Raw genomic sequence first — 72089 nt, 5'->3', positions numbered from 1 at the left:
CTGGAAATTCAACCTTTTTCTGCAACAAAGGGTTCATTATCATTATTTCATGGAGAGGTGTTTAAGTCCTATGGAGATTCCTGTGAGCTTCTACCTCTGCTGGTGTCTTGGGGTTCTTCCTTGGGGGTTCAGAATTCCCTGCACTCCAACCCCCAGCCACGTGAATGACAGATTTTCCAGATTTCCTATCCCGTTTCTCCCAATCACAAACCTTTGGTCTGAAATGCTGTCCTCCCACTCCTACCTGCTAGATTCTCCTTGCTCTGAAATCTGAGGAAGACTTCTCTGACCCCAGTTCCTCCCTAGGAATTCCCCTCCACATCCTCTCCAGCATCTGTTGTTTCCTGACTTTTTGATCATCACCATTCTGACTGGCGTGAGATGATATCTCATTGCTGAACTCTCCTTCCTACTGGATTCCATAAGCATTCTGTTCATCATTTATCACCAAGAGCTAGCAAAGGGCCTGAAATAAACACGTAGCACTTGTCAAATAAACTAATCCATGAAGGTGGAACAGCAGCAGGTATTTGCTTCTTTTCTTCCCGTGCTTTCATTTAGTGTTGGCAGCTTTTGGTCTGTGAGGCAAGTGGAAGTCCTCCCAAGGCCTGAAATGGATTCTGCAGTCTTTCATTGTTTGTCCTCAATTTCCACTCCTGGTGTGAAAGAGGACTTCCCACATTCGAAAACCTTTCTTAGCTGGCTTAGCTCAGTTACTTGCAATATTTTTCAACGTTCATGGAACATAATGAAACATGCCCTGTGCTGGGAGAAGTGATTTTGTGTCAATAATGAACTGATTTTTGACCTAACTATGTCATTATCTACATCTATTAAGCTGGACAATTTCAATTATTTTTGATGGCCTCAGTTTCTCATTTATGAAGTGAGGGATTGAAGTGTATGATCTTAGTGGTTCTGAATAACATGCAGTTCTCGGATAAAATTACCAAGGCTCTCACAGCATATATACTCAAAAATATGTGATGCAAATGCATGGTTTAAAATATATTGTGCATTCTGCAAATTAAATCTTATGAATCAATTGTATTAGCAAATGTGACAGTGTAACCAAAATGTTACCTGCAAGTTGCAACTGGAATTGGCTCAAGCTAAAAAGGAAAGTTATTGACACATAACTGAAAAGTCAGAGTATTTCAAGTTTCTTTTTTATTTTCTTTTAGTAAACTTTAAGTTCCGGGATACATGTGCAGAACATGCAGGTTTGTTACATAGGTATACACATGCCATGATGGTTTGCTGCACCCATCAACCCGTCATCTACATTAGGTATTTCTCCTAATGCTATCCCTCCCCTAGCCCCTCACCCCCTCACAGGCCCCAGTGTGTGATGTTCCCCTTCCTGTGTCCATGTGTTCTCATGTTCAACGGCCACTTATGAGTGAGAGCATGTGGTGTTTGGTTTTCTGTTCTTGTGTTAGTTTGCTGAGAATGATAGTTTCCAGCTTCATCCATGTCCCTGCAAAGGGCATGAACTCACCCTTTTTAATCGCTGCATAGTATTCCACAGTGTATATGTGCCACATTTTCTTTATCTAGTGTATCATTGATGGGCATTTGGGTTGGTTCCAAGTCTTTGCTATTGTGAATAGTGCTGCAATAAACATACGTGTGCATTTGTCTTTATAGTAGAATGATTTATAATCCTTTGGGTATATACCGAGTAATAGGATTGCTGGGTCAAATGGTATTTCTGGTTCTAGATCCTTGAGGAATTGCCACACTGTCTTCCACAATGGTTGAACTAATTTACACTCCCATCAATAGTGAAACAGCATTCCTATTTCTCCACATCCTCTCCAGCATCTGTTGTTTTCTGACTTTTTGATAATCACCATTCTAACTGGCATGAGATAGTATTGTATTGTGGTTTTTGATTTGCATTTCTCTAATCACTAGTGATGATGAGCTTTTTTACCTATGTTTGTTGGCTGCATAAATGTCTTCTTTTGAGAAGTGTCTGTTCGTATCTTTTGCCCACTTTTTGATGGGATTGTTTTTTTCTTGTTAATTTGTTTAAGTTCCTCGCAGACTCCGGATATTAGCCCTTTGTCAGAAGGATAGATTGCAAAAATTTTCTCCCATTCTGTAGGTTGCCTGTTTGATCTGATAACTTGTTTTGCCATGCAGAAGCTCTTTAGTTTAACTAGATCCCACTTGTCAATTTTGCCTTTTGTTGCCATTGCTTTTGGTTAGTCATGAAGTCTTTGCTCATGCCTATGTCCACAACGGTATTGCCCAGGTTTTCTTCTAGGGTTTTTATGGTTTTAGGTCTTATGTTTAAATCTTTAATCCATCTGAAGTTAATTTCTGTATAAGGTGTAAGGGAGGAGTCCAGTTTCAGTTTTCTGCATATGGCTAGCCAGTTTTCCCCAAACCATTTGTTAAATAGGAAATCCTTTTTCCATTGCTTGTTTTTGTCAGGTTTGTCAAAGACAGATGGTTGTAGATGTGTGTCATAATTTCTGAGGCCTCTGTTCTGTTCCATTGGTCTACATATCTGTTTTGGTACCAGTACCATGCTCTTTTTGTTAATGTAGCCTTGTAGTATAGTTTGAAGTCAAGTAGTGTGATGCCTCCAGCTTTGTTCTTTTTGTTTAAGATTGTCTTGGCCATATGGGCTCTTTTTTGGTTTCAGATGAAATCTAAAGCAGTTTTTTCTAATTCTGTGAAGAAAATCAATGGTAGCTTGATAGGGATAACATTGAAACTACAAATTACTTTGGGCAGTATGGCCATTTTCGTTATATTGATTCTTGCTATCCATGAGCATGGAATGTTTTCCCATTTGTTTGTGTCCTCTCTTATCTCCTTGAGCAGTGGTTTGTAGTTCTCCTTGAAGAGGTCCTTCACATCCCTTGTAAGTTGTATTCCTCGGTATCTTACTCTTTTTGTAGTCATTGTGAATGGGAGTTCACTCATGATTTGGCCCTCTATTATTGCTGTATAGGAATGCTTGTGATTTTTGCACATTGATTTTGTATCCTGAGACTTTGCTGAAGTTGCTCATAAGTTTAAGGAGATTTTGGGCTGAGATGATGAGGTTTTCTAAATATACAATCATGTAACCTGCAAAGAGAAATAATTTGACTTCCTCTCTTTCTGTTTGAATATCCTTTATTTCTTTCTCTTGCCTGATTGCCCTGCCCAGAACTTCCAATACTATGTTGAATAGGAGTGGTGAGAGAGGGCATCCTTGTCTTGTGCCAGTTTTCAAACAGATTGCTTCCAGCTTTTGCCCATTCAGTATGATATTGGCTGTGGGTTTGTCATCAATAGCTTTTATTATTTTGAGGTATGTTCCATCAATACCTAGTTTATTGAGAATTTTTAGCATGAAGGGCTGTTGAATTTTATCGAAGGCCTTTTCTGCATCTATTGAGATAATAATGTGGTTTTTGTCACTAGTTCTATTTATGTGGTGGATTACATTTATTGATTTGCATGTTTTGAACCAGCCTTGCATCCCAGGGATGAAGCCAACTTGATTGTGGCGGATAAGCTTTTTGATGTCATACTGGATTCAGTTTGCCAATATTTTATTGAGGATTTTCATATTGATGTTCATCAGAGATATTAGCCTGAGAGAGAAATTTTGTTGTTGTTGTTGTGTCTCTGCCAGGTTTTAGTATCAGGATGATGCTGGCCTCATAAAATTAGTTAGGGAGGCTTCCTTCTTTGTCTATTGTTTGGAATAGTTTCAGAAGGAATGGTACCAGCTCCTCCTTGTACCTCTGGTAGAATTTGGCTGTGAATCCACCTGGTCCTGGGCTTTTTTGGTTGGTAGGCTCTTAATTCCTGCCTCAATTTCAGAACTTGTTATTGGTTTATTCAGGGATTCAACTTCTTGTATTTCAACTGTCAAAAGTATTTTCATGCATGCTGCAGTTCTGCTCCTCTGATTTTCCTGGTTCTGCCCACCTTTTGTGTCTGGGCTGCACACCCAGGCTGTCTTCCTTTCTGGTAGCAAATGGCTGGCTGCAGTTCCAAGCCTACGGTCCAGTGTCTTACCCAATCATTAAATGAAGTCCTGAACATCACTCTGATTGGAACAAATAGAAGAAACTGCCCCTCCCTAAAACAACCAATTTGAGCGGGGCCGGAGTCAGGACAGGGATTGCATTTGGGAGCTGTGTATATGTGTCTCAACCCTGAATCTCCTTTCTAATAAGACTAGTTATTGGATTTAGGGCCAATCCTAACACAAAATGATGTCATCTTGAAATCCTTCCTTTAATTGCATCTTCAAAAACCTTTACTCCAAAAAAGGTCACATTCTGAAGTTCCCAGTCATATCTTTTGGAGAGGCACCAACTGAACCCTCTACAATCTGCCTACTGTCTACTCCAAATCCATGTCTGCCCCATGAGATGACAGCTATCCCACCCTAACATCCCTAACAGCCTCAACCCATTGGATTATCTATTCTTAGTCTAAAATCTCATTAAAAATATTATCAGGTCAAAGATACCAAAGCTAATCATCTAAATCAGACAAGTGAAACTTTGAGTATGATCCATCCTAGGGTGAAATTTCTCTCCTTCTCTGGACTTGTGAATCTAACAAACAAGTTATCTGCTCCCAAGATACTTTGGTGTGTTTACATTTTCTCCCTTTAAAACTAAGAAGACCTTTGTTATTGCTTTTTCTTTTATTTCAAAAAGGAGAAAAACGGGAGGGATAAAGGGGACACTGGAATTAAGCAAAACCTAGCACAGCACATTCTATTTGGTTTAATGACCTGAGAACAACCTTTTGCAGCTTGATCTTCCACACACTGGGCCCATGGCAGCTCCATGGGTAGTCCCTGACCCTGGGCATGCAGCAGTGTCGTGGTTGGCTTCTGGGTGCAGGTGGCAGTAGCCCAGTCAGTCTCTGCATCCACAGCTCTGTCCTTGGAGTCATTCTTCCTTTTTCTGAAAAGGTAGAGCATGCTGGCTGTCAAGTAGCTCTACTGGCCTGTTTCCTGCTTCTACAGTTTATAAGTCCCATGACTTTCTCTCATTTTGTCCTGTCTCCGTCCCTTTCAGTCAAAGATGGCAGTGTTTCTACTGGTTTAACATTCTCAAAATCCTCAAAGTTTCCTGTGTATATCAAGGGAATCTGTGTCATTAGACATAAGGGCTCTCTGGGATTGTACCTGGGTAACCCTATCTCTATTCCTGGCTTCTGCTGAGATTGGATCCACAATATGTGCCTAATCTTTTCAGCCAAAGGTTTTCTGGGCACCCCCTTGGTGTTCCTTCCAGAACATCCTTTCTCTGTCCACAATGAATTTCCTCATTACGGTATCCTTTGCTATCCAGTAAGGCTCAGAACTTCCTAAGTTATCAGCTCCGATTTTATTTTATTTTTTGCTACAACATTCTTTCCTCAAATTATTTCTCTCCTCTTATATTTTACCATAATGATTAAGAAGAAGCCAGACCTTACTTTCTTCACGTTCCTTGAAATATCTTCTGCTAAATGGCCAACTTCATTGCTTACAAATTGTCCTTTGCACTCAACTTCAGAATACAACTCAGGCAAGTTTCTGCCACTCTACAACAAGGATTCCCTTCCCTCATATTTCCAATAACACTTTCCTCATTTCTATCTGAGATCTCTGCTGAGGTTTCCACCTCAGCAGAATCACCTTAATGCTATTGTTTCATTTTTCCTCATTCCTAGCGAAAGGCAATGGTAAATTTTTTAGAAGTTCATGCAAATAAGGTAATAATTATTATTTTCATAACTAGTTCATGGAAACCCAGGCTAAGATTCTCTGCCCTTCAGGCTTGTTCTACTTTGCAGGTTTGAAGTCAGGCCACTGCCACGTCCATGTTCTATAGCAGACAGGAAAGGAAAGTCCAGAGTAGAGATCTCTGTGGTAGAGGTGCACACACACACATGCACGCACACACATGCAGGCAAACACACGCACACACATACATTCATACATGTCCGCACGGACATGCACACTGCACATGCATACACATGCACACATGCACAAACACATCCACATGTGCACACACGTGGCACACATGTGCACACACAATCATAAAGGCACATGCACACACCTGCACACATGCACACACACACGCACACACAATCACACATGCACACACACATACATTCCCTTCACTCCATTCAATTGGCCTGAAGCCTGTTGTGAAGATGGAAGGGAATAGAGGAATATGGTCAGTATGGGTGGCCACATTCCTAGCTAAAACTTAGAAGGAAGGTTCAGTTACTTTGAAATGAGAGGAGACTAGATACTAGGATCATCAGCATTTTCTATGGCAACATCCCACCGACCTCATATTCAAGTCTGTGGTGTCCTTGGATCATTGCCTGCCACTGGATCTTGGTCAGAGCCACAAGCTCAGCCCCTCCACATTCCTCTTTACCTACCTTGGAAAGAAGGGATGAGTCTCAGTCACCTCCTTGCAAGTTCCCCTGGCTTCTTATTCACCTTGCCCTGCCTCTCCATGAATCCAATGCCCTAGAGAAATTCAGCTTTTCCTAAGACAGTTACACACACACTCACCTGGAACCAGAAGATTGTAGCATCATCTTTGCTCAGGGCCTAGGCATCTGCTAGTCTAACATTTCAATAACCAAGAGAATCACTGGAATGACTTAGAGGATCAAAGATAACTGTGCTCTCATGTGAACATCCATCTCTGCCCACCCAGAAGGGCAGCCAACAGCTTCTTGATTATGGGTGCCTTATGCCACTTATTACTCCGTTAAACTAAGATAGGGTTCCTGGGGCAGGGGAAAGGTAGGTGGGTGGAGAGATGTGAAGGTTGGTTTTGTAGGTGTTGCATTTCAGTGAGACTGTTGAAGTGAGAATTTTAGGAGGCAGCAGAACATTCTCTGTGGATCTCTAATGAGAGGTCTGCACTGAAGACATAAATGCTAGAACCATCAGCCCAGAGCTAATCACAGAAGGTCTGAGAGAGAAAAGGATGCTCCTAGGAGCATGTGAGACAAAAAGCAAAGACTGAAGGACTGAGATCTGAGAAGTATCAACACTAAAAATGGTATCAGAAGAGATGACTGCTGGGAAACTGCATGAATGTAGCCAGAGAAATATAGGTCACATAAGATAAGGGCTGAACATTACCAATGTGTTTAAGGTGTACACTGGCAACTTTGAAGAGACAAACTTCAGTGACAGAAAGTGCAGGGTTTAGGAACTGAAAGGCAGGGAAGCAACGGGATCTAATGCTTATAAAGCTCTCTTTTGGGAGTTCTATTTCTAAAAACCATGGTCCTTCATAGGAGAGGTAGCCTGAAAGGTGTGGGGATGTCTGCAAGTGTCACAATGGGGGTGGGTGTCACCATTATTTAGTAAAGCATGTCGGGGATCGGAATGTCCCAGTGAGTGGGGCAGCCACCACTGCAATGCAGAGCCGTCCTCCACCTGCACAGCCTGCCAGGGTCCTGCTGGGGACTCACAGACTCTCAGATACTAATCTATTTATACTCTGAGCCTCCACAAGCTTAAATAAATCACACAATTTTGCATTTTTTTTAAGGCAGAGTCTTACTCTATTGCCAGGCTGGAGTGCAGTGGAGCAATCTTGGCTCACTGTAACCTCTGCCTCCAGGTTCAAGTGATTCTCCTGCCTCAGCCTCCCAATTAGCTGGGATGACGGGCGTATGCCACCACATTTAGCTAATTTTTGTATTTTTTTTTTTTTTTGAGACGGAGTTTCGCTCTTGTTACCCAGGCTGGAGTGCAATGGCGCGATCTCGGCTCACCGCAACCTCCGCCTCCTGGGTTCAGGCAATTCTCCTGCCTCAGCCTCCCGAGTAGCTGGGATTACAGGCATGCACCACCATGCCCACCTGATTTTTTGTATTTTTAGTAGAGACGGGGTTTCACCATGTTGACCAGGATGGTCTCGATCTCTTGACCTCGTGATCCACCCGCCTCGGCCTCCCATAGTGCTGGGATTACAGGCTTGAGCCACTGCACCCGGCCCCATTATCTGTTTTTAGACTGATTACATTAGTACCAAATCAATGGCTTAATTTTTTATGTATTATTTACTCCTCATGCTTGGGTAAAAGGGGAGAATTGTGTTGTATTCTTCTGACTGTGGGAAGACAGTTTGTTTTGTTGGTTTTGCAGGCCGCTCCGGGGCCCCCCTGGGGGGCCCTGCTGCCCCTCTGCCTTCCCCTAGATGCCCCAGATCTGTACAACAGCCCCCGGTGCTGCATTCTGCCAGCTCAGAGGGGTTTTGTTAATTGCAACCAAAAAGACTTGCTTAAGTATTTTAATTTCCACTCCCTAATGGGTGTTAATTAATAGTTGTTAGATGATTAATGTAAAAACAAATGAACAAAGTAATGACTTTAGGAGAATTTTTTAAATTTCATTAAAAGCATGACTATTATTTCTTCCAACTAATTGTCTACATCTGTGTTTATTTTTATGATTTCGTTCCAATTTCATCCCTTTCCCCACCAAAAAAAGGAGACAGTTTGTCTTTCAGACGCTCTTAGGATTACCTCGTCCAAAGTGTTTGTTTTAAATGAAAAGACTTGATTTGTGGGGTGTGGGTGTGTGGGTGTGTGTTTGTGCGTGTGTGTATGTGTGTGTAAGAGAAAGAGGGGTGAAGATAAGGTTCTTTTCCATATAACTTGTGAGCAAAAAAAGATGCAGTCCTTTAAAAAAAAAATGTTATCTTCTAATGCTAAAATAGCTAATTCTTATTTAAAGATTTAGCTGTAAGTCTTTTTAAAAAGTTACAATCTTTTAAAGATACAAGAAGTGCTAAGGGCTTCTCCACTTTTATTGGACTATTGAATTGGGTATTAAAATTGATAAATATGCCTTTGAAAGTTGTTTATAATTGAAATAAGTTCATACATTGTTAAATTCAATTCTTGAAATATTCTGTTTCTAAGCAAATTAACAACAGTACATAGCCATTTTGCTGTAGTTTCATGTTTTAAATTTTGTGTATATTTCATGTCACATGTTTCTTATTTTTTAGATGTTTACATATCTGATCCTATGTTATCCATGTACAAATTTGATGGGAAAGCAACCAAGACACTGATCTTTTATTCCTATTCAATTTTTCCTTCATAGCTAGATTTCTGCACTAGTTTTGTTTTACCTGAATTTGATCAAATGTTTTAAATCATCCAAATTCCTAGTGCTAGAAAAAAATCTAGGCTTTTGTAGTTTATGTTGCTGTTAAATGAGAAGAAGAACAGACACACAGATACATGTTCACTAATCATAGGGGTGATTTCCTTTCTAGTATTCAGTAAAGGATCAGGTCATAAGGCAATGCCAGACTTCGACCTGCCCATCAGGTGAAAAAGTGAAGAATGTCTAACATACAGGTGTTCTTGAAGCTAGGCCACTGGCTTCATTTTTTCCACTGGAGGCCTAATTATTTGAAAGCTCTGCAGGAAAAGTCTAGGTTGAGTTGTCTTGTTCAATACTAAAATATTTTTCTCCTGCTAAAGCACACATACTCGCTCACAGCAGTCTATATGAAACTTATAGATGTTTATTTTTACCTTTTCTTTTCTTTTCCCTTTCTTTCTTACTCTCACCACCTAAGTTCAAGGTCTGTGGACTATGTACTTATGGAGGAGGGGCACCAGGAAGGGGAGGGAGGGATTCCTGCTGGCAGGAACCATGGAGAGTGCATCCCTACCTAATCCTGCAGGAAAGTAGCCACAGTTCAGGGAGGTCTCCGTGTTGATCTACAGAGTAGGCCGTGCAAAATAGCATCTTTCATCACAGAGTGACTGAGTTTCAAGAAAGCAATAAAGCTAAGCCTCTTTGGCCCATCCACCAGAATGAGGATGTTGCATTGTTAACAAATCACTCACTTTAAAAATAGTATTTGTTGAAATTGTACTTCCCCTGTAATCAAGAGTGACATTTGACACCTTAGTGCAGCTTTTCAAATGTTATCTATTATGACTTGGAAGGGTAACAATAAACAAAAAACAACACAACAAATGAATACAACAAAAAGCAAATCATACTTCCCGTTGATTTCAGAATCTAGAATGACTGCTTGAACATTTGCATTTGCCTAGTTTAGTGATATGTCTTTCTCTCAGGATTTTCAGGGTGCAAAGATGAATGAGCGTATACCAGGTCTGCCTTTTCTGAAGAAGGTTTCCCAGTAGGCTGGAAACAAAGATTTTCTGGCTTGGTAAAGACCATTGAACCCTGTACTTCTGTGTCCAGGACAATGTCGGTCGAGAGCAAGACTCTCTGTGCTGGAACTAACCTTGTCCATCTTCCCACAGCTCAGTATTCTCTTCCTCAAAATAAAGGAAATGATCAACTTCTTGAAACATGCCTGATTTTAACTTGGTTTTCTTTATGAATATGATAATATCAGTATTTTCGAAACTGCTTGTTAGAAGTACAGAGTTGTGCAGCTTAGATTCTGGTGTTATATCAGACCTCTGTGTTCAAGTCCTCCTGTGGAGTGGACCTGTCACATTGGAACACACAGAGGGGGGGACTGGAGTATCTCACAGCTTCCCCAGGGGTTCCAATTGGCTGGAAGTGCAGGTCCTACATCTTTCCACCAGGGGCAGAAGAAATGGGTTGAAAAACAGTGATGGCCAGATGATGCGTCATGCTCTTAAGTTTCATTTCTAGATTCTATCATCTATGTCAATTTTTCATCTATTATTTTTACTCACTGTAGATTTTTAATGAGATGTAGAGAAAAATGCAAGCTGAAAAGAATCAACAACATTTTACCTCAAAAGAATAAAGACATAATTACCAGTGGTCGGTAGTACATCTACATGGAACAGCTGAAGGCGTTGCTCATCTCGTGCTTTTGAGATGCACGCATTATCAAGCCTAACCCTGCAAACCGGAGATGCAGAGCTGACTTGAAAAGCTGCTGTTTTGTCCTAAGAAAATCCCTTAATACAGTATCTGTTTTTCATAGTAGTTCGGCTAAGCTTCTGACATTACCACCACTTGCTTCCCCATGTTTCTAAACCATACTGACTCAAGGAAAAGGAGTCTTTGGATAGAGATAACATGTGATTGAAAATCTGATGACATTTTGCATAGTCAGAAAGACTGTTCCTGCTTAGAAAATGTTTTCTGTATAACACAGATGTGTTTTTCAATGCCTTGGAATTTCCTCTTTAGAAAATATGTTGAGTCAACCGAATTTTTGAAGAAAATAATTGTATCCTGAATTTAGCTCTGCTGAAAGAGCATGCAAGAGTTGCAATCATGTCCTTTGTAAACGTGTTTTAAAGTTTTGCCAGAGTTTATCACATGTGGATGAAATGAAGGAACAGGGTTCTCAGGGTTAACAGAGACTTTGATTTGCAAAATAATGAGAAAGTGCATAAAGGTAAAAATAAAATACATATGTGCCAACATGTACATGATCACTAATCCTCAGAATGTAAAGACCTCGATTTTTTTATATTCAAAATCCTTATTGCTTATTGCCCCTTATTTGGAAGATTCCTAGTAAAATAAAGATTGGGAGTGGGTAAATGTCTGAATACGGTAGAAAGGTCTCTTTATCTGTTTCCAGTTTGCAGGAAGGATTAGAAACAAAGCCACAATAAACTTTTTTTTTCCAAAGTGACTATACCATTGGCATTTCTACCAGCAACAGAGGAGAGTTCTGTTTTGTCAGCATTTTTGCCAACAGTCTTTTTATTATTTTGATTATTCTAATAAAGGCATAGTATTTTATAGTAGTTTAATTTGAATTCTTGTAATAAGAATATTGAGTATCTTTTCATGTTTATTTTCTAATCATATATCTTACTTGGTGGAATGTCTTATCAAATATTTTGCCAATTTTTTTATTGCTTTTTTCTTCACTATTGAATTTTGAAAGTGTGTTATATATTTTGAATGTCACTTTTTTTTTTTTTTGAGATGGAGTCTTGCTCTATTGCCCAGGCTGGAGTGCAATGGCATGGTCTTGGCTCACCGCAACCTTTGCCTCCCGGGTTCAAGCAGTTCTCCTGCCTCAGCCTCCTGAGAAGGTGGGATGACAGGTGCGTATCACCACGCCTGGATAATTTTTGTATTTTTAGTAGAGAAGGGGTTTCACTATGTTGGCCAGGATGGTCTCAAACTCCTGACCTCCTGATCCACCCACCTCGGCCCCCCAAGTCTTTTTATTTTCTTAACAAGTTCTTTCAAAAGGTAGGATTTCTTAATTTCAATTAATTATGTTTGGTCTTTTCTTTCAAGAACAGTGTTATTCGTCTTATATCTAAGAACTCTTTGCTGAACTTATGATCAAGTTTACTTCTAGAAATTTTATATGTCAAAACCACTATGAGATATCATCTCAGGCAGGTCAGAATCACAATTATTAAAAAGTCAAGAAACAATAGATGCTGATGAGGCTGTGGAGAAATAGGAAAGCTTTTACACTGTTGGTGGGAATATAAATTAGTCAACAATTGTGGAAGACAGTGTGGTGATTCCTCAAGGATCTAGAACCAGAAATACCATTTGACCCAGCAATCCCATTACTGGGTATACCCAAAGGAATATAAATCATTCTACTACAAAGACACATGCACGTGGATGTTTACTGTGGCACTATTTTCAGTAGCAAAGACATGGAACCAACCCAAAGCCCATTAATGATAGACTGGATAAAGAAAATGTGGTTAAAAATACACCATGGAATACTATTTAGCCACAGAAATGAATGAGATCTTATCCTTTGCAGGAACATGGATGACACTGGAAACTATTGTCCTCAGCAAACTAACACAGAAACAGAAAACCAAACACTGCATGTGCTCACTCATAAATGGGAGTTGAACAATGAGAACACATGGACACAGGAAGGGAAACAACACACACTGGGGCCTGTTGGGGGGTAGGGAGTGAGGGGAGAGAACCTAGAGGAGGAGTCAATAGGTGCGGCAAATCACCATGGCACATGTATACCTATGTAACAAACCTGCACGTTCTGCACATGTATCCTGGAACTTAAAGTAAAATAATTAAAAATAAATAAATAAATAAATAAAACTTTGGCATGGAGCGGTGGCTCACACCTGTAATCCTAGCACTTTAGGAGTCTAAGGCAGGTGGATCATGAGGCCAGGAGTTCAAGACCAGCCTGAGCTTTGCGCGGTGGCAGTACTGTAGATAATGAGGTTTAACAGAGGTGGGTTTATTGCTAATTGAAAACTTTTCCCAATACTCTGCCAGGACAACTTGAAATATAGTTGGCATTGGCAATTTTTGGCAGTCTCTATGGAGACTGAATTATAAAAATACATACATACATACAAACATACATACATACCAGCCTCGCCAACATGGTGAAGACCCGTCTCTACTAAAAAAACAAAAAGTTAGTCAGCCATGGTGGTGGGTGCCTGTAATCCCAGCTACTCGGGAGGCTGAGGCAGGAGAATAGCTTGAAACTGGAAAGCAGAGGTTGCAGTGAGCCGAGATCATGCCACTGCACTCCAGCCTGGGCGACAGAAACTCTGTCTCAAAAATATATAATTAATAAATAAATTTTAAAAAAGAAACTTTATAGGTGATAATACTTAAGTCTATAATCTATTTTAATTTTTGTATACAGTGCAAGATATGGGTCAAAGTGCAAGTTGTATGTATGTGAATGTCCCAGCATCAATTACTAGAAATACTTTTCTTTCTCAGTTGAATTGCTTTGCAAAACTTTGCAGCAAACCAATTGATAATATCTAGCAGGACTATTTCTGGACTCTCTTTTCAGTTCCATTAGTTCAGGTATCTATCCTTTTGCTGATGCCACACTGACTTGACTACCACAGCTTTCCAGTGAGCCTTGAGCCATGTAGCGTGATCCTTCCAAGTATGTTCTCTCATTTTCAGTGTGGTTTGGGTTATTTCTTTGAATTTTTACTAAATTTTAGAAGTATTATGTCAATTCTTATTTTAAAAATCGTGTGTGATGTTGACTCAAATTGCATTAATTCTATAAATTAATTTGGGGAGAAGTGACATTATCACTTCTGAGTCTTCCGGTTCATGATGGGAAGATGAACATAAAGTTCATCTTTATGTCTTTTTAGTTGGTCTTTAATCAGTGTTCCTTTCATAAGTGTTTTTTTTTTAATTTTTTGACATACAGGTAATTTAGAGTTTTTACATTTATACAAATTTCAAATTGTTTATTGATAGCATATTAACATGCAACTGTTATTTATTCATTTATTTATTTGTGATGGGGGGTCTCACTCTGTCACCCAGGCTGGAGTACAGCAGCACAGTCATAGCTCACTGCAGCCTCAAATTTGGAGGCTCAAGCAATCCTCCCAACTCAACCTTTCAGGTAACTTGGATCACAGGCACACATCACCATGCCCAGCTAGTTTTTGTTTTTAATTTTTTGTAGAGACAGGGTCTCACTATGTTGGGCAGGGTTTTCTGAAACTCCTGGCTTCAAGGAATCCTCTTCTCTCTCCCTCCCAAAGTACTGGGATTACAGAGGAGCCACCATACCTGGCCTGATTTTTAAACATTGTTTTGCTAATATCATGTTTCAGCTCCAGTAGCATTCTATGGATTCGTTTGTATTTTCTTACACTATTACACTATCTGTAAAGAGAAACAGTTATTTTTTATTTACAGTCTATGTGCTTTCATTTCTTTTTTCTTCCTCCTTATTGAACTACCTACAATGAGCAATAAAAATAGCAACAGGGGACATCCTTGTCTTGTTCCTGATTTTAGAAAGAAACCGTTCAATTTCTTACTAATAAACATGACTTTAGTTGTAGGTATTTTGTGGGTTTTTTTTTTTTTTGAGCTGAGGACATTTTATTGTATTGAATGAACAAATATTATTACAGAGTTCTATTTGCATCTCAAAAGAAGATCATACACTTTTCCTTCTTTAGTCTGTTAATATAGTTTATTAACATTGATTAATTTTTGAATATTAAACCAACCTTTCATTTTCAGAATAAACTCCACATGGTCATGACATTATGCCATTTTTACATGCTGCTGGGGTTGCTTTGCAAACATTTTTAGAATAATTCACATCCTTTCTCATCCAGTGCCATTGTCTTCTGCCTGAAATATTTGCAATGCCACATTAGTCATTTCCTCCAATCTTATCCCCACTTGAATCCACTTGAGTCCTGGCACCATCCATCCAAAGTAGAATATCAATCATGGCTCTTTCTTAGCTTTCTAAAGACCCCTTTTATCTCTAAGTGTATAAATTCCTCAGCATATTAAAAATGGAACTCTAGCAAAAGCCTGCAGCTTCATGTCTTCTCTTATCTAGCAAAAGCCTGCAGCTTCATCTCTTCTCTCCTTTTCCTGAAATATTGTGGTCTAAAAGGCCAAATTTCTTGTACTTCTGTGACTCTACTGTATTGCTTGCACTATGTCTTTTCCTGGAATTTTTTTTACCATATTTATCATGAAGACATCTTTTCATCATATTTTATGTGATCCACTCAGGCAACCTCTCATTCTCCAAGAAAAGGCTATTTTCCTCTTTTATGTGTACTATAATAGGTAGTTTAGATACTTAGTATATATGGGTATACATTCATATGCAAATATGTGAAAGTGAATTATCTAAAGGTTGCCTTCCTTATAAAACTAAGTTCCTGGAGAACAATTAGGGTGGTATTTTATTTATTTATTATTTTTTTGAGACACAGTCTCCCTCTGTTTCCCAGGCTGGAGTGCAATGGTGCAATCTTGGCTCACTGCAACCTTCATTTCCTGGGTTCAAGTGATTCTGCTGCCTCAGCCTCCCAAATAGCTAGGATTATAGGCATGCACCACCATGCCTAGATAATTTTTGTATTTTTAGTAGAGACGGGGTTTCACCATATTGGCCAGGCTGGTCTTGAACTCCTGTCCTCAGGTGATCCACCAGCCTCTGCCTCCCAAAGTGGTATTATATTTATATCCCTTGCTTCTAGCCCAGTGTCTGCCCCATAATAAGCACCTGATAATGGTTGTTGAACTATTCTGGGCCAAATAGCATTGACATGGATGGATTCTTGAGAAAGGATGTGACCATGATTTGTGTCTCATTAACCAGCATCCTTAAAACTTTGCTGGGAACTGGCTGGAGCCCAGAGTGAGTAGAAGTGAGATAATCCTCTTCTGCAGTTCTACCTTCACTGTCCATAATGCCCTTCAGACTCATAGACTATCTCAAACTTAAAATGAATGCGGAGAGTTCTTTACTACAAATAAATCTATCTATGTACAGACACAGCAACTTTTTAATTCCAAAAGGCTCATAGAACTGTTGGTTCCATCCCTTTCCCAATGTGTACAGAGGCTTTCCCCTGTAAGTTGCACAGCAAAATTACAGCAGTGTCCAATAAGACCCAGTGATCCCAGAAGGAATGGAAGACAGGATGAGCAGACAGATGAAGGAACCTGAAAGACGGAGGCTTGGGACAGACCCAGGGTGTCTTCTTTCCACCTTTGCTGGAGATCCTTGGTTAGGAGACTGCAGGACTAAAACTCCTGGGCTGTTCTCTGTCAACGCTGGGGCTTGAGAGCAACATCATGGGTTGTTTACTGTTCCTCCACAGGTATCACTCATAAATGGCCAGGGTCGTAATGGTGTTGTTTGGAGCAGAGAATTAATAGGGGCAAAGCTCTAACTCCTTGAGGAAGCTATAGTTTTCTGCTGAGGGGTGTGTAAGGGTTGCTGCATGACAACTCTGCAAGCAGACAACCCAGCTGTTAGTTCCTTAGGACAGAGGCCAGTCCTCTACCTCTCCTTAAAGAGCCATTCCTCTCTGCTTCTCTACCCAAGAGCTGATGACATCCCAGCTCTTCTTTGTGCCAAGTTTTTCCTCTCTTAGTGAATCCTTCCCCTCAGCACATAAACACACTCCAATGCCTGTTAACAAACAGGCAACAAAGCAAAACTAAAATAATAAGAGCAAAAGAAGTCTAAACCCTAAATGAAAGAAAGTATCATCAGTCTGACTTCATCTGGCTTTCACCCATCCTCTCCATTCACAGCCAAATTCTGTAGAGAAGAGTGTATGGCCTACACATCCTGCCTCCTCACTTTTCATTCTCTCTCTAATCTTACGTGATGAATCCTCCATTCACATGGGTCACATTGAAGCTGCTTGTGTGAAAGTCACCAATGATCTTGTCACTGCCTCACCTTTCCCTCCCTTAAGCAATTTTTCAGGTGAATGTCTGCGATGCCACTATATAAAAATTGGAATATCTTTAGCTTTAAGTTTTAAAAAAATGGGTAAAAATGAAAGACTCTATAAGGAAATTTTATTATCTCAGATAAATTAGCCACACTTGGCAAAAGAGCTCCCAGTATCTGGAGTCTCCAAGATTAATTCGTCATCAGGGCTTGCATTGTCAGGACACAACTGCTGCCTTTTTCATTATGACCATGTTCAGATGTTATTCTGATTTAGGGGCTTGAGTCACTTGAGCTTTCGTGTGTGTGTGTGTGTGTGTGTGTGTGTGTGTGTGTGTCTGTGTGTGTGTCTGTGTGTGTGTCTGTGTGTGTGAGAGAGAGAGAGAGAGAGAGAGAGGGCATAGGAAATTGGGAGAAAAAAAAGAGAGAAGGAGAACGGGAGAATAATAGAGAGAAATAGAGACAGAGTGCTGTGTGCATGTGTGTAACGTGTGACTGTGTGAGAGTGCCTGTGTTTGGCAAGACCAAAACCAGACATACCACCATCCACCAAATGCAGGGAAATTGTTTATTCCCAGGCTTTGAGCGTGAAAACACTTTCTAGGAATTCTTTGGCAGCCCCTTATCCCAGCATAAATGGTTCACAGCCTTGAGGGAAAAGACTCCCCTTACCTTATGAGTTCCAAAGCAGAGAAAGTCCTATTTGGACTTAGGAGCCATTCCTACCTCTAAATGATTCAATCCCATACGGAAGAGGACCACAGGACAGGCTTACACTCATCAGGACTGTCCTGATCCACAGGGAAAAGGGTGGCCAGGTTCTGCCAGTGTGGATGGAGGGGCAATGCTTTTTGGGTAGACCACCAGTAATGCCTGCCAAACTCCTTCCACTGGGTTCTCCTTTCCTAGTTCCATGGTCCAAGCTTCGTAGTCTCAGCTTCTGCCCTTCTGTCAATGTTCCTGTTAATGGAGATGTTCATGACCCTCTCCCATCACTTCTTCCTCCCCACTCCACTCACAACTTTGGGCCTATCCACCACCCAAATGCGCTTGACCTGGACATTCATTTATCTAGGAGAGCTATCTCACTTGTGTTCAAATTGGTATTCTCTCCAACAGATAAGACAGAAAAACTGAACTAATTGCACACACTGATACGCAGATGCACTCATACTCAAACATACACTCATACACAGATACACACAGAAATACACAGACACATGCACGCACGCACAGACATACACACAGATACCCTCAGACACACAGACACATACAAACTCATGGACACACACACAATGACGCAGATGCACAGACTCATTCCAAATCTTTCCTCTTGCCTGGCACTTTTATGATTAGGGAATCAAATCATAACCCACCTAATTACCCAAGCCAGGAACCAGTGAATATTCCCAGCCGTTACTCCTCTTTCGAGCCCCACAGTTGCTGCAAGGAGTCGTGTCCTACTGATGGCTCCTCTCTCACATGTCTCACCAGCTTCTCTTCTTCTGCACACTCTGAGGTTGTTTAGTGCAAGCCTGTACAGCCGCGCACGGGTGCTGCCTATCACCAGAACTGTAGGCTTGTTCTCTCCACCTGCACCCAGAGAGAGGCTTTGCAGCTGGGGAGCAAATGTGGTGGGATTTCAGTCCTTTCCAACAGACTCACATTCATGTTATGGCCCAGAATGCGGTCTCTTCCCTCTTGGTGAATGTCCCAAGTGCCCGTGAGCAGAATGTGTATTTGCTTCGATTGGGGGTGGTCAGTGATGTTCTGGGAAGGGTAAAGTTGTCTGGCTCTCATCTTTTCACAGATTGTCTGTGCACTCATTCTATCAGTTACTGTGTTGAAATCTCCAGCTAGAATTGCAGACTTATTTCCTCTTTTCAGTTCTATCAGCTTTTGATTCCTATATTTTGAAACTCCAATATTAAGCCCACAGTCATTTAGGATTAATATAGAAGTCACCCTGTAAATAAGAATTTTATCTTAAAATTAATATCACTTTGTCATCTTAGGAAAATGTGAGGCCTGTGAGAGCAGGTACTGTGTATTTTATGTCTGTATTCTTTCTGTTTCACACTGCAACTATAATTGATGATGAATAAATAATATTCCCTCTTGAAGATCTGGTCGCTGTCTCCAGGGCACTGCTCTGGAAAAAAGGAGCAAATACCTGCCTTCTAAACATTCCCCTACTCCGACAAACACACTGCATTGGGAAAGCAGCAGTGATGAAGGGGCTGGGCCTGCAATGGAAAGGTAACACATACTCTCCATCCTTGGGAGCTTGCGGCACAGGCAGGCGGGCCACGGCACAGGGAGCACAGTGTTGTTCTATGCCAGATGGACCCAGGAGTCGGTCCTCCCTGTCACTTATGAGACTGGAATCCTGGAAAAATTACTGAACGTCTCTGTGCCTCAGTTTATCCATCATGAAAGGTTAAAAAGAATACCCCACCTGTAGGGTGCAAGTGGGACTTGCTTGAATTAATACTTAAAACAGCTGGGTTCTAAGTATTTTGCATAGCTGTTATCGTTAAATTAGCATCGAAAGAGTTGCCTCATTATTTTAATATGCTTTTTTCATAGGCAGTACGGTCAGCCAGATTTAGCATTTGCATTTACAACTGAAACTTTCTTCTGCCCCTTTGAGACTTCCCAGGAGTTGCTTTGATACTGCAGGGAGTCACACATCTCCAGATGCATCATTGATAATTCTGCAAACACCTGATATGCTTAACTCCTATGGGATACTGATTCTTCTCTAGTTTGTTAATTTGCTCCTACTGTACTTGCTGTGTAATGTTAGCACTGTACGAGTTGCAGACATAGGCCAGATATCACTACTTCTTCTTCCTTCCTTTCTTTCTTTTCTCTTTCTTTTTCTTTCCCTTTCTTGCTTTCTCTTTCTCTTCTTTCTTCTCCTTCTTCCCCTTCTTCCCCTTCTTTCACTCTTTCCCTCTTCTCCTTCTTCTCCTTTTTTTGGAGACAGAGTCTTACTCTGTTGCCCAGGCTGGAGTGCAGTGGTGTCATCTCAGCTCACTGTAACCTCTGCCTCTCAGGTTCAAGCAATTCTTGTGCCTCAGCCTCCCAAGTAGCTGGGATTACAGGCATAGGCATGAGCCACTGCGCCCAACTAATTTTTTCTTTTTCTTTCTTTTTTTTTTTTTTTTCATTTTTAGTACAGACAGGCTTTTGCAATGTTCATCAGGCTGGTCTCGAACTCCTGGCTCAAGTGATCCACCCACCTTGGCCTCTCAAAGTGCAGGGCTTATCGGCCTGAGCCCTTGAGCCTGGCCTACATGTCATCAAAGTCCAAGGGGGGAAATCATTTGGAATCATCACAGCAACTGGTCCAGAGATGACTAACAGCTTAAAATGACCCCACCTGAAACAGCAGCTATCAGTGGAATGTCCAAGCATTTTTCTTTTAATGAAGCTATTTTAGACCAGAAACCTTAAGAATGTTGAGTCTAGAGTTCCAAAATTATAAAAAAACTCTTCTGAAGGCAATCATCATTTCTATCTGAAACCATACTCTTAACTCAGCAAATCTTTCTCAGGGTTTACTTGCTCTTGAGTCACAAGCAACCATTGGGCCCCTACCATAGGGACCAGACTTTCATGATGGATAAAAGGGCACTAGTGCCAGGTAGGCTCTGCTTCTAAATTTTGGGTTAAAAATTAAAAACCTGCTTTGAGATATTCTAAAAACTTACCTCCCCTAAAATCAAGAAGCCTGATTTATAAACTTGGACTTTGAGGCTAACACACATTAGTGTATTTTTTTAAATATGGTAAACCAGCCAGGCACAGTGGCACATTCCTGGAATCCCAGCACTTTGGGAGGCCAAGGCAGGTGGATCACTTGAGGCCAGGAGTTCAAGACAAGCCTGGCCAACATGATGAAACCCCGTCTCTACTAAAAATACAAAAATTAGCCGAGTGTGGTAGCATGCGCTTGTAATCCTAGCTACTCAGAAAGCTGAGGCAGGAGAACTGCTTGAACCTGGGAGGCAGAGGTTGCTGTCAGCTAAAATCAGACTGCTGCACTCCAGGCTGGGCAACAGAGCAAAACTCTGTCTCCCCCTCCACCAAAAAAAAGTAAACGAACATTGCCTTAAACAAAATTGTATCTTACAAGCTTTTATAAGTTGCACATTATCAACTCATTCGAGTTAAAAGACTTAAAAATCACTTCACAATTAACCCTGTGGATTTCTAAAAGAAGGAAAGCTTAGACACAAACTCAGGAGTCAGATTGTTTTCCAGCCCCTGGGCCTGCCAATTACTGAGTGTACCAGCCTCCCTCAGAGACTCTATTCCTTGTAGAATCTGAATAATGAGTGTACACTTCACAGAACATACAGAGTGGTAATGTGGAACAAAAAATAGAATATTTAAAGGACTTACCTAACAGTAGGGGAAAAAAGTAAGTACACTTAAAAGTGTTTTTATTTTCTTATTTGCAAAACACCCCTTATGTGGTAAAGTCTAAGAATGTGCTATACATGTAAAAGTTTTACAGAAAATTACTGTAGCTTTGGATAATATCCAAGTCAAATACTTGAGATGGCGTAATTCAATTTTATGTCAGTAATATCGAGTGAGACTAATCAAGATATCATGATTAAGTTACAAAATTAAAATGAGGAAACTGAGAGTATTACTCAGGTTTCTGTGGGTCACTGCCTGGGTTGTATTAGCAGTTTCTTTGTGCCGGGTGCAGTGGCTGACGTCTGTAATCCCAGCACTTTAGGAAGCTGAGGCAGGCGGATCACATGAGGTCAGGAGTTCGAGACCAGCCTGGCCAATGTGGTGAAACCCCATCTTTACTAAAAATACAAAAATTAGCTGGGTGTGATGGCGAGTGCCTGTATTCCCAGCTACTCGAGAGGCTGAGGCAGGAGAATCGCTTGAACCCAGGAGGCAGAGGTTGCAGTGAGCAGAGACCCTGCCATTGCACTCCAGCCTGGGCAACAGGAGCAAAACTCCGTCTCATTGTTTAACCTTGACACAGCTCTGTCTGCATTTTGAGCAATGGCCACCAGAGGGCAGGAAGAACCAACCTATCAAGTACTTATAACAGTTTCACCAACTTGTTAGGAGGAAAGTTGTCCTTAATATGTAGGAACTATTTTTATCATACCATTATTTTTCCTCAATTTTATTTCTATATTAATCAATTCATCTTGAATTGATTTAAGTCAATTGAATTAAATCAATTCACAAAACATTTCCAAAGCTCAAGTACATTCTAGTCAACTTGATTTACAATTAGTGAATTTTTGCTCAATTGATCGATAAATAATCAACAATAATTATTTAGAAAATGAGGCTGATAAAAATATGTTGGCATTACATTTTTTGCTCGTTCAAGTAAATATAAAAATGCCTTTTCTCACATTGCTTCAATATATGAACTATTTTTTTAAATTATAAATTAAGACATGTACATTGTAAAACTCTCACAATATCCAGCATTTAAAAAATTGTCTTATGCCCTACTGTGCCCTCCCACAGGTAATCATTGTTACTTTTCTCATTTACTGCAAAATTCTCTATGCATATGGAGTACACAGATAGATAGATAGATGGAATGTGTATGTGTATATGAATGTGTATGTGTCTGTTGGGGGGGTGTGTCTGTGTGTGTGTCTATTAGTGTTTAGGTGTATCTCTGTATATGTGTATGCATATTACATATTTGTATGCACATGTACATGTGTATACATGTGCATGTGTGTGTCTGTGTGTGTACTTGTGTGTATATGTGTTGGTGTATGTCTGCATATGTGCCTCTGTATTTGTATGTATGTATGTTTGTATATGTGTGTATAGTATATTATGTGTGTCATATTTTTCAAATTCCACATTGTATTAATCTGTTCTCACACTGCTATAAATTACTACCTGGCACTGGGTAATTTGTTAAGAGAAGATGTTTAATTGGCTCACAGTTCTGCATGGGTGGGAGGCCTCAGAAAAGTTACAACCTTGGCAGAAGGCAAAGGAGAAGCCAGCATGTCTTACCATGGCGAAGCAGGAGAGGGAGAGAGAGCGAATCAGGAACTGCCACATACTTTTAAACCATCAGGTCTCATGAGCACTCCCTATCATGAGAACAACAAGGTGCAATCTGCCCCCGTGATACAATCACCTTCCACCTGATCCCCTCCCAACAACATTGGGAATTAGAAGTCAACATGAGATTTGAGTGGGGACATAGAGCCAAACCATATCACACGTGTTGCTTTTTCACTGAGTGGGGGACCTTGGACACTTTCCCTATCAGCATGTGTGGCTGTACCACATGGATTTCAGTAGTGGCAGAATATTCCCTTTTATAGATTCTACAATTCATCCATTCAGTCTATATTCCTCCAATTTAAGGCAAAACAAATTCCAATATAAAAACTCAAATACATATTTAAAAACATTGTTATTTCCTTCCTGTGGACTTAATTCCAACCAAGCCGGTGAAGAAGCCAGTTGGATCACCAGTCCCTGCTGAAGGTGGATGGCCCCTGCTCTTGTCTCCCAGTTATCAGACTTTGGCTGCTTCTGGACCAGAGGAACAGGACATCCTCCTTCAGGCTGTGAGTCCTCCCTCTGATGTACCACACACCAGGGGATGAAGCAGCAACCATCTGCCAGGGAGCAGTCACTCACCCACCCTTGGATGCAGGAGAGGCGTTGCAAGCTCTACCCTCAGATCCTTCTTTCCAAAGCTCCCTCTCTTTACCCTGCATCCAGGAAACTTGGCCTGAAGAGCCTTTGTCTTCTGGAAGCTTCTGCCTCCTTCCCTGCCCAGATCTTTCAGACAAGGAGCTATAAAGCTGAACTCCAGCAAGAAATGAAGGAAGAGGGAAGAAGGAGAAGCAGGGATAGAAGATATGTATAAATTAATACCTCTAGAAGCAACCTTGCTACAGACACGTCATTTGTTTCTATTTTTTTCTCTGTGTCACACAGTGCTGCCATGCAGAGGAACTGCTGCTTCAAAGGGAACATCCCCACACAGTCTGAGGTTGACAAGTTGTGTCCAACGTGTGTCCCCTCAATATGACTCTTTCCTTCCACATTCTCGTGTGTACACGACTGGTCTTTAAAATTTACTAATATGTACAGCACCTTCTTGTCATCTAGTGATTCAATTCTTTCATTATAAAGAATGTAGTACATTGTTCATTTGTTTACATCTTTACCATTTACATTATTCTCCCAAATTCTTGCCCAAGACATGTGAAGTGCCCTAAAACAAGAAAGCATAACTGGGTAGTTCAAAGTAAGATTTTATGAAAAGATGCAAATCATTTAAAGAAAGGACAAATATATTCTAGAAACCTGAGATTGAACTGTTGCAAATTTGACTATGAGTTATAAAAGCTGACATATAATATCAATAATATTATCTGATATCAGATTTCATCCATAAATGAATGTTTTCATATTATTCTAACAGAAAAAAAATAGAATTTTAAAAAGTTACAGGAAATTATCTTATAGTTCTGAAATATGGGCTACTTTTCCAACTGAAAAAAATCAAAAGCACAGCAGTAGTAAAAAGAAGTAGAGAGGAGATGGGGAGTTTTCCACACCTGAAGAATACCTGCAATGAAGATCTGGGTACATTTTTTTAAATTACAAAAACAATAAAGGTATGTTATATATAATTCAGTGCAGGAAAATAAAAACAAATTTAGCTTACCAATACTATGAGCAATTTAAAATTGTTAGATTCCACCGAATAATTATTAAATGAGATAAGCCATGTAAAAGTCCTAGCACAATACTTGAAATATAGTATTCTCAATAAATTTCAGTTGTTGTCATTTTAATAGTTATAGTTATTTTTAAAAGTTGTTTAATATCCTTTTTTCTTTCAATCCATGTTAATTCTAACTGATTCAGCTTAAAAAGAATCTACTTCAAGATTGAATTTGAATTAGAAATGGGATCTCATTGCAGCGATATTTGAGAAAGCAAGGATTATTCTCCTTAAGGCTTCTATTTAACTAAAATTATACTGGAAGTGGATAACATGTGGACGTTGGTCATAGTCAATCACTGGCAACATAAATCTACAAAGAATTCACTTGAGGGGTAGATGAGTGTCTTCTACCCCATTCAAGGTTGCCATTTTCCACAAGGTTGAGGCATTGGAGAGAAATGACATAATAATACTATGTTAAATCAACCCATTGGTAGCGTGATGGCAACACCTGCAACCATTTCAGTTACAAGCAGAAGCTCCCCATTAATAAAGCCACATGGAGAGGGTGATCCACATTTATGGTTCTTGTGGTTTCTTGGACCGTATTTTCATCATGAGACAAAGATAAGGTAGATATTTCCAGTGAAAGTCTAACAACAGTTAAGCTGTGATAGAAGACAGGATAGTTGACTTTGGGCAACTTCAGTGAGAAAGAGCTTATGATATAATCTTGTCCTCAGAAACTTGTGGACTATTATTTGTGGCTTTTTTCCTTTACATTAGCAACTTACTGGTTGCTTTCTGTGTATGTGGGGCAAGTTTATGTGAAATTTGAAGAAGAAATTTTCGTCCTTGGGAATGTCTAATGAGCATTTACAAGCAGAATTTCCTTCTGATTTTTTTTTTCTCCGCACTCTGGAAATATTTTGAGGATCTTCTAATAGTACACCACAGTGATTTTTCTTTCTGTCATAATCTATTTATGGCTAAAAAACATGATGCTTTTTTTTTGGTTGCTCACATGACAAGCTGTTATTTTTGTGTCACTTTAAACAGAACTTAAGCCTCCTTCCATTATAGCAGCCAAATTTTGTCCAGATTCTATAAACTAGTGTTGCTGTCTGAGTGGCCATGGTATTTCTTTTGGGCTGAATTTGGCCTTTTTAGCTTCGTATTAGACAAAACACTATACTTAGAGCCCTGACGAATGACCAAACAGATGGAATTTCTTGTCCACAAAGATCTAGCACAGTGGTCTTGTGCAGAGGCCCATGCTTCCCTACTTGATCTTGTCATCACTGGCTCAGCCAAATGCTATTTCTCAAAGGTCATAATTCTCACATCCTCTTTGTGGAATCTTTCTCCTTTTTGCATATTTATAATCCGTGGCCTCTAAGTAGTCTATTGACTTCTAAAGTTGTTGGCTTGGCAAGACAGCTGCATCATTCACACAAGCAAATCTGCTCTTGGGGGACAAAACAAGGTTTATTTTGGCTTAGATGACTCCAATTGGTCATCTCCATTGAAACCTTGGCAGAAGATAAGTCCCTTTGCTGTGGGGAAGAAAAGGCAAGTAAACCTTTAGTGCCAGGAGCAGTGTTTGTAAATATCCTGCATGAAGTGATACATTTAGTCCTTAGGCTTCCATTGGCTTCAACCCAAACAGAATCGCTTAGTGCTGTTCCCCGGGTTAATGTTTTCAAAACAAATGACTCCAAGCGAGAACTGAAAGGCTGAGTGCTTTGGTGGAGATGTGCAAAAATTTGAGTCAATCAGAACAGGCTTAGCAGATCTGCCACCAGCATAACAGGGCTTAGCTTTTGTTTGCTGTTTCTGTGATCCTTCATGGGCGGCTGTCATTTCTGTTGTCTGGTTTCTACTCTTTCAACCACAGCAGACCCTACTTTTTCTTCCCTGAGTGTGCTTATCTGCCCAGCTGCAAAGAAACAAAAGGTCTGCTGTTGTTTCTGCACTTCTTCTCCCTGTCTTCATCCCTGAACATCATATGCGTGCAAAGAAATCAGACTTGTTGCTCTGTTGTCAGGAAAAGGTTTAGCCCTGAGTTTGCTGAGGTGATGATAAAGGTTGTGTGAAGCTGTGTTAAACATCGAGAGACATGCACACAGGCTGCAGAACATGTGTGTTATTCGCTCAATGCATGCACTGACTTAGAATGAGCCACTGTGCAAAGGATGCCCCAGAGAGACTATTCCCTATACATTATTATTGAGTGTATGATATCCAAGAAAGCAAATGGATAAAGAAATGCCTATTATCTAAACCTAAATTACTCACTCACTCTCAGTGTTAACTTCCCTCATCCTTGAGAACAGGCCATCCATGTAAAAACCAAAATGCACTTTTAAAAAGTGTATTCATGCTACACTTTATCCTCATGATTTTTCCTTGATAATGTGTTCTACGTTGAGAATCTTTAAATAAAACTACTCAACCACCAAAAAATTATTTCTCCCCATTTCTATTCATTAGTCCTTCTAATCTTGAAGGTTGATTTCAATGATCATATATTCCTCACAACTTGATACAATTTCTTCCTTTTAAAGTCCCACTGAATATCATTTATATTTATCCCATGCTACTTTTTTATTCTAGTTTATAATTACTTGTGAACTTTCCCAGTTTCCTCTCCCAAACACACAAACCCTTTAGCTATTTCCATGGGAGGCTCTTTTACGTATTACTCTTCACACCCTCAGCCATGGGATGTGCAGGAGACACTAATTGATCTAGTGTATCACACATGAAGCAGATCACCAAGATGACAATTACAATCAGCAAATCCCAGTGTCCACTGAAAACAATAACAAGGGTAAAAAGACAATGGCTGAGAAGGGAGTAATAAGTGTTCATGAAGAAGAATTTCTTAAGCCTCAGCATCTTAGCAGCTATAACAGAATGCCATAACAATGACAAAAGTAACTTGAGTGTGAAGTTACACCATAACATACAAATGCATCTGTCAATGAGGCCATTAGAAATCATCCAGGCTGAAGGTCCCAAACACCCACCATAACTTTCTGATTCAAGAGGGCACACGCAGGGAAGCTGTACTGTTAAAAAGCACTCCTGTCAGGAAAAAGGCAAAAAATGTCCCCTCTCACCATTCCTTCTCAACACTATACTGGACATCCTAACCAAAACAATAAGACAAAAAAGGAACTAAAGGGCATACAGGCTGGGAAGGAAAAAATATTAAACTGTCTTTGTTCACAGGTGACATTATTGGCTATCTTAATTACCAAAGAACTGATGAAGTTTCTGAAACTAATAAGCAATTATAGCACGGTTGCAGAAGACAAGATTACTATACAAAAATCAACTCCTTTCCTATATACCAGAATTCAACAAGTGGCATTTGAAATTAGAAGCACAGTACCATTTACATTAGCACCCCCCCACGGTGAAATACTTATGCATGAATCTAACAAAATATGTATGAGTCCTGGATAGAAAAATGACAAAACTCTGATGAAAGATGTAAAAAAAAAAATTAAATAAATGGAGTGATATTCCATGTTCATGAATACAAAGACTCAGTATAGTCAAGACACCAGTTCTCCCCAAATTAATTGAAACATTCAATGTAAACCCATCAAAATTTTACTAAATTATTTTGTGGATATTTTGTGGGCAACCTGAATCTATCGTTTATATGAAGAGGCAAGAAAACCAGAATAGACAACTCAGTAATGAAAAAATAAAGGTAGAGGACTCACACTACCTGACCTCAAGACTTACAAGAAAGCTACAGTAATCAAGACAGTGTGGTATTTATGAAACAGGCAAATGGATCAATGGAAAAAAAGAGCACAGAAATAGACCACCACAAATATAGTCAACTGATGTTTGACAAAGGAGCAAAGGCAATACGCTGGAGAACACGCAGTCTTTTTAACAAATTATGTTGGACATCCACATGCAAAAAACTAAATCCAGACACGGATCTCACACTCTTCACCAAAATTAACTCAAAGTGGATCGTAGGCCTAAATGTAAAACACAACACTATAAAATGTCTAGAAAATAAGAGAAAATCTAGATTATCTTGGGTTTAGTGATGATTTTTTTATTTTTTATACTGATTACTGTGTTCCAGGATATTCTTATTTTTGAATTTTTTATTTTTTTCTGTCTAGTCTCTAATTTTGTAATTTATATTTTTATTTCAATAGTTTCAGAGCAACAAGTGGTGTTTGGTTGCATGGAAAAGCTCTTTAGTGGTGATTTCTGAGATTCTGGTGCACCCATCACCTGAGTAGAGTACACTGTATCCAATGTGTAGTGTTTTATCTCTCATTCCTCTCCCATCCTTCCCCTTAAGCCCCCAAAGTCCGTTATATCATTCTTAAGCCTTCGAGATGACTTATAAAATGCAACATAAAAGCTATGAGCAATGAAAAAAATAATTGATAAGCTGACATCATCAAAACGAAAAAGTTTTCTTCTGCTAAAGACAATGTCAAGGGAATGAGAAGACAAGTTACAGATTGGGAGAAAATATTTACAAAGACACATCTAATAATGGACTCTTATCCAAAATACACAAATAACTCTTAAAACCCAGCAATAAGAAAATGAACAACCCAAATAAAAAATGGGCAAAAGACCTGAAAACACAACTCATCAAAGATACGCAGATGGCAAACAAGCAGAGTAAAAGATGCTCAACGTCATAGACTTTGGAATTTCTATTAAAACAATGAAACAGAATCACACACAATTGCAGTGCAGTTGAGCATACCCCAGGTACACTGTTCCCAGACTTGTGTAGGGCTGGTTCCCTCTGTCTTGCCTTTCTGTTTGCAGCATAAATGCCACTTCACTGAGGTGCCGGGGACTCCCTCACTCTGTCCCTCCCGCCTCTCACTGCAAGTACCTGCTTTATTTTACTAGATGGCACCTGCTCTTTTCTTTCACCTGACTTTGCTTTCATGCTCTGTCCATCCATTCCTCCAGACGCTGAGCTCCTGAGGGCAGGGCCCATGCAGGTCATTTCTAGCACTGCACCGTGGCCTAACTTGCCCCTTGCGCAGGTGAATGCTCCAGGCACAGTTTCCGAACGAATAAATGAGATATCGAAAAGCCCCCTTCCCACCTATGAGCTGCTCACATTGTGGAGATGGATGCTACTAACAGGAGACGCAAGTCGGGTGAGAGGCAGGGGGACACGCAGAGTGGCCCTGGGAGTCTCTCTGGCTACAGCGGCCCCACTGAGCAGAATGGGCACTGCGTCCCCTGACGGCCGGCGCTGGCACTGGAGACCCAGGCAGGGAACCCAGAAACAAGCCCTCACCTGGGTGTGGGTGTCCTCAAGGCAGTGGGACTCCCAGGGCTGGGGGGGGGGGTGGGCAACAAAGGGGAGCTGCAAGCTCCAGGGGAGATAAGAGGGGTGTCGGAAGGCTCCCTTGACCCCTTTCCCTCCACTGTCCCCAGGAGAGCCCAGTCCACTCAAAAGCGTGGTGTCCCGTCCACCCCACCCGCTTCCAAATGAGGGCCTGAGGCTGCAGCAAGGACGCTCCCCTCCTCATGCGGGGCTCGGCCTCCCCGCACCACCAGGACCCCCGCACTCCTGCAAGCCCCAGCTGCTCCGAGCCGGGAAGGACCCCAAAGTGTGGAAGGCCTTTTCCAAGGGCACAGTAGGTCCCTGACGGGGAACCAAAGCCAGGCAAACTTCTCCCAGGCTGGGGGCCTCAGGGCACCCGAGAAAGGCCATCCTTGGTGCAAGAAAGCGGGGCCCACTCCCGCGCCCTGTGGTCCAGGGAACGCAGGACTCCGCACCGTGACCCTAGAGCTTGTCCTAGGATGGCCCCGCCATGGAGACCCCCAGGAAAGGTGAGGAACCCCTGCCCACCAGACTAACACTTCTGCCTACCTCAGTTGCGTGTGCACCCTGTGTGAGGGAGAAGGCACCCAGGAGGCCCGGCCTACGGGGACCGGAGCGGCACTGCCAGTCAACTGGAAAACCCTCCCCGCCCCTGCGTGGCTCTGCAAGCCAATTGGAAGTCCGTCGTCCGCGCCCCCGCAGCCAATCAGAATGTCCAGAGTGAGTGCCTCTAGCCATTTGGGACTCCCGCTGGCTCTGTGCCTTCAGCCAATCAGGATGCCTGTCTTTAATAAAACCAGCCAATCAGAGTGCCCGCCACGCGAAGCCAGCAGCCAGTGAGGAAGCCCGGCGTTCGTGCCGTCGCCAGCGCTGTGGTAACTCGCGCGCGGGGCGGCGGCGGCGGCGGCGGCCATGGGAGATATCCCAGCCGTGGGCCTGGGCACCTGGAAGGTGACGCGGTCGCGGGCTGGGAGGCGCGGCTGACGTAGGGGAGCCTGGGGCTTGGGGGCGCCCAGTGGGGCCCAGGCCGGGGCGGGGGAAAAGTGCGGCCTCCCCTCGGCCTGCCCGGCGCCCGGGCAGGTGCTGCTGAGGTGGACGCCCGCCGCCCACACGCAGCCTGGCCCAGCCTTTCCTAAAACGGAGGCGGCGTTGCCCGCAGAGGCGGCCTCTGTGAGTCGCGGGGACCTCGCCAGCGGCACCTCTGACACTGGGGCCGTAGCGGCGGCGTTGGGTGGGGAGGCCGAGCCCTCGTAGTGACTCAGAAATGGAGCAGGGAGGCTGAGGGGAGGCGGCGGCGCTGGACTCGGCCTGAGCAGGGACCTCGAAGCCTCCTCTCCAGCAGTGAGAAAGAAAAGTTGGGGCCGGGCGCGCGGTGTGGGCTTGTAATCCCAGCACGTTGGGAGGCCGAGGCCGTAGTATCGCCTGAGCTCGGGGGTTCAAGACCAGCCAGATCAACCTGGCGAAACCCTGTTTATACAAAAAAAAGAAAAGAAACTAGCTGGGCATGGGGGTGCGCGCATGTGGTCCCAGCTACTCGGGAGGCTGAGGTGGGAGGATCGCTGGAGCCCAGGAAGTCAAGGCTGCAGTGAGCTTCGATGGCGCCACTGCATTGCAGCCTGGGGGACAGAGCCAGACCCTGCTCGAAAACAACAACTAACAAAACCCAAACAAAAAATTTAAAAGGAAGATTGGAATTGCTGACTAGGCTTTCAAGGAAACTTTGGGACCTCATGTTTTTCCCTGTTTAGAAGCAGACCGCCCGGATGCCTGAGAGAAAGGACCTATCATCGCTCTGTGCATTTATGGGGTGTACTGTGATGTTTTGAGATGCGTATACAATGCAGTGTGGTTAAATCAAGCTAATTAACATATCCAGCACCTCTTTCAGTTGTTTGTGGTGAGATGTTTGGAATGTATTGCCTTGTTTTGAAATACATGTTTGTAATAAATTATTGTTGACTGTAAGCATCCTAGTGTGCAGTAAATCTCAAAAGCTATGTCTCCTGTGTGTCTGAAACTTTATATCCTTTGATCTGCAACTTCCCGTTCCCTTCTTCCTCACCCTCCTCCCAACCGGCAGGCTCTGATAACCACCCTTCTACTCTATGACTTTTCTCTACTTTGAACTTTACGATTCCTGTCAGTGATTTGAGACACAACACTGACTAAAAGTGTTTAAAATTTGATCTAAAAAAAAAAAAAAAAAAAAAAAAAGGGAAAAATACTTTTTTAAAAAAATAAGAAGTCACATAGAAAGTTAGTTACAGAAGGAGTCAGAAATGGAATGTTTAAGTCCTGCTCATCAAATATTTAAATTATTTCTCCTACCTGCTTACCAACTTTTAGAGGTCAGAAGTGTCCCTTTGTTCATATTGGTTCTCAGCGTCTGGTAAAGGATGTGCATCTGGCAGCCATTCATTATAGCACTCGATAGATTAAACTGTTGAGTCTCTTGCTTCCCTGTCTTCTGCAACAATTCGGTGCAGGAGTCCAGACTCGTGCACACAGGATAAGGAAAAATTAGTGAAAATTGTGCTTAAGAGGTCAAAATATTGTATTTTTTTGGTGGGGGAGTACTGCAAGTGCATCAAATTGGATTAATCATAATCGCTCATCACTGGTTCTATGCAAAGACTTATTTTTACTTGGCTATTTTTGGTAGTGAATGAACATCACAGACCTATCATCAGTTATCTGTTGTCCCAGAAATGCTGCATCAGTGGCCAAACACCAGAGCTCATTGGTATACAGCAGCAAGTGTATTACTCCTGCACGGGAGGTCAGCAGAGCAGCTCTGTGGATCTTGGCTGGCTCCCTCACTTGCCTGGGGATTGGCTTGTCTCATTTAGGATGGTAGGGGCTACTCCACTTGGCTCCACACACCTCCCGTCTTCATGCAGCTAGTTAGGCAGTGTTCTCAAGAGCATGGCTGAAGCACAAGAGAGCAAGAGAAGCCATAAGATGTCTGGAGGCCTCAGCCTGGGCTCTGCTTTTTTTTTTTTTTTTTTGAAATGGAGTCTTGCTCTGTCACCAGACTGGAGTGCAGTGGCACAATCTCAGCTCACTCTTACCTCCACCTCCTGGGTTCAAGCGATTCTTCTGCCTCAGCCTCCCAAGTAGCTAGGACCACAGGCGCATGCCACCACGCCAGGCTAATTTCTGTATTTTTAGTAGAGACGGGGTTTCACCATGTTGGCCAGGATGGTCTCGATCTCTTGACCTCGTGATCTGCCCGCCTCATCCTCCCAAAGTGCTGGGATTACAGGCGTGACCCACTGCACCCAGCCAGGCTCTGCTTTATTTGTGGCCACTTGATTCATCTGCGTGCCTGTTTGGCACTGTCTTAATTACTACAGTTTCTTGATAAGCCCCCATGTCTAGTAGGGCAAGTCACATCTTTCTGCTCTTGTATATTTACAGTGTACAATTTGTTAAGTTTTGACAGATGCATGTACCCAGGTCCTGGCTTTTTATTTTGGCTGCTTATTTTCCACTGTAAGTTTTAGAATTAGCTTATGAATTCCATGAGAAACTTTATTGGTGTTTTGATTGGAACTACATTAAATCTGTAGACCAGCTTGGAGATCATTGACATCTTTGTAATATTAAATCTAACTTTTCCACAACCATGGTAATCTTCTCTGTTAATAAATTGTCCTAAATATGGTTCATTTGTAACGTTTTTTATGGTTATATAGTTTTTTCTGAAGAGAATATATATATCTTTTGTTGGAATTATTCTTGGGTTCTTGATAGTCTGTGATACTACTGGAAATTATATTTTTCTGAAATTACATTTTCTCTTTGTTTCACTTGGTATATTCATTACACTTCCAGCCACTTTACTAAACTGTACTATTATTTCTGTTAATTTGCCTATACATTCCTTTGGATTTTCTACACAAATGATCATATCATCAGCAAATAATGGCAGTTTACTTTCCTTTTTTTTCAATCTTTAAGCTTCACATTGCTTCTTTTTATTTAAGTGCCTCCAACACAGTGGCTATTCTTGTTTTGTACCTGATTTTAAAGGATGTAGGATGATGCTGGAAGGTGTTTACCTGAATGGTTTCTTTTTAATATTGATATTCTTTATCAGATTAATTCTTTTTTCCCTAACTTACCAGGAGTTTAGATTTTGAATCTAAACTGGTGTTGAATCTTAACAAATATTGATTGAGATGACTTTTGTTTTTGTATTTTAATCTGTTAATATTGATAAATTTTGGATTTTCTAATATCAAATCATCCTTAGATATCTGAGATAAACTCAACATGGGTGTGGCGTATTATCTTTTCATAAATATTGTTGCATCCAGTTTGCTTTCATTTTAGTTAGGATTTTTGCAACTGTATTCATGAATAAGATGAGTGTGTAACTTTCCTTTTAATATTTTTGTCTGATTTTGATTTCAGGATTGTGCTGGGTTTGTAGAATGAGTTGAGACAAGTCCATCTTTTTCTACTGTTTGAAAGTTTGTGTTAAACTGGGATTTTTTTTCTTGAAAATTTTATGAAACTCTAGTAGTTTTTTTTTCTAATTGCTTCATTTCTTTAATAATTATGTAACTATTTGGGCTTTATTCTTGAGTTAAGTTTTTCTAGGAATTTTTCCATTTTATCTCATTTTTCCAAATTATTGACATATAGTTATTGATAATATTTTCTTTTAAGTCCATTTTATCTGCATGTTTTACTTTTCATTCATGTCAGTTTAAAAAAAAAAAAAAAAAAATCTGTTTCTTTATCAGCCTAGCCAGAAGTGTGTTTATTTTACTGAAGTTTTTCAGAAAACCAACTTCTAGCTTTATTAATCTTCTCTGTTACATCTTTGTTTTCTATTTTATTGATGTTATTCTTAATCATGTTTTTAATCTTTCCATCCAATTTCTTGGGTTCTTTTTCTAACTTAAGATGGATACTTGGTTCATTTGCTTTCAACCACTCTGGATCTGTTGCCTATAAAATGAAGATAATGATGCTGCTCTAACTCCTGGGGTTACTGTGAACCTCCAGTGAGAAAGTGTTTTGTGAACTATAAAGCACTTGTCAGTCTTGAGTTTAATGAGATTGCAAAGCCCGCCCAGCCCCATGGTCTTCCCTAGTTCTCATCCCTTCCCTTGCCTGAGCTGCATTTGGAGTGACTGTTCTCTTTCCTGAACTGCCTTATTGCTTATAGCATCATACATTCGTTTGGAGTTTGTTATGTGCTTTTTGTGATGATACCTTCATGTGAGTCTATACCTCTTCCCCTTTATTACTGGACGCTATGGTCTCTGAGGGTATAGGATGAGTCTTAAACCTCTTTGCATCTCAGTTATTATTATTCATTCTACACTTTTTTATTGCTTTGATCATTCAGGAAACACACCATCTAGCTCAGTTTTCTGAAGACACCAAAAATTACCTATAGTTTTTTTCCCAAAATATGTAAAGGAGTTGGAACTTATTTATAAATTCCTTTGTAACTCTGACATTATCTGTGTTTTGGTTTTTTTGTTTGTTTGTTTGTTTTGAGACGAAGTTTCGCTCTTGTTACCCAGGCTGGAGTGCAATGACGTGATCTTGCCTCACCGCAACCTCCGCCTCCTGGGTTCAGGCAATTCTCCTGCCTCAGCCTCCTGAGTAGCTGGGGTTACAGGCATGCACCACCATGCCCAGCTAATTTTATGTATTTTTAGTAGAGATGGGGTTTCACCATGTTGACCAGGATGGTCTCGATCTCTTGACCTCGTGATCCACACACCTCGGCCTCCCAAAGTGCTGGGATTACAGGCTTGAGCCACTGCACCCGGCCCCATTATCTGTTTTTAGACTGATTACATTAGTACCAAATCAATGGCTTAATTTTTTATGTATTATTTACTCCTCATGCTTGGGTGAAAGGGGAGAATTGTGTTGTATTCTTCTGACTGTGGGAAGACAGTTTGTTTTGTTGGTTTTGCAGGCCGCTCCGGGGAAAGTGACTGAGGCGGTGAAGGTGGCCATTGACGCAGGCTACCGGCACTTTGACTGTGCTTACTTATATCACAATGAGCATGAGGTTGGAGCAGGGATCCGTTACAAGATCCAGGAAGGTGTTGTGAGACGGGAGGATCTGTTCATTGCCAGTAAGGTAGGGCTGCTCTGTGCAAAGCCAGCAGAGCTTGAGTAATGCTACATCTCTGAAGGGCTTTCCACTTTCCTTATGGGAGTTGATGACTCTGTTTCACACTGAAATCAGAATAAACAAGAATATTCACAGCTTCACGAGCATGCTGAATTATATTGTGTACAGATTTGTTTCATATTATTTACTTGGTCATTCAGGTGGGAGTGTACCAATAAGCCCCAATTAACAATATATTCTTCAAATTCATTGAGCGAGGGGCACTTTGGCTACAGTGGTGAGTAGGACAAAGTCATTGCCTTCACGAACTCTGTCTACACAGCAATTCCTAAACTCAGAATTACTGGGGTGATTGTTAAATACAGATTCCAAATTCTATCCCTCATCTGTTGAATGAGAAACTCTGGATGTGATGCAGATGGAGGCAGCAGCTTGAGCACAGGCATAAGACATGAAGCAGTATGACAGGTGCAGGGGTTTTTAAGGAGCTTGGTGTATTAGCCATTCTCATGCTGCTATAGGGACTTACCTGAGACTGGGTAGTTTATAAAGATAAAGAGGTTTAATGGACTCAGCTTCACGTGGCTTGGGAGGCCTCAATCATAGCAGAAGGCGAAGGAGGAACAAAGGCACATCTTAACATGGTAGCACACAAGAGAGCATGGGTAGGCAAACTGCCCTTTATAAAACCATTAGGTCTCATGAGACTTGTTCACTGTCACCAGAACAGCACCAGAAAAACCTGCTCCCATGATTCAGTTACCTCCCACTGGGTTCCTCCCACGACATGTAGGGATTGTGGAAGCTACAATTCAAGATGAGATTTGGGGACACAGCCAAACCAAACTACTTGGTCTTCCAGGACTACAGGATGTCAGGCTGCAGGAGTAACAAGAAGTGAGACTGAGTGGTGGATGGGGTAGGCCATGGAAGTTCAGCTGTGCCATGTCAGGAGCTGTGGGTATTAGGGATTGGATGGCTGAGGCTCACAGCTTCATTATTTGTAAAATGAGACTCTGGATTTGAGAATTTCCTGAGTAACTTCCCAGTTAAAATTTCAAACCCCAAGGCTCAATGTTATTTCTATAGTTGAATTGCCTTCTGTTTTACTTCATGGAAGTAAATGTTCATCAGTTACCATTCCTATCTGTGCTAGAGCAGAGAGTGGTAAGAGAGAAGGCTTGGTGTGTGCTTGCCCAACCAGGGAGAATAGTCCAGGTAGGGATGTGAGTAACTGGAGATTTCTAAGGCTTGCCCTGCAATTTGGAGCAAGTTGCTTCTGTGTGGATCGTAGTCAGCAGTGGAAATATGTTCATTATTTTGGACATTTGAAAAAGTCATAGAAATATAATCAAATAAATAAATCATACATATACACACCACATAGAGACAACTGTGATTAACAATGGAATGCATTTACTTCTGGTGTTTATTTTTTATTTTTGTTAATATGCTGTGCTCGTTTGTTTTCATTTATTTTACTCCCCTTTCTTTTACTTTCATTTAACTTATCATTTTTGTTTTTCCCTTGCTGTGATGGAGCCTTCAGGTTAGCTTCTATCACAGTCAAAAAAGTATAATGAAGGAAATAGGGGAAAAAAACAAGTTTTTCTACTAAATGGGACTGTGGGGGAAAATAGCTAAAAGAAGTAAGGCAGTGTGAGCTAACTCTCCTGGGTTAACCTGTACTGTTACAGTGCCTGACAAACAGAGAACCCTTAATATGGAGTATGTGTAAGTGAGAAAAACAAGGTAGAGATTTTTCTGATTTTTTTGTCATATATTTTCTGCATGAAGGAATTTCATTTTCTTTCTTTCTTTTTTTTTTTTTTTTTTTTTGGTCCCAGTGGATCCAAATAACCATCAAATATCTCTTGGCATCCTGAGCTTCACTTGAAGAGGAGTCAGGCTGAAGAAGCCCAGCTTTGGAGCCTCTCCCTGCAGGTGTCCTGGAACTCTTCTGAGGATAATGACCCTGTCCTTCTGTCAGAACGTGCTGTGTTGTATTTGTGGTCATCTCATCTTGGCTGTTTTTGGTCCAACACCGTAGCTTCATGGGGCTACCGAATGGGTGCCGTGCTGGCTCTGGGTGGGCGTATGTGACACTGGTCCCCTCTCCTTTGTAGCTGTGGTGCACCTGGCACACGAAGCCCTTGGTGAGAACAGCATGCTGCAGGAGTCTGAAGTCCTTGAAGCTCAAATATTTGGACCTCTACCTCATGCATTGGCCCATGGGTTTCAAGGTACTGTTCAGTAGGTGGTTCGTTCCCGGGTTTGCAGGACTTTCCTCCCTGTGGTCATACCCCGTCTTGCAGTGGGGAGTCAGGGCCAGGGTTCCAGGGCTGCATCTGCCACATGCTAGCTGCAGCCTTTGGTCAGGCCTCTTGATATCTGGGGGTCTTAGTTAAGGAGAGGCTTGGCTTGGAAGATCTCTGAGGCCTCCACAGTTCTTTCAAGCCAGTCACTTTTCCTCCAGGCCAAGAGAGCAACAGGTTTTTTCTCTTCAGTCTTTAGGTGAAAGCAGAGATCAGATGAAGAAATACTGCTTCTCAGACAGTTTCCAGTGAAGTCCTAGGCCTTGTCTCTGGTTGCATGTTCTGTCCTCTGGGGAGTGAATGCTGTTTTGCAATATGGACAATATGTGCTTATTCACCTGCAGCAGGGTCCAGTGGGTTATGGTGGTAGTTGGCTTTTCCACTTGGTTTTATTCTCTAAATTGCGTCACGGTATGTCTGGAACATGCATCTGAACCATGGCTTTGTCACTCAGCTACCCCGGTCTGGCCATGCAGCTTCCCTACTCCAGGCAACCTGCTTCTCACACAGGTCCTGGCCAGGATGTCCCTGCACATTTGCCCTGGACCATGATGACAGCCTGCCTGGGCAAGGGCCTGATCACACAGGTAACACCTGTGAGATACAGAAGCCCTTGCAGGGATGTTCTCCCTACACTGGAGTGGGTGACTGGTGCTCAGGGGTATTCCACATGGCCATCTGTGAGAGGATCCCTTTGTGTGTGCCACACTGTTGGTTACTGGTTCAGAGTGAAATAACAAAAACCACTTCCTTCCTAGCACAGCTTTTCTTAACCAAGCCTTTGGATCCAGTTTCCATAGATGATATGGGCAGCCATCCATTACTCACACTGACCAGGAGTGGAAGATACCCAGAGGGCAAAACCAGAGGGGTGATTCTGAATGATATCTATGTCTCTGAAATTCATCGCATACAGGAAGTCATGATTAAAACAATGGCTATAGCGATACTGTACTCATTGCCAGCCAGCATTGTTTTAATTATGTATCTAGCACTGTTTTAGGTGCTTTACACATAGTAACTCCTTTAATTCTCATGACCGTTCTACAGAGTTGACACTGCTAATATCCCTCTTGGACAGATGATGAAACTAAGACACAGAAAGTTTCATGTTGAAGTTATATTATTGGAGCCCAGAAGCATATGCTCAAGTCAGACGTTTCTTACACTTTGCTACCCTCATCCTTTAGCAGATCCCTGTCTTTCGATTTCTGGATGGGAGAAAAGGAGAAGGTCTCAGATCACAAAACAAATTACAGAAAAGGGTAATGCAGCAGCATCAGCATGTCTTCTGGCTAGTGGGAACTGCTAGGCCTGGTATGATGCTGGACGATTAGATCAGGGTCCGAGTATGAGGCCTAGGCAGCATTTTTGTGGACCCTTGGATAAATGTCAACATGGGATATGGCTTTAAAGCGAGACTGTTAGTTACTTCAGCTCATCATAGAAAATGCCTCTTTCATGTGGATTAGGCTGGAACATGTGACATTCTTCCACTGTTGCTTAGGAATATGATTAGGTGTCCTTAAATAAACATGCCCGTGCCATTCACCCTTAACACCCTGTGTAGGGCTGCGTGAGGGAGGTAGCTGGATTGCACATCCATGCCCCTAGCTTCTCTGAAAGGTGACTAGAGGTTCTCGCCTTTTCAAGGTGTCTCTCTGCCCTCCACCTCCTGTGCACCTTTGTATTCTCACTTCCTTACCTCTCATGATGATGGGGATTCTAAGAAAAGAAGACAAGACCCTATCAGTGGAGTTAGGAGAGGGCTGCTTGGGCCCTATAAGACATGAAGAAAATGCACTCCCCTCCCATTCTTTACCTGAAATTAGTAAACTGTTTTCTGGAGGCGATGAAAGAGAATGACCTTGCATCAGTGAGGATGCAAGGTCTTCCTTTCCCATCTTGTGAGAGATGGACAGTGAACATCAGGCTGGTGGAGGTTTTGCTAGCCACCCAGTTCATGAGCCCTTGATCTTTTCCTAGAAAGGTGAAGGCTGGGCCTGGTCATATGGCCAGGCTGGGGTTGCTTAGCGACAGGGCCGTGGCTTGGATGCAGGTCTCCTGATACATGGAGTATTTTTTTTCATACTTCTCAACTCTCCTTCTTTGCAGCCTCCTCATCCAGCCTGGATCATGATTCCCAGTAAGCTCCTTTCCTTCTGCTTCTCACATCCTGGAGTATACGACTTGCCTCTGGACTGCACTGACATGGTCATCCCCAGTGACACAGACTTCCTAGACACGTGGGAGGTAAGCTGAGCCACACCACCAGGCAGCCTCATCTTGGGTGGGTCTCCATCCAGGATGCAGTGAGCTGCTTGTGTTCAAAGACATCGAGGTTGTCTACCTGAGATGTGGGGTTTGCGGTACAAATGAGGAATCAATACCTGAAGAACTCAGACACCTCAGTGACTTTCTTGTTACCTTTGGTTTGGTGTGGTGCAGCTCTCTTGCCACTTTATTTGAGGGATAGCTCATTACAGATATCACTTTCTTTTTTCTCAAATAGTTTTTTAATTAAAAAAACACATTTATTTCAGAAAACACAGGAGAGTTCTTCCGTATTAAACTGACATTAAAAAATTTATTTTCCCGTCACCCATTGGTACCACCATTAATGTTTTACAGTTCCTTTTTATTCTCTCTTAAGCATTTCAGAGTGATAAAGTTGGCAGCATGGAAGCTCAGGCTGGGGAGGTAAGACCAGTGTGAGGAGGCTTACCAAGTGTCTGCCCGTTTCCAGGGTTCAGACTAAAAACAGCCCTTTACTGCAAGGGCTTGCAGTAAAGTCTTGAGCAGGGAATTAAGGATGTGGTGGATTTGAGAGGCTTTTGGAAGTAGACCCACAGGCTGATGTGAGGCTTAGGCTTCGACTCCAGCATGGCTGACCGAGCATGTATGGCCATATGGTTTTGGTAACCAGCATGTAGGATGGGACATCATATTTGAGGCCCACGAAGAAAGTGAGTTCAAGCTTAAGCTTGCTAAGTTTAGAACAGAGCTTGCTGGGTGAAGCTCTCCAGGGAGGAGGCCAGAGGGACCCCTTGAACACAGAGGAGTCCCAGGCTAGGACCCCCATCAGCAGAAGACAAAGACTGACTAAGGGATCTGAGATGTCAGGACCAGGGCCCATGGGCGTCAACCCTTTCTGTTACACAGTTTTATCTCCTAAAAGATTTGGGTTAAACTCTAAGGTTCATGTAGCACCAGTGAGGGGCCAGTGATTGTTGCAGTTGAGGCAGTAACTCAACCGCCGCATGTTGGCTCATTGGTCACTCAGGACTTGCTGCTGACCACGGACCCTGGCACAAAGCCATCCTCTTCCTGAAGCTCAGGGGCAGCCTGGCTTGCTGGTCATTGACCAACTCAGAGCTTTAGGTTACTCTGCCCTCAAGTTCCTTAAAATGGTAGGTACAGAGGGTGGGTTAGGAGAATGATAATGCATCCGTGTGCTTAAGATCAGAGTCTTAGTGGAAAGAAAGGTGAACAAATAAAATCCGCAGCAGACATCAGGAGGAATAAGAACAGGAAGAGCTCACCTGTGTAGAGTGGTGGACGCCAGTCTTAGCTAACGTTTTCTGCGATTCCACATAACCCCTACATAGCCCTGTGGCACAGGCAGGGTTGCCCTATCCTGAAGCTGAGGAAACTGGGGCCAAATGAGGCCATGCAACTTTCCCAGCATCCCCTAGCCAGGAAAGATGGGACTGGGATCATACCTTGAGTGCAGAAATGCTTCTGAAGCTTGAGGTAAAATATTGGGTGGAACCAGTTGTAGAATACCGTACCGAACTGCTGAGGGACATGGATTGTCAGTTCAATAGACAGAACCTTCACACTCAGCGGAGTTGTTGTTCTCTTACAGGCCATGGAAGACCTGGTGAGCACTGGACTGGTGAAGAACATTGGGGTGTCAAACTTCAACCATGAGCAGCTTGACAGGCTTCTCAATAAGCCTGGGTTGAGGTTCAAACCAGTAACCAACCAGGTAAACCGGTGGAAGCATCAGAGAGTTTAACCTATGTGGCTGGCTTCCCAGCTGCTACCTCCACAGGGCTCTTCTGGAGATGGGAGGATGGGGTGAAGCACAAAACAGGCGTCTTCTTCTCTGACAGCAGTCAGAATGGTAACTAAAGGCAGCAGCTAGCCAAATGGCTTTCTCAAAGGTGCGTCTGGGTAGGTGGTACTGTTAGCAGGCAGGGTGTGAGCTGGCACTTGGCCCTCCGTGTGCGATGCGGGCAGGTCACCAGTGTGCTCAGAAGTGGTCAGGGTCCTGGCAGGTGCCTCACCCCCATTAGGGAACATGGGTCTCCCCTCCATCTCTTCCTAGCCTGCAAACTGCAGTAAGAAAGCATGGATGGCCAGATGCCCTCATGCCAGGCTTACAGGCTACTGAAGCTGATGCAGGTTTTTAATGTAGAGAAAAGACTTGTGGGGAAAGAACCATTGTATTTTCTGGACTGGCTTTATATCATTTATATGTATAAGTGATACAAACTGTATAAAGATCATTTATACAGTACTTAAGCTTTTTATTGAAGAGTAGAAGTACACACGTAAAAGTTGAGCTGAATAAATTCTCATAAACTGAGCATAGCTCTAGGACCAGCATCTAGCTTGGTAAACAGCACACCTAGCACCCCTGCAACTCCTGCCCTGCAGAGCAAAGCATCGTTCTCATTCCCAGCAGCCAGGATTTGCTTCTGAACTTTACACAGATAAAATAATAATGCATCATAAACGCCTCTGTGCTCGCCTCTTTCACACAGCACTGTTTCTGTGCATGTGATTGTAGATGGTGCTCTCTTATTTATTGTGGTATTCTGTTGCGTGAATTGACCACAATTGAGTTATCCACTCTGCTGTTAGTGTGTTAGTGGGCACTTGGACAGTTTCCAGTTTGGGACTATTAAGAATAGAGCATCACTCTCTATTTTTTTCAATAAATATGCTTTTTTAAACAGTTCTGTATAGCATAGATGCAGAAAAGTGTGTGAATCACAAAAGGCATACATAGCTTGATGAATTTTTGCAAGTGAACAAACTCAACTATTCAGTATACAAAACAAGAAAAAACCCTCAGCCATTCAGTGGCTCCTCTGGGGCCTGTCGTAGTCGCTGCCATGAAGAGCAACCTGGCTTCTGACCCAACTAATACAGTTCAGCTTTGCTTATATACAACCTTATATACGTTAAGTTTTTATATATGTGTGTATGCATAGTAGCTTCTGTTTTGTGTCAGTATTTTTAGTTGTTTAGCAATTTAAATACCTGGGAATGGTTATGGCATAGTCTGAGTAGACAAGGTGGGTTGGACGAGTAGAGGGTCTGCTTTTTGATAGGATGATGGATACCCAGGAACACAGGATTCAGAAGGTGCCAGAAGCTGGCCTCTCTTTTGGAGGCTTTCCAGAGAGGCTGATCTTGATGAGCTTTGCATGTTCCTGAGAGTGAAAGCACTGTTCATAGTTCTCTGTAATTTACACTAAATAAGTATTTTAAATCTCCTTATAACCTGGAATTATATATAAGAGTTTGGAGAATGTGCAAGAGACAGTGGTCCTGCTCTCTGGCTTCTTAAAATATTCATTCAAGTCACCTGCAGCATGTATTTCTCACATGCAGTTTTTCTGTTTAATTCATTCATGCAATGGATATATTTTTATTGCTTTCTATGTGTATGGGTTGTTCTTAGTGTTGGCAAGACATCCATAAAGAAAAAAAAATTCAAACAAAATCTCTGTCTTCATGAGGCCTAGATCCTGATGAAAACAGAAAGACAATAAGCAAATATGTAAAATCTATGAGCTGTCAGTTAGTGCTGTGGAGGAAGATAAAGGCCGTGGGGAGATGGGAGCTGTGGAGTGTTACAGTCTTTACCTGAGTGCTCACGGAAGGCCCTGCAGAGCAGGTGGTATTGGAGCACTCAGACAATTTAGGTGTCCCCGAGGCCATAGACTCAGAAACCATGATAGCAGCTGGCCTCTTGGAGACTGCTCTGTCCAGGCTTCTCACAGCAGAAACACTCAGGCCTGGAGATGGGCCCCATGGTCCTCAGTGACAGCCAAGACTTCAGCGGAGGTCTTCTGCTGTAGAGCTTTTCTAGGACACTAGTGGTCTGAATTTTATGTAAGCTGTGATTCTGTTGTAGATTGAGTGCCACCCATACCTTAATCAGAAGAATCTGATCAGTTTTTGTCAATCCAGAGGTGTGTCTGTGACTGCTTACCGTCCTCTTGGTGGCTCGAGGTAAGGATACATCAGTGACATGTTAGTCAGAGGCCGAGTGGGAAGTAGATGCCACCTTCTCATTTCCTTGGGATGATTTGGGGAGGCCTTAATGGAGGTTTTGACAGGGTGTGGAGGGACGGGACCATAGAGGGCTGTCCACACCTCTCAAGCCTTGGATTGAAAGCAGGGCTTATTACTGGAAGGCGGGGAGTGGCTGTAAGTGGGCTGCCCTGGAAGGGGCAGGACCTCTTCAGGGACATAAACTAGCCTGGAGCAACCCCTTTGCTGAGTTCCCCATCAGGGCATCAGTCATCTGACATCTCGACAAGGATGCTCCTCAGGCCTCTCAGTGGTTGGATGAGGCAAAGCCTGCTGTCATCTTTACCCAGGCCCTGCAACTGTCCTGTGCTGTCTAGATCAGCTAAGGGGCCTCCAGCCATTCAGCTACCTAAGCCAGAATCTTGGAAATCATCCCTTCCCACATCCCTAATCCAATCCAGCACCAGAGTCTATTGATATTGATTATTCTGCCAGGAGAAGTTAGACTTTGTCTCATGATTTCATTTCTGCCATCTCTGTCACTGCCTTAATTAAGTACAATTCCCAAGGTCATTAGAGAAGCCCTTCAGCTGCCTCCCTAACCCACTCCATTCTAATCCATTGCTCCCAGGGTGGCTGAAAGGAGCTGTCTCCTTATGATCATGTCACTTTCCTGGGAAAAATTCTTCAGGTCTTGGTGTGGCCTGTGAGACATAGCCAACCTGACCACTGCCTGCTTCTGGCCTCATTCCTACCCATCCCTGTCCACATCCTGGGCATCAGCCACATGAAGCTGCTGTGGTTCCTTGGATAAAACATGTTTTCTCACCTCTGTGCCTTTGCAGATACTGTTCTCTTTATCCACAATATTTTTTTAATCTGGCAAACTCCAGTTTCTAATTTAAGGTTCAGTCCAGTATCACCTCCTCCAGGAAGCCCTCCTGACCCCTTATTTATGTTTCTTACATACCCCTTGTCACGCTGTCTTGTGATTTTCTTCACAGTCTCTTCCACTAGTCAAAACAACCTGAGTGGTGGAGGTATCTTGTTTATTCTCTTCCCAGCTCCTAGCTCAGCACCTGGGACAAATTGGGAATGCCAAAAAGGCTGAATTCCTTGAGTTTTACCACCTGTGTGTTTTCCTTGTGAAGTGGTGCATGTGTGTTTGAACTTGCCACCAGCTGGAGAGTCCCTAGAAGGCTGGGTCCATTCCACAGCTGAGCTTCGGGGTAGAGGATCCTCCGATGGAGTGAGTCAGGGAGGTCTCAAAGACGGACTGGGGCAGGAAACTGTGCACTCTGTTTGCTTCCTTCAGGAGACCTTGGGGACTAGTACTAGCACAATGCCTGACAGGGTGATGGCTCAGTACGCACTTGTTAAAGCAGCGAATCCTCGAAGTTCCCAGGGACCACCCATGCCTGAACAAAGGATGCAGAGACTATGATCATCTTCAAAATCACTTGTAGTAAAGGTTTCACATGTTCACAATATTCACTTTTTAGTGGTATTTTGGGTGAATTTTTCTGAAATTATTATCATCAACAAATATTGATTCCTAGTGCTGTGCTAGGGCATACAGTAGAAGCTGAGAAGCCAGAGACCCCTGAGAGTCGTGGGGGAGTTAAAACTTGGGAGCCCACTGGCTCGTGCACTGATGTGGCCACCAGGTTCTTGAGGAAAAGCACAAAATACACATGAAAAGTGATGTCATGTAGCTGTGTTCACCAACGTATTAGCAGTGGTCATCTCCAGACTGGAAATTTGGAGTGATGTGCTTTTTTGTGTTTTAAAATTTCCTATAGTCAGCTTGTGTCATGATGAGAAAATAAATCCTTCATTTTGGAGAAAGCTTTCTCCTTTCTAAAGAAAGGGGCATCCATGTCGGATCTCCTGGCTCACTGCCCTGTGCTGTGTCTCTCTAGTGAGGGAGTTGACCTGATGGACGATCCTGTGATCCAGAGGATTGCCAAGGAGCACAACAAGTCTCCCGCTCAGGTACTCAGCGAGGGCTGTTCTGAGCCAGGAGTGCTCTGACCACTCCACATCCTTGGGGAGTCCTGGGGTTTGGCAGGTCCCAGGAAGGGACTGGCTCACCCAAATGAGTCCATGACTCATCAGAACCTCCCAACACTGAGCAGCAGAAGTTGATCTGCAATCGCATTCCCAGTCACTCACACCATGTACCCTTGCCTTGGAGCCTGTCTAGACTCAGTAGAGGAGTTTCCAGGCCTTTTCCCTCTGCCCCACCGACTGCATGCATGGTTAGTATGAGATGGAACAGAAAAGCTATTTATTTTAGTCTTTGTTCTAATGTCCAGTGGGGGCTGGGTGCATGTTAAGGAATTCTCATTAAGGCAGATTCCTTGGTCTCCTCCTTGGGCTGATGGCTATCATTACCAACATACTGACAGAACTGGTTAAATGCCAGTAACTGTTGGGGCTGTCATTGACTCTTGGACTCTTACTGTACATTAAAACTCAAAATGTTAGAAAATAACTTAGACTACATGGGATTTCCCTTTGAGTGATAGCAGACTTTTTGTTTCCTTGCAGATTTTGATCCGATTTCAAATCCAGAGGAATGTAATAGTGATCCCCAAATCTATCACCCCAAGTCGGATTAAAGAGAATATCCAGGTAGGTGTTTTCCTTCTTTTATGTTAGAGGGTTTCAGATCATGTGTTAGATGGGAAGGGATGACTGCTGTAGCATACAGCCTCAGGATCAGCAGGGACCTCTCCCTCTGCACTGCGGGTATTGGTGGTTGACCTTTCACTCACCAATCCAAGGACCCAGGGTCCTTCCGTCTTAGGGCCCCCTCTCCCCTAGGGTCTTGGTATCTTCTCCATCCAGCCCAAGATTGGGAAGGCAGGAAGAGCATCTCATGGAGAAGACTTTTATGGACCAGGCTTGGGCATGTGCATCTGTCACATGGCTATGCCAGCCCACAGAGGAGGCTGGATGTCTCCTAAGTGTGTGCTCAGGAGAAAGGGGAGGCAGTCAGTGGACAGATCTCCACCTCCATTGCATGGAGGCATGCCTGCGTAGCCTGAGGGCACTGCTTTGAGTTGTGTGGGAGGGTTCTGGTCCCGACTCCTGTTTAGTGACTTCTGAGGCAGGAGTGAAGACTGGAACAGGTGGAGTGTGTGCAGAACACAGAGAGGCAGTGGTCCTTTTCAGGGCAACCCTTTCACCTTAGCCAAGACCCACAGAAGCATGTGAAATCTATTTTTGGAGTTATGTGTGGCTTCAACCCTGATGACATAGCCTATAACCCAGTCAAAGTCATGGACTTGGGATTCCCACAGGCCCACTCACCATTTAACTGCTGTCTGACCTCTCTAAGCCTTATTTCTTCATTAGAGAACCTCTCTGATAAGACCACTGTGAGGGTGAAATGTAATGACACAGTGAAGGGGTGGCATAGTGCCTGGCGTGAGGAAGTACCTGATGCTCTTATTTGCCAGTCACCCCCAGTCCCGGATGTCACCTGTGGTGATCTCACAGGCATTGACAAGCATCGGGGGCAGCTCACCACTGGCCATGTCAGCATGGGTGTGTGTGAGCCTGGGGCCAGCTGCACAGCTGCATTTTGATAGACAACATGCTCTGGTGCCCAGGAGTCAGCTCCCTCTTGGTGTCTGAGCTACTTATGAGTTCCACAAGGCACTGCTGCATCCTCAGGGCTTGATTTGGTTGTGCTAAGTGAGCATTTCCATCAAATTTATTGACTGACCCATCTGTAGCAGTGCCTGTGCCCTCAGGCTTGCTGTGTATGCCAGGCTGGCTGCAGGTAGGCATAGCCCTGCCATTGGCAGGAGAGGCAGGCCACCCATGATGGGAGGACCTGGGGATGGGCAGGCTCCTCATGGTGTCCGCAGCGCTCTCCCTTCCGGGCCCTCATCCAGCTCACCTGCTGCCCACATCCTTCCTCAGGCATCCTGCTCTCTGAATGGCCCAGAGCAGCTCTGGGTGACCAGCCAACCTAAAGCCTGAAGAGTATGGATTTGGCTAAGCTATAAACTCAGTTCTCTGTGATGGCTGCTGACAGGCCTCTTGGAATGAGGCTGCAGGTCTCATGCAGTGATTAGATTTGAACATTGCTGACTGACTGGCATCTGCTCCACATGGGGGCCTGGCCTAAGGTGCCCTCTGTGCCCTGCAGGGCAGCCAGGATTGCTCCTGGGACATAGGCTTGGGGGATGGCCCCAGTTCCACCCTTGTGGCTGTCAGTGCCTGGGATCCCCATGGCCTAGGGGCAGTGAATGTGACATAGGGACCTCAGGCCCAGCTGAGATGCCCCCTTCCTCTGTTAGGTCTGCTGCACACTGAGGGCAAATGCCATCCCCAGGCAGTGAGACAGGACCAGGCTGATGTGAGACCTGAGGGCCAAAGCAGAAGTGATCTGATGGCTGAGGACAGAGAGCAGCATCGGGTTAAGAGGGTCCGTGGAAGTGTCCATGCTGTCAGGAGGAGGTGGGAGCTGGGTCCACAAGACTGACCAGGAGAAGAAAGGCACAGAGGTGCACAGGCACAGGGCTCCCAGTGCAGGGTGCTGGCCCAGCCCACCTCCTATCGCCCTAGTGCCATGCAGAACTGCTGCTGCAAGGCACCTGCCCTTTGTAGAGTCTCTTCTAGAATTGCTCACTGTTACCCTTAAATGCAAGCATCCCCCTACCCTGGCCCCAGCAATCTCCACTCCCTCCAGATAACACTCTGAGGCTACTTTCTCCTGGCCTCAGGAAGGGGGGAGGCTTTTGTGAGAGAGGGGCACTCCAGCTCCTCACACTGGGAATCACTCAATGCACTCCTCTTCCCCATGGGAGACAGTCACTCTGCCAGGCTGGGGTGGACGCTGATGCTGTGGCCATGGGTCCTGTTACTCAGTATGTGGAAACAATAAAAAGGGAGGGAGAGGTGGGCCAGAATACTGTTCTCAAGGAAGAAAAACAGGTCACTCTGTGATATGGGTACTGTTAGACTTCATAGTCCCAGGGCCAAGTGGCTCCCTAGTTGGCAGGTGTATGGAACAAATGGTTTTGTTGGATTTTTTGAGGGTAGCAGGGTCAGTGGAAAAAAATCCTGTGCTTTACCTTTTAACTATTCTCCTATGTTCTTTACTCCACTAAGATGAGTGCAGTATATATTCCATCTTTCCAAGGCTTCCTAAATGTAGCCAGGACCAAGCCAATACCAGTCACATGATCCAAATCAAAAGGCATTTGGGAAATCCAGACTGTGATTCAGGGAAATTCCAGCTGTCTGATGAAGTGTTTCTTTTACGTCTTTGTGTCCCCTGCTGGTCTAGCACAGTGCTATGTAGGTAACATGTGCCCCATTAAATGTGAATTGAATTAAGTTTTCTATTAACATTGTATTTTGGTTCCAGGTGTTTGATTTTGAATTAACACAGCACAATATGGATAGCATCCTCAGCCTAGACAGGAATCTCCGACTGGCCACGTTCCCCATGTAAATATGGTTCCTTATTTTTAACTAGAGGGAAAACTATACAGATTGGATAGTTGATGCCTGAATAGGTATTTATCATATACATTTTAGATTAATGAAACCTTCTCATTATAATTCTGTTCTGTTTGAAGATGGACCACTGAGTGAAGCTAATTTCACTGGGGAGGTTAAAAGTATATATCATTTAAAATGTTTCTCTTAAAAAAAATCACTCTTTGTTTCAATTTTTGATTTATTTTTCTGTTTTTCAGAACTAAAAATCACAAAGACTATCCTTTCCACATAGAATACTGAGGACAACTTCCCCTTCCTTGTTTCTGCTCAGCCCAGATGCACCGACACCGTTAGCAATGTTGACCCTCCTCTGTTAATGGCAGCTGTGCCTGGGACAGGAGCCACACAGTCAGAGGAGGGTGCAAGAGCCTCCTTCTCTGAGTAATCTGGAGAACTGAGTGTGTTTTAAGTGAAGTCCATGGGGTTTCTCCTAGACAGGCTGTGTGGCCTCTACTCTGAAAAAAAACACTAATAACTCATGAATGAAATTTGCCTTCACATTTTAAGAAAACCTTATCTTATGAAATTATTTAAGCCATCTAAGAGCCGAGGAAACAGTGTAATCCATCTCTGGCCCATTGCCCAGCTCCACCAATTGTGCCCCAGGCCAGCCTGCATCACCTCCACTTCTTTCTCTGCCCTGCCAATGACACCCAGGTTATTCTAAAGCAGAGTCCTTCCCTTTCCCCAGTGGGAAGGAAAATGGGATAAGTCTAGAGCACTATTTCAGTTCAATAGAGAGGCTTTTTTCTCCTTAAAATCTGAATTTTAGTTTTTTCTTTTTTCTTTTTTTTTCTTTGAGACAGAGTCTCGCTATGTTGTTCAGGCTGGAATGTAGTGGAGTGATCTCAGCTCACTGCAACCTCCACCTCCTGGGCTTAAGCAATACTCCTGCCTTAACCTCCCAAGTTAATTTCTGGTTAATTTCTAAATACTAGTTTTTAATACGGTCTTCTGGTAAGTCAAGTTATACCTGTGGAACCCCCATAGCAGAGATGAAAATACAGCTCATTTCCTCACATCCGCTCATCAGCCTGTTTAGTTTCATGTATCAGGAAGAGGCCTTGCAGAGTGTGGTGTTCACACTCAGGCGTTGGTGGAAGATGTGGTTTAATGGATTTTGTGTGGGCTAGAGGACATGGTCCCTGTTTCTTGCTATCTGCTCAGCGAATCTGGCCTAGCTCCTGTGTCTTGGAATTCACACCAAATCTCCAGGGATATAACTTCTCAACTCACAGGCCCTTGGCTTCTATTCAAAATGAGTTAAGCCAGAAGAAAATTGATGTCTGCTCCATGGTCTCCTCCCTCTTCCTATATCCCCCACATCAATCAGCCTCCATATGAGCCTCTCAATTCTGTTCCCTCTGCATCAGGTTCAAGGAAGGCATGGAGGCCTTGCCCAGTGGCTGAAGGGGCCTGTTGGAGATAGTCCCCCTCCACATCACTTCCCATTTTCACTTTATCACAGGCATGCCAGCTGAGTCAGGGGTCTGGGGTCTGCAGATAAAAGTTGTGCCTTTCTAGCTCTGTGATCCTGAGCAGACGGCGTCACCTTCCACCCCTCAGTGTCCTTGTCCACTCAATGGAGGAATTGCAGTGCCTCCTGATTGTGGAGACAGTGTCTGGCCCAGGATATGTCCCAGCAAGAATGCATTGTTACTACAACCACTATCATTGCCATCCATCTCCCTTCCCAGCCTTCCAGATGTGCAGGGACATGTAGGAACCTTGTGGCTTGGCCCCAAGAGAGGACTTTGCTGCAGGCGAACAAAAAGACGTGTGACTGGTGCAATAGCTTCATGGGAGGCTCACCCTAGTGGGCGTAAGATTGAGGATGAGGTGTCATGGTTTGACCAAATTGCCAAGGAGGGGTTTAAGCAGAAGACTGTTTACAAAGGACCCAGGAAATGGGAGGGTCTCCTGACACCGTCATATGATCAGGCCCAGCTCTACTACCATGCACTTTTAATTTTTCCATGTCCATGACTCATTATCATTCATTAGCTGTGTGACTTTGTGTAAATTACTTAACCTCTTAAACCTTTAAACTCTCTGCCACTCTCTACCTAGAGGTGTTAGGATTAAGTGGCACAGTGCACATGGAGCAGGTGACAGTCATCTGCATGTTGGACTCTTGTGAACACACACATGTGTAGATGTGTGACTTGTATTTTATCTCTCACAGAGTCAAAAATTTAACTGCTATTTTGTGAATTTTCCTTGTCACTTATACCTAAACCATTTTTCCTTGATCTTAAAAGTAGGGAGTAGCATGGCGGTTACCAGAGTCTGGGGAGGGCAGGGATGGCTAGGTGGTGAGGAGAGGTTGGTCAGCAAGGATAAAGTTGCAATTGGGAGGAATGAGTCCCAGCGCCCCATTGCACCGTAGCATGACTTGGTTAACAATAATGCATTGTATGTCTCACCATAGCTGGCCTATGAGGAACCACTGCAGTATTTGCATGGATTTACTTCCCTGGCATGAAAACTGTGAGTGAAGCCTGCCACCAGATGGCGCTGGGAAGGACTTCTTGTTCCAGTGCATTTGTGGCTCTAACAGGAGATGGCAGCCTTTTACTGTCTTTGATTTTAAGACATCTTCAATTTTGTATAATCACAGAAAGGAAACCATGGATAGCAAAAATAAGCAAACACTGGACAATTGCAAAGCTTAAAAAGTTTCACAGAGGTTATGCAGTCTCGTTTTTGAGCAGTATTCCTTTTCAGATTGTAATTGATAGCTCTGTGCTCTTGTCTCTTCATTCTGAGTGGACAAGCTAACAAGCCCTCCCCTTCCTCCGTCCCTGCTTTTCTCTATGGAATTTCTGTGTAAGTTCTTCCACACTCTGGGGCCTGTAGACCAAGGTCCAAATAGGAAGTGGAAACGTGTGTCCTTAAGGGACCCTCTGCTTCAAATGATTGTGAGCATCTCTCCTGACTTGAAGACTGGGAGATACTCTTGTTTCAGTAGCTGCTTCTCCTCAATGGCACTTTCTCGTTTTATTTGAATGGAAAATCCAAGGATAAGTGGCAATCAAAGGCTTAAAAAGCAGGAAGCAGATTCAGGAGGTGTGGATGGCATCAAGGAGCAACAGACCTTGGGGAGGATGGCAGGGGCTCTCTGACTGGTGGCAGTTTATGTTTAATTGTTTTGAAAAACTGTTCCCCAAAGTACACAGGCTTACAGTCCCATCAGGAATGTGTGAGTTTCCAGTTTCTCCACACCCTCGTCAGGACATAGTTTTCGTCTGCCCCTGTAGTTGTAACAGCTATTGTAGTGGGTGTTAAATGGTGTCTCATTGTGGATTTAATTACAATTCCTTACTGCCTAATGATGCAAGCATCTTTTCATGGGCTTATTGGCCATTTGTATGTCCTTGGTGAAATGGCCCATGGCATTCCTGTGAGTTCACTGTGGGGCTCAGGTTGACTAGATGCACAGTTTTGGAACTGTGCATTTAGATACTATTTATTAGTGCCCAACTTTAATCAATTACACAATTCACATTTTAGCATATTTCTCTTTCTCTGTATTCTCTCTTCTGTTTTTCCTTTTCTTTATGTAAACATGTAATGTGCACCTTAAACCTTATGCGTCTAAAACAATGCTTCAAGCACCACCCCAGCTCTCCAATAAGCTTTCTTTGTTGTTATCCTTAGTTATAAAGATGAGGAAGACTTGGTTTTTCGCTTAAACACTCAAGTTGAAATGGGACAGGCAGGCACATAGAGTGACATGTGATGTGACAGGCTCTGGGTGGGTTAGGACACGTTTTCATTTTACATCATGAAATTGATCAAGACTATGTGTCCTTATTGTGTTTCCTTTTGCTTGTTATGCAGCAGATCTTCACAGGACCAAATTCTTTTACATATCCATACACTGGGGCAAATCAACTATCCAGACATAGATTAGCAATATTAGATGATGTGACATCCACTGTGCTGTGGTCATTGTCACTCCCGGTGGGATTCCCTACTCAAGCTCTGGCCAGAGAGTGCTGATGGGTGTGACTCCAGCTCCAGTTTCCATGGCCTGCCAATCGTCACTAGGAGGCTGGTGCTGGACTGGAAGCCTCTCTTCATCAGCTGGTTTCTGGTATTTTGAACACATGGAGAACAAGGAAAACTACAATTTTTAGCGTGCATTTCTGTCACATATGGCCTCTGCCACTTAGAATTCTATCCATGTTCCAACACCAATCCCTAACATTGACTAGCGCTAACTGGATGCTTTCTGTGTGCCAGGTACTATTCTATAAGTGTGGTACACATTTTAACTCAATCTTCACAGAAAGGATTTACCATTATTTCCATTTTATAGAAGTAACCAAGGAATAGAGAAGTTAAGGAAATTGCCCACAAATACCCAGCTACTAAGTGAGGTAAGTAGAATTTGACTCAGGAAATCTGGTTTCAGAGGCTGGGCTCTTAATTACATCCTATATGGGAATCAGTTAACCATGTACTCTCTATCTTGGAATTAATCTTCCTAAACTATGTAAATAAGAAAGAGGGTGAGACTTCCGGTGTTAATTTCTGAGAAGATAGGACACATTCCACCCCCTGGGACTGGCATGTGGCCCAGTGGCCATGCCAGAACCTTTGAACACCCAGCTCCATTCCATGTGACACCAGTGGAGAACCAAACACTTCTTGGCAGTGTTGAGTTTTTTGGATGACAAAAACAGAAGAGCTCGTTAAGCCTGCAAAACTCTATTCCATAGGTGACCAACATTACTTCACCTGGGAAATCATTGAAAAACAATTACTCTGAGACATGGACTGGTGACTCCCATGAACTCAAGCCATTATATGCTTAATTTACTCCCAGCCATGATTTTTAAACAGAGGAGGTATATTTAAATCCAGAAGGAGATACAGAAACTGTAATTTCTTGCCTAGAAAAATCAGCATCTCTAGGGGGGAGTGGAAGTCTCAAAGAGCTGAAGAGCATGAAAAAGATCACAGCCCTCATTAGTAAAGAAGATTCTACAGGCAGAAAGGGCCCTGAACAAATTCTGGGCAACAACTGAAACTGTGGTGCAATTAATTCTTGTAAAATAAGACAGAAATAGCTCCATTAATGGAAGGAGAATACAGTTAGAGACTACCCCAAACGAGAATCTCTGAAATTAAGTTAGATTAAGTTGGATCGAGTTGTGACAGCTGCAGAGACAGACCCTCACCACTGTGCCATCCCACCTGGTATCTAATGGATTTACACTGAAGCAAGTTAGGAAAACTTGCAAGCTGAAAATACAGCAGAGATGGGCAAGGTCTGCTGGAATTGCTCCTGCTTTTTTATTTTCATTTTATTTTGTTCTTGCAGATTTAAAGGTTACAAGTATAGCTTTCTGTAAACCAGAGTAACTCCATCTTGAATAGGGGCTGAGATAAATGAGGTTGAGACCTACTGGGCTGCATTCCCAGATGGCCAAGGCATTCTAAGTCACAGGATAGCATAGGAGGTCACACAAGATACAGGTCATAAAGACCTTGCTGATAAAACAAGTTACAATAAAGAAGCCAGCCAAAACCCACCAAAACAAAGATGGTGACAAGAGTGACCTCTGGTTATCCTCACTGTTACACTCCCACTAGCATCAGAATAGTTTACAAATGCCATGGCAACATCGGGAAGTAACCATATATGTTCTAAAAAAGGGAGGCAGGAATAATCCACCCCTTATTTTCTGTCTAAAGGAATAAAGTATTAAGTTAGAGTAAAGCTGAAGGTTTAAGCAAGTTGTGGAAAGTTTGTGAGAAATTAATCCTGTAAAAGAAATCTGTTTATGAACATATTGGCTAAAGTTAAAGGGGTACTATTAGTTTTTCTGTAAACTGAACTTTGAAATAGAAGCACAACAGGTTTTTCTTAGAGCAAAAAATCTGCTTATGATCTGCTCTTTAACCAAAATTGTACAGAGTTTTAAAAGGTGTTTAAGAATCTTACCTATGGTTGGAGTAAATATGATTGGATACATTTATCTATAAGGTTTTATTAAGAATTAGGTCTGACATCAATGCACTAATGCAACAATGACAGTTGGCTTATTTGGTATAAAAATCATACAGGAAGCATTGTCAAATATGAAATGGTATTTGGTTTTCTTTGAGATGTATTTGTGTAAATGTGTTATTAGTATACGTTCCAAAATTATGGGAAATTGCTGTAATTCTGATATAACAGTATATGTTATTAATAATTTTAATTGTTACATGAAATTATTCTGTGCCACAGAGGTAACCAAATTTCTTGTCGGTTGTGTTTTTGACTTTGACTGTCCTAAGACTTTAGTCATCCATGGACAATTTTTGCGCTGTTTTGGTCTTCTTTGCAACATGGTTTATAATCAACTATAGAACTCTAATAGCTGCTCTTAAATGAAGGTATCTGATAAGTGTGGAGATTATGTCATTAGAATAGAGAAAAAATTCCCAGGGCTCTCATGGAGAGCAGAAATGTTCATGAATATCAAGCAGAACAGGAATTAACTAAATTGACTGACCCAACAAAAAACTGAGATAATCTTTTTTTAACTTTTTTCTTTGCTTAAAATGTTGCTAATCTTTTGCTTTCTTTTTTCAGACTTAAGAAAACTCTTAAGCTATTTACAACTTTGAACAATTGAGTCAAATATATTTCTGTGAACACAATTTGGAGCCAATTTGTTTCTCTCTACCTGATTTCTCCAGAATTTTGGAACAATTTGTGAGTATTCTTAACTTATGGCAATATAGTTATTTGCAGTAAGAATCTGTTTGTTTTGTTTTGTTTTGTTTTGTTTTGTTTTAACAGGACACAATTGGAATAACTGGTTATTTACCAAGAGTTTGACTGGAATGGCATGCTTTCCTTTAAGGAATCAAATTTGAATTGTAGAGTCAATAAAAGTCCCTCAGTGAGAAGGGTTAGAGATGAACCTTGTCTAGTTCTACCCTACCCAGTCCAGTCCCAGAGCCCTGGAGCAGGTATCCCATGCTTTATCCTGAGAACAGCTTCTTGCTCTTGGCATTCGTGTACATGGACCTGCTCCTCTGCCCCACAAATCACAGAAAGCAACAGAAGACACACACAGACAAGTACTTACAATGGAGGGTCAAGATAGTGAAAGTTTCTGTTGAGGCCATTAATGGCTTTCACATCATCTGGGGTCAACTCAAAATTGAACACCTGTGAGAAATAAAATTATCACTTCCCTTGTCTTTTAATTCATTGCTTTTACTTTTTAGAACATGGCTTATCAAACTTTGATACAGAAATGGACCTAACAGCAGGGGAAGGTCAATAGTCATCTCAGGGGAATTTGAAGCTGTGATAGCCTGTTGGTGGTTTCCAGATAGGTCAGTATGACTCTGAAGTCTTGGGTTTGGCTTGGAAAATCAATGCAAAATACATTCAAATGTTTTCATTATGGTAAAATATACATAAAATATACCATTTTAATCATTTATAAGTTTGATGTTCAGTGGTATTAAGTACATTCATTTTGTTATACAGCCATCACCATCATCTGCCTCCAGAGTATTTTCATCTTCCCCAGCTGAAACTTTCTACCTATTAAACAATAACTCCCCATTCCTTTCTCCTCCAGCCCCTGGCATCAACCAGTCTACTTTCTGGATTTATACATTTGACTCCTCTAGGAACCTTATATAAATAGAATCACACAATATTTGCCCTTTTATGCCTGGCTTATTTCACTTACCATATTGTTTTCAAGATTCAACCATAATTCATTAGTTCACATTGCATGCCAGTATCAAAACATCTTATGTACCCTGATATAGTTTAGATCGGTTTCCCCACTCAGATCTCATATTCAATTGTAATCCCCAGTGTTGGAAGTAGGATCTGGTGGGAGGTGATTGGATCATGGGGGTGCAGTTCTCATAAATGATTTGGCACCATCCCCCCTTGGTATTGTAGAGTGAATGAGTTCTCATAAGATCTAATTGTCTAAAAGTTTGTAGCACCCCCCACACACCTTCTTTTTCTTCCTCATGCTCCAACAATGTGAAGTGCCAGCTCCCTCCTTCACTTCTGCTGTGATTATAAGTTTCCTGAGGCTTCCCCAGAAGCTGAGCAGATGCCAGCATTATGCTTCCTTTACAGCCTGTGGAACCATGATCCAATTAAACCTCCTTTCTTTATAAATTACCCAGTCTCAGGTATTTCTTTATAGCAATGCAAGAACAGACTAATACATACCCCATAAATATATACACCTACTATATACCCACAGAAAATAAAAATAAAAATTTTTCAAAAGATTCATTCATGATTCAGTATTGGTAGGTTATATGTTTCTATATATTTGTCCATTTTATCTAGGTTATCTAACTTGCTGGCATACAACTTTTCATACTACTCTCTCATACTGTTTTTTATTTACTTGTTTTTACATTTCTGATTTCAGTTGAGTCTTCTCATTTTTTAAATTTTTTTAGTAAATCTAGCTGAATGTTTTTCAATTTTGTTGACTTTTTTTGAAGAACCAACTCAATTGTTTTGTTGTTTTTTCTTACCTTTTTATATTTTCTATTTTATATATCTCTTCTCTTGTCTTTAGTATTTCCTTCCTTCTGTTAGATTTTATTTTGTTCTTTTTCTAGTTCCTCAGGATGTAAAGTTTGTTGATTTTATCATGTTTGTTTTAATAAAAATATTATCTATTTTGTCAATTTCTTTCATTGGCACTTCAGGAAAACAAGTCATACTTATTGTTTGACTTTTGCTTGGCATAGCTCATGGTGTTCATTACTCTAGGGAAACAAATTCGAGAAGATCAATTTTAGGCCATTTGAAAATTGAAGCCAGTAAGCATATGAGTAGGTCTCACATTTATGAAGAAAAAAAGAAAAATTGGATACTGTTTTTATACAGAACCACTCATTTATTTCTTCACTCATTCATTCATTCATTGAGCCTACAAAAGGCTGAACTGTACATTCACCATTAAAAATGAAAAGATGAATTGTCTTTGGTTTTTGCCACAATATGAAATGGTAGAGACTGTCATGTAAGCAAATAATTGTTTCCATGCAATTGGTGCTTCAACTGAGGTAACACAAGTTAGCATAGAACTACAGAGAGAAAGTGTGTGGAAGATCAGGCCAGAGTGGCAATGATGTTTTAGATGAATGCCTAAGGTTCGATAGAAAGAATGCCCAAGACAGGGAGGAATATTTCAAGCAGCTCCTATAATGTTCTGTATGGTGGATCAAGGTGGAAAAAAGGCATGCACTAGGGTAGCACCAGTTTGTTGGCACAACCGGAGACTAGAATGCATAGAGATGAGTGGTGGAAGATGAGGCTGAAAAGGTGGGTAGAAACCAACTCATAAACACATACTTAAGGAATTTGGATTTTTCTTTTTTTTTTTTTTTTTTTTTTTTCTTTTTGAGACAGGGTCTTTCTCTGTCTCCCAGGCTGGAGTGCAGTGGCACAATTTCGGCTCAACCACAACCTCCGCCTCCTAGGTTCAAGTGATTCTCCTGCCTCAGCCTCCTGAGTAGCTGGGATTACAGGAACCCACCACCACGACCAGCTAGTTTTTGTATTTATAGTGTAGACAGGATTTTAGCATGTTGACCAGGCTGGTCTCAAGCTCCTGACCTCAGGTGATCCACCCACCTTGGCCTCCCAAAGTGCTGGGATTACAGGCATGAGCCACCATGCCCAGCCAGGAATTTGAATTTTATCAACAAGATTATGTATGATCTTTGAAGTTTCATCACAATTTATTCATTTATTTCACTGACATAAATTGTTAAATTTGGTTTGCTAATATTTCATTGATGATTGCGTCCATGTTCATCAGAGATACTGGCCTGTAGCTTTTGCCTTTTCTTGGTTTATGTATCAAGATAATCTAGCTTCATAAAATGTGTTTGGAAGTATTTCCTCTAGTTATATTGTTTTGAAGCGTTTAAGAAGTCTTGGTAATAATTCTTTGAATGTTTGGTAGAATTCAGCTGCATAAACCGTCTGGTCCTGAGATTTTCTTTTTTGGGAGGTTTTTAATTCTTCAATGTCTTTGTTATTAATCTGTTCAAGCTTTCTATTTTTTCCTGATTCAATCTTGTTAGGTTATTTTTTAGGAATTCATTGATTTCCTCTAGATTATTTAATTTGTTGGAAAATACTTGTTCATAATAATTTATAATGATTCTTTTTATTTTTATTTCTGATGCATCTGTCGTGATGTCTCCACTTTCATTTCTCATTTTGAGTTTTCTCTTTTTTCTTAGTATAGCTAGAGATTTGTCAATTTTAATTATTTTTTTAAATAACCAACTCCTAATGCTATTAATTTTTATGTTTCTTTCTTATCTATTTATTTCTGCTGATTTTATTATTTCCTTTCTTCTGCTAACTTTGGATTTAGATTGTTCTTCTTTAGCTCTTAAAGGTGTAAGGTTAGGTTATTTGGATTCTTTCTTCCTTTTTATTGTAAGCATTTTTTTGCTATAAACTTCCCTCTTGGAACTTCTTTTCCTGAATCTCCTAGCTTTTGAAATGTTGTATTTTTATAATCAATTGTCTCAAGATATTTTTGGATTTCCCTTTTGGTTTACCTTTGACACATTGCTTGTTCAGGATCATGTTGTTTAATTCACACATACTTGTTTTACAAAATCCCTTCTCTTATTGATTGTTAGTTTCATATCTCTGTGGTCAGAAACAATACTAGATGGTTTTTATCTTCTTGAATTTGTTAAGACTTATTTTGTCACCTAACATATGGCCTATCCTGAAGAATGTTCCATGTGTGCTAGAAAAAGAAGTATATTATGCTGTTGTTGGATGAAAGGGTCTATATGTTGTATGTTTTCTAGGTCACTTTGGTCTAAATGCAATCAAATCGAGTATTTACCTGTCCTCTGTCTAGTTTATCCATCTGTTATTGGAAGAGAGGTATCGAAGTCTATTCAAATATTATTGTATTGCTATATATTCCTTGCTTCAAGTCTATTAATATGTGATTTATATATTTAGGAGCTCCAATGTTGGTTCCATGCTATAGCTTGAATGTGTCCCCCAAAAGTCTATGTGTTGGAAATTTAAACTCCAATGCAATAGTGTTGAGGGGGCTAATAGGTGACATGAGGACAGAACCCTAATGAATGGATTAATGTTATAGTAGAAATATGTTAGCTATTGCAAGAATGTGTTGTTATAAAGCAAATTTGGCCCCTGTGCCTCTCTCTGTTTCATGTACTCATTTCCACCTTTCTTCCTTTTGCAATGGGATGACTTTTGTCAGATGTCAGTGTCATGCTCTTGAACTTCCCAGCCTCCAGAACCATGAGTTGAATAAATTTCCTTTCATTATAAATTACCCAGTCTGTGGCATTCTGTTATAGAAGCTGAAGACAGACTAAGACACTGCATAAATATTTATAGTTTTTATGTCTTCTTAGTGATTTTGCCCTTCTCATTAAATGATGACCATATTTGTGTCTTATAACAGATTTGACTTAAAGTCTATTTTATCTGGAATAAGTGTAGCCACCCCTGTTCTCTTTTAATTACTATTTGTATGGAATAACTTTTTTCATGTCTTCACTTTCAGCCTACATGTGTCATTAAAGCTAAATTCAGTCACTCTATGCCTTTTGATAGGAGAATTTAATTCACTTACATTCAGGGTTGTTATTGATAGGTAAAAATTTATTCCTCCTGTTTATAAATTGTTTTCTCATTGTTCTGTAGATTCTTTGTTCCCCTTTTTTTTGCTTAACCTTGTGGTTTGATGATTTTCTATAATGCTAAATAATTATTTTTTCCCTTTTTTATTTGTGTATCTAATGTAAATTTTTGTTTTGTGGTTACTATGCAGCTTACATTCAAAAAATCTTATAATCATAATAGACTATTTTGCCTGATAACTTAACTTTGGTCACACACAGATACTCTAGAACTTTGCTCTCCCCACACAATTAATATTTTTATTGCCCCAACTTACATCATTTTATATTGTTGTATTTCTTAAAAACTTATTGTACCCATAGTTATTTTTATTACTTTTTTTTATTGTATTTGGGACCTGGGGTATATGTGCACATCCTGCATCCTGCAGGATTGTTGCATAGTTACATATATGCCATGGTGATTTGCTGTCTCCATCCCCTCCCTCCCCCATCACCTACATCAGGCATTTCTCCCAGTGTTATCCCTCCCCATCATCCCCACCCCCCCTCACTGTCCCTCCCCTCCCCTCTACCCCCCAACCTAGCCCTGTGAGTGTTGTTCCCTTCTCTCTGCCCAAGTGTTCTCATTGTTTATCACCTGCCTATGAGTGAAAACATGCAGTGTTTAGTTTTCTGTTCTTATGTCAGTTTGCTGAGAATGATGGTTTCTAGATTCATCCATGTCTCTACAAAGGACATGAACTCTTCATTTTTTATGGCTGCATAGTATTCCATGGTGTACATGTGCCACATTTTCTTCATCCAGTCTATCATTGATGGGCATTTGGGTTGGTTCCAGGTCTTTGCTATCATAAACAGCGCTGCAGTGAACATACGTATGCATGTGTCTTTATAACAGAACGATTTATAATCCTTTGGCTATATACCCAGTAATGGGATTGCTGGGTCAAATGGAATTTCTGTTTCCGGATCCTTGAGGAATCGCCACACTGTCTTCCATGATGGTTGAACTAATTTACATTCTCATCAATAGTGTAAAAGTGTTCCTTTTTCTCCACATCCTCTCCAGCATCTGTTGTTCCTGATTTTTTAATGATTATCATTCTGACTGGCATGAGATGGTATCTCAATGTGGTTTTGATTTGCATTTCTCTAACGACCAGTGATGAGCATTTTTTCATATGTTTGTTGGCATCACATATGTCTTCTTTTGAAAAGTGTCTTTTCATAACCGTCTCCCACTTTTGAATGGGTTTGTTTTTTTCTTGTAAGTCTGCTTTAGTTCTTTGTAGATTCTGGATATTAGCCCTTTGTCAGATGAGTAGATTGCAAAAATTTTTTACATTCTGTTGGTTGCCAGTTTACTCTAATGATTGTTTCTTTTGTTGTGCAGAAAGAAGCTCTTAAGCTTAATTAGATCCCATTTTTCTATTTTGGCTTTTGTTGCCATTGCTTTTGGTGTTTTAGTCATGAAGTCCTTGCCTGTGCCTATGTCGTGAATGGTGTTGCCTAGGTTTTCTTCTAGGGGTTTTATAGTGCTAGTTCTTATATTTAAATCTTTAATCCATCTGGAGTTAATTTTAGTGTAGAGTATAAGGAAGGGGTCCGGTTTCAGCTTTCTGCACATGGCTAGCCAGTTTTCCCAACACCATTTATTAAACAGGGAATCCTTTCCCTATTGCTTCTTTTTGTCCGGTTTGTCAAAGATCAGATGGTTGTAGATGCATGGTGTTGCATCTGCAACCTCTGTTCTGTTCCATTGGTCTATATCTCTGTTTTGGTACCAATACCATGCTGTTTTGATTACAGTAGCCTTGTAGTATAGTTTGAAGTCAGGTAGTGTGATGTCTCCAGCTTTGTTCTTTTTGCTTAGGATTGTCTTGGCTATGTGGGCTCTCTTTTGGTTCCATATAAAGTTTAAAGTGGTTTTCTCCAGTTCTGTGAAGAAGGTCAGTGGTAGCTTGATGGGGATAGCATTGAATCTATAAATTACTTTGGGCAGTATGGCCATTTTCACAATATTGATTCTTCCTAACCATGAGCATGGAATGGTTTTCCATCTGTTTGTGTCCTCTCTTATTTCCTTGAGCAGTGGTTTGTAGTTCTCCTTGAAGAAATCTTTTACATTCTTTGTTAGTTGTATTCCTAGGTATTTTATTCTCTTTGTAGCAATCATAAATGGGAAATCGCTCATGATTTGGCTGTTTGTCTGCTATTGGTGTATAGGAATGCTTGTGATTTCCGCACATTGATTTTGTATCCTGAGACTTTGCCAGAGTTGCTTATCAGCTTAAGGAGGTTTTGGGCTGATGCAATGGGGTCTTCTAAATATACGATCATGTCATCTGCAAATAGGGACAATTTGACTTCTTCTTTTCCTAATTGAATGTACTTTATTTCTTTTTCTTGCCTAATTGCTCTGGCTAGAACTTCCAATACTATGTTGAATAGGAGTGGTGAGAGAGGGCATCCTTGCCTAGTGCCAGTTTTTAAAGGGAATGCTTCTAGCTTTTGGCCATTCAGTATGATGTGGGCTGTGGGTTTGTTGTAAATAGCTTTTATTATTTTGAGATACGTTCCACTGATGCCTAGTTTGTTGAGAGTTTTTAGGATAAAGTGCTGTTGAATTTTGTCTAAGACGTTCTGTGCATCTATTGAGATAATCATGTGGTTTTTGTCCTTGGTTATGTTTATGTGGTTGATTATACTTATAGATTTGTGTATGTTGAACCAGACTTGCATCCCTGGGATGAAGCCTACTTGATTGTGGTGGATAAGCTTTTTGATGTGCTGTTGGATTTGGTTTGTCTGTATTTTATTGAAGATTTTTACATCAATGTTCATCATGGATATTAGCCTATAGTTTTCTTTTTTAGTTGTACCTCTGCCAGTTTTTGGTATCAGGACGATGTTGGTCTTAGAAAGAGTCAGGGAGGATTCCCTCTTTTTGTATTGTTTGGAATAGTTTCAACAGGAATGGTACCAGCTCCTCTTTGTATGTCTGGTAGAATTCGGGTGTCAACCTGTCTGGACTTGGACTTTTTTTGGTTGGTAGGCTATTAAATTGCTGCCTTGATTTCAGACCTTGTTATTGGTCTATTCAGGGTTTCAACTTCTTCTTGGCTTAGTCTTGGGAGTGTGCAAGTGTTCAGGAATTTATCAATTTCTTCCAAGTTTACTGGTTTATGTGCATAGAATTGTTTGTAGTAATCTTGGATGGTAGTTTGTATTTCCGAGGAATCAGTGGCAATCTCCCCTTTATAGTTTTTTGTTGCATCTATTCGATTCTTCTCTCTTTTATTTTTTATTAGTCTAGCTAGTGGTCAGTCTATTTTGTTGGTCTTTTCAAAAAAACAGCTCCTGGATTTATTGATTTTCTGAAGGGCTTTTTGTGTCTCTATCTCCTTCAGTTCTGCTCTGATCTTAGTTATTTCTTCTCTTCTGCTAGCTTTTGAGTTTTTTTTTTTTTTTTTTTTTATCTTGGTTCTCTAGCTCTTTCAATTTTGATGATGGGGTATCAATTTTAGATCTTTCCTTGCTTCTCATGTGTGCATTTATTGCTATAAATTTCCCTCTAGACACATTTCCCTTTAAATGCGTCCCATTGGATCTGGTACGTTGTGTCTTCATTCTTGTTGGTTTCAAAGAACATTTTTATTTCTGCCTTCATTTCATTGTTTATCCATTCTTCAGGAGCAAGTTGTTCAGTTTCCATGTGATTGTGCAGTTTTGAGTGGTTTTCTTAATCCTGAGTTCTAATTTAATTGCCCTGTGGTCTGACAGACTGTTTATTATGATTTCCATTCTTTTGCATTTGCTGAGGAGTGATTTACTTCCAATTACATGGTCAATTTTAGAGTAAGTGCAATGTGGTGCTAAGAAGAAAGTGTATTCTGTGGATTTGGGGTGGAGTGTCCTGTAAATGTCTATTAGGTCTGCTTGGTCCTAATCTGCAATCAAGTCCTGGATATCCAGTCTCATTGATCTGTCCAATATTGTCAGTGGAGTGTTAAAGTCTCCAACTATTATTGTGTGGGAGTCTAAGTCTCTTTGTAGGTCATTAAGAACTTGCTTTATGTATCTGGGTGCTCCTGCATTGGATGCATAAATATTTAGGATAGTTAGCTCTTCTTGTTGCATTGATCCTTTTACCATTATGTAATGCCCTTCTTCGTCTCTTTGGATCTTTGTTGGTTTAAAGTACATTTTATCAGAGACTAGGATTGCTACCCCTGCTTTTTTTTTTTTTTTTTCTTCTTCTCTCTATTTGCTTGGTAAATCTTCCTCCATCCCTTTATTTTGAGTCTATGTGAGTCTTTGCATGTGAGTTGGGTCTCCTGAATACAGCACACCAATGGGTCTTGACTTTTTATCCAGTTTGCCAGTCTGTGTCTTTTGATTGGGGCATTTAGGCCATTTACATTCAACGTTAATATTGTTATGTTTGAATTTGGTCCTGCCATTTTGTTACTGGCCGGTTGTTTTGCCCATTATTTGATGCAGTTTCTTCATTGCATCATTGTTCTTTACCATTTGGTATGTTTTTGCAGTGGCTGGTACTGGTTGTTCCTTTCTCTGTTTAGTACTTCCTTCAGTAGCTCTTGTAAGGCAGGTCTGGTAGCGAAGAACTCTCTCAGCAATTGCTTCTCTATAAAGGATTTTATTTCCCCTTCACTTATGAAGCTTAGTTTGGCCAGTTATGAAGTTCTGGGTTGAAAGTTCTTTTATTTAAAGATGTTGAATATTGGCCCCCACTCCCTTCTGGCTTGTAGGGTTTCTGCTGAGAGATCAGCTGTGAGTCTGATGGTCTTTCCTTTGCAGCTGACTCTACCTTTCTCTCTGGCTGCCCTTAGGATTTTTTCCTTCATTTCAACCCTGGTGAATCTGACAATTATATGTGCCTTGGAGTTGCTCTTCTTGAGGAATATCTTTGTGGTGTTCTCAGTATTTCCTGGATTTGAATGTTGACCTGCCTTGTTAGGTTGGGGAAGTTCTCTTAAATAATATCTTGAAGAGTGTTTTCCAACTTGCATTCGTTCTCCCTGTCACATTCAGGTACACTGATTAAGCGTAGATTAGGTCTTTTCACATAACCCCATAGCTCTTGGAGGCTTTGTTCATTTTTTTTCACTCTTTTTTCTCTAATCTTGCCGTTTCATTTTATTTCATTGATTTGATCTTCTATCTCTGATATCCTTTCTTCTGCCTGATCGATTCAGCTGTTGAAACTTGTGTATGCCTCACAGAGTTCTCCAGCTGTGTTTTTCAGCTCCATCAAGTCATTTATGATCTTCTCTATGCTGGTTATTCTAGTTATCATTTCATCTAACCTTTTTTCAAGGTTCTTAGTTTCTTTGCATTGGGTTAAAATCTGATCTTTTAACTCAGAGAAGTTGGTTATTACCCACCTTCTGAAGCCTGCTTCTGTCAATTCATCAAATTCATTCTCTGTCTTTTTTTGTTCCCTTTATGGTGAGGAGTTGTGATCCCTGGGAGGGGAAGAGGTGTTCTGGTCTTTGAGGGTTTCATCCTTTTTGCGCCGGTTTTTTCTCATCTTGGTGGATTTATCTCCCTTTGATATTTGACGCTGGTGATTTTGGGAGGAGTCTCTGTTGGAGCTGTATCTTTTTTTGGCCTGTAGATGGTGATGCTGGGCTCTCTCGGATTCAGTCAGGTTGCTGGGTGGGTGGTCCTTTCCTGAAGTTTGTTTGCAGGTGAGATTGGCCCCCCCTTTCCACTAGCATCTCTTTGTCCCTGAGCTTGATCTGTCTGGTTGGGGTCAAACTGGTGTATTTGCTACCAAGCTCTCTAGCGAGTTTGAGTTCTGGGAGCCTGCCAGCCTTATGGCCTGTTTCCCTGCTTTCAACTCTGCCTCTTTCTGTGGGACGGTCCATCCCACTTGTGTTAGTCCAAACTTCAGCCCAGGTCAGTGCAACAATTTGCCATGCCTGGCGAGAGCCACAGCTCAGATTTGCATTGACAACCCACGGCGCCCCTCAGTCTGGCAGGGCTCTCGTGGACCATTGGTTACAGGAGGGATGAGGTAAGCACAGGATCCAAATCAGAGCACCAAGGGGGTGGAGTCCCCTGACCCTCTGAGCCAGCTGCACATTCCAGGTAGGGACATACCCCGCCCTGTCTTGGTTTGCCCCCCCCGGGCAGCTCTCGCATAGCTCAATTAATCTTTTATAAATTATGTGTCTTCTTCTTGGCAATTTTTAATAGCTCTCTCAGGTTATTAATATCAAACTCTGTTGACCTGGTTTATAAAAGTTTTCCAAATCTACTGTTCACTTATTAACTGTTAAGAGGACATTTTCCGTGGTAAAAGATTAATTTTTTACATATCCAGATATCTCCCTCTTGCAAGATTTTTTTTTTTTTTTGGCTTATTAAACAAGGTCTTCTTTCAATCAAGAGTGCACATTGGACATTGCATGTAAGTTATTTCTCCTTTTTATGCTTTGTATCATTTATATATCTGGAATTTTTTGGATATATATGATGTCACAAGGTATCCAATTCTATTTTTAAGGTCAATAATGTATTTTCAAGCCTTATTTATTAAGTAACTTATACAGTAACTTATATGCACTATCTTTTGAATCATTTCTTAAATTTTTATATAAATAATAACTAATTCTGAATTTCCTATTCTGTTTAACTGATATTTCTGTGTAACCTTACGCCAATGTGATTGTTATTGTTTAGAATATATTGGCTTTGTAATATGACGTGAGGTCTATTAAAGCAAGTTTCCCTCACTATTCTACCTTTTCATAAATTTTCTGTCTTGCATTAATTTTTATACACACTTAAAGAATATTGTATCCAATTAAAAGCAAGTCAGTTGGAATTTGAGATAGAATATCTTGGAGATATATATATTATTTTAGGAGATTTACATTTTAATAGATTGTCTTCTGATCCAAAATTTTACATTTTATTTGTTCAGACCTTATTATATGCCTTCAATGATATTGCATAGTTTTATTCTATGAAAACTCTATTATTCTTGTCAACTTTATTCCTAAGTATTTTGAAGTTGTTACCTGAGTGAATGTAACATTTTTTTCATTCCACTTCTAGATGCTTTGAATCAAGTTTTGTGCACTTGTTTTGTATACAGTCAATACAGTTTCTAGTTTATTCTTTTGAGTGTTTTTTTTTACTAGGATCTCTTCAATTTTCTAGGTGTATAATAATATCCAATTTTTAACCAGTTGTTGTCTTTTGACACTGTATTTGCAACATTCAAGACAATTTTACTATAGTTAGCCAATTCTATAGGCTCATGCCTGTAATCCCAGCACTTTGGAAGGCCGAGACAGGCAGATCACAAGGTCAGGAGTTCAAAACCAGCCTGGCCAACAGAGTAAAACCCCACCTCTAAAAAAATACCAAAAAAAATTAGCCAGGCATGGTGGTGGGTGCCTATAATCTCAGCTACTTGGGAGGCTGAGGCAGGAGAATCGCATAAACTCGGGAGGCAGAGGTTGCAGTGATCCGGGATTACGCCACTGCACTCCAGCTTGGGCAACAGAGCAAGACTCTGTCTCAGAGAGAGAGAGAGAGAGACAGATTGAAATAATTAAAAAGAATGAAGCAGAAATTCTTGGCCAGGCTCTGTGGCTCATGCCTGAATCCCAACACTTTGGGAGGCTGAGTCAGGCAGATCACAAGGTCAGGAGTTTAACACCAGAATGGCCAACACAGTGAAACCCTGCCTCTACTAAAAATACAAAAAATTACCCATCGTGGTGGTGGGTGCCTGTAATCCCAGCTACTCAGGAGGCTGAGGCAGGAGAATCTCATAAACCTGGGAGGCAGAGGTGCAGTGAGCCAAGATCACGCCATTGCACTCTAACCCTGGGTAAGAGTGTGAGACTCAGACTCAAAAAAAAAAAAAAAAAAAAAAATTCTGGAGCTGACAAATGCAATTGATATATAGAAGAATGCATCATAGTTTTTAATAATAGAATTGAACAAGCAGAATTAATGAGCTTGAAGACAAGCGATTTAAAAATAAACAGAGGAAAAAAAGAAAACAATAGAGCATGCCTACAGAATCTAGAAGAGCCTCAAAAAAGGTAAATCTGAGTTACTGGGCTTAAGGATGAGGTAGAGAAAGAAGTAGAGGTAGAAAGTTTATTCAAAGGGATGGCAGAGAACTTCCCAAACTCAGAGAAATATATCAATATTTAAATACAAGAAGGCTGTAGAACATTAAGCAGATTTAACCCAAATAATACCATCTCAGGACATTTAATAATCAAACTTTCAAAGATCAAAGACAAAGAAAGGATCCTAAAAGCAGCAAGAGAGAGATTTTAAAAAAGAAAACATACAATAGAGCTCTGATACATCTGTCAGCAGGCTTTTTAATAGAAACCTTACAGGCCGGGCAAGAGCAGCATGACATATTTAAAGTGCTGAAGAAAAAAGCTTTTACCCTGGAATAGTATATCTAGTGAAAATATCCTTCAAACCTGAAGGAGAAGTAAAGACTTTCCCAGATAAGCAGAAGCTGAGGGACTTTATCAATAATGTCAGGCCTGTCCTACAAGAAATGCTAAAGAGAGCACTTCAATCAGAAAGAAAAGGACATTAATGAGAAATAAGAAATCATCTGAATGTGCAGAACTCACTGGTAACCAGAAGTACACAGGAAAACAAATATTATAATACTGTAACTGTGATGTGTAAACTACTCTAATCCTAAGTAGATAAACTAAATGATGAACAAATTAAAAGAATAACAACTTTTCAAGACATACACAGTACAATATGATATAAATAGAAAGAACAAAAAATTTAAAAACTGGGGTACAGACATAAAGCATAAAGTTTTTATTAGTTTTCTTTTGCCAGTTTTTTTGTTTATACAAACACAGTTGAGTTGTCATCAACCTAAAATAATCAGAATAGCCCAATCCTAAGCAAAAAATACAAAACTGGAGGAATCACATTACCTGATCTCAAATTTCACTACAGAGCTTAGTAACCAAAACAGCATGGTATTGTCATTAAAACAGATACATAGATCAGTGGAACAGAACAGAAAACCCAGAAACAAATCCACACACCTACAGTGCACTCATTTCCAACAAAGGTAATAAGAATATACACTGGGGAAAAGACAATCTCTTCCATAAATGGTGCTGAGAAAACTGAATATCTATATGCAGAAGAATGAAACTATACCCCTATCTCTTGACGTATGCAAAAATCAAATCATAATGGGTTAAAGGCTTAAAGCTAAGATCTCAAACTATGAAGCTACTATAAGGAAACATTGGGGAAATCTTCAGGACATTGGTCTGGGCAAAAATTTCTTGACTAATACCCTGTAAGCACAGGCAACCAAAGCAAAAATGGACAAATGCAATCATAAGTTAAAATGCTCTGCACAGCAAAGGAAATAATTAACTGCCACTGTGAAGAGATAACCCCCACAGAATGGGAGACAATATTTGCAAACTATCCATCTGACAAGGTATTAATAACCAGAATATATCAGGAGCGCAAACAACTCTATAGGAAAAAAAAATTCCAATTTTTAAAAAATGGGCAAAAGATTTGAATAGACATTTCTTAAAATAAGACATACCAATGCCAAACGGATATATGAAAAGGTGCTCAGCATCACTGATCATCAGAGAAATGAAAATCAAACACAAAACTACAGTGAGATATTGTCTCACCCTAGTTAAAATGGCTTATATCAAAAGACAAGAAACAGAAAAAGCTGCAGAGGATGTGGAGAAAAAGGTAATACACTGTTGGTGAAAATAAATTAGTATAACCATTATGGAGAACAGTTTGGAGGCACATCAAAAAACTAAAAATAGAGCTATCATAAGATTCATCAATCCCAATGCTGGGTATATGCCCAAAAGAAAGGAAATCTGTATACAGAAGAAATATCTGCACTCCCATGTTGTTGCAGTACCGTTCACAGTAGCTAAGATTT

At 41.4% G+C, this 72089-nt stretch overlaps 2 protein-coding genes and 1 non-coding gene across 4 annotated transcripts in view; all 3 read left to right on the top strand.

Moving 5' to 3' along the window:
* Positions 1-13136: 13136 nt before the first annotated feature.
* On the top strand, positions 13137-13277 carry LOC116536466. The gene has a single exon (XR_004262651.1). It is a non-coding gene; the product is annotated as a U4 spliceosomal RNA (small nuclear RNA).
* Positions 13278-30025: 16748 nt separating this feature from the next.
* Positions 30026-51215, top strand: LOC116536400 (1,5-anhydro-D-fructose reductase-like). Its single transcript, XM_032258132.1, has 13 exons — positions 30026-30056; positions 30340-30542; positions 30761-30949; positions 31030-31214; positions 36047-36347; positions 38468-38584; positions 40772-40909; positions 42525-42647; positions 44811-44908; positions 46852-46924; positions 47483-47566; positions 50319-50401; positions 50653-51215. The coding sequence occupies exons 1-13, from the start codon at positions 30026-30028 to the stop codon at positions 50693-50695; spliced, it is 1668 nt and encodes a 555-aa protein (XP_032114023.1). The 3' UTR covers positions 50696-51215.
* Positions 51216-68296: 17081 nt separating this feature from the next.
* The window catches only part of LOC116536454 (prostaglandin F synthase 1-like), a 28746-nt gene continuing 24953 nt past the window's right edge, over positions 68297-72089 (top strand). The window contains exon 1 of one of the 2 annotated variants that reach the window (XM_032258238.1): positions 68297-68555. The gene's annotated coding sequence lies outside the window, so the exon portion shown is untranslated. The remainder of the gene's footprint in view (positions 68556-72089) is intronic. The other variant, XR_004262636.1, reaches the window with a different exon arrangement.

The sequence above is a fragment of the Sapajus apella genome, unplaced genomic scaffold (assembly GCF_009761245.1).
Source record: "Sapajus apella isolate SASKATOON/1434 unplaced genomic scaffold, GSC_monkey_1.0 scaffold100, whole genome shotgun sequence".
NCBI classification, from domain to species: Eukaryota; Metazoa; Chordata; class Mammalia; order Primates; family Cebidae; genus Sapajus; species Sapajus apella.
The sequence above is the reverse complement of the archived record's forward strand: the minus strand, read 5'-3'. Positions and strand labels throughout refer to the sequence as shown.

Coding starts and splice junctions, on each gene's coding strand:
- LOC116536400 (XM_032258132.1), top strand. CDS start 30,026: ATGGATGCTACTAACAGGAGACGCAAGTCGG. Junction 36,348..38,467: donor ATCTGTTCATTGCCAGTAAG/GTAGGGCTGCTC, acceptor TCTCCTTTGTAG/CTGTGGTGCACCTGGCACAC. Junction 40,910..42,524: donor ACTTCCTAGACACGTGGGAG/GTAAGCTGAGCC, acceptor GTTCTCTTACAG/GCCATGGAAGACCTGGTGAG.